Source organism: Ambystoma mexicanum, chromosome 4p (assembly GCF_040938575.1).
Source record: "Ambystoma mexicanum isolate Mex_15411 chromosome 4p, UKY_AmexF1_1, whole genome shotgun sequence".
In the NCBI taxonomy this organism is placed as follows: Eukaryota; Metazoa; Chordata; class Amphibia; order Caudata; family Ambystomatidae; genus Ambystoma; species Ambystoma mexicanum.
Window position 1 is genome coordinate 399,411,797 of NC_090927.1, and position 72,089 is coordinate 399,483,885.

The window sequence follows — 72,089 nt, forward strand, 5'->3', positions numbered from 1 at the left end:
CTAAGAACTTGCATTGACTATAGAGCCATCAATCAGATCACAGTAAAAAATCGATATCTTTTACCACTTATAGCAGAGCTCCTGGACCAAGTGAAACATCCTGAAATCTACACAAAACTGGATTTAAGAGGAGCATACCATCTTGTAAGAGTAAAAGAGGGAGACGAGTGGAAAACAGCCTTCCGCACAAATTACGGCCTCTTTGAATACCAGGTCATGCCCTTCGGGCTATGCAATGCTCCAGCGGTGTTCCAATTCTTTATGAATGATGTACTCTGTGAACTACTGGATGTTTGTGCTCTTGTTTACATTGACGACATTCTTATCTACTCAAATTCCATGGAAGAACATGTAGGCCATGTCCGGGCAGTCTTAGAGAAGCTTCGACAACACCAATTGTATGCCAAGTTGGAAAAATGTTTTTTTCATGTAACCGAGGTTGATTTTCTCAGTTTCATGCTCACACCACAAGGCGTACATATGGATACACGGAAGGTGGATGCAATCATCCAATGGCCCTCACCAACATCATGAAAGGAGTGCAAAGCGTTCTCAGATTCGCCAACTTTTACCGTCGGTTTATACCTGGGTTTTCACAAATTGTACATCCAATTACCTCCTTGTTAAAAAAAATCAAAAGTTCCATTGGTCGACAGAAGCTGAAGAAGCCTTCCAGAAGTTGAAACTAGCATTCACTACAGCACCAGTCCTTCGACACCCACAACCAGACCTACCTTACATAGTTGAGACAGATGCTTCAAAAATAGCCATGGGAGCAGTATTGTCACAACGAGACCCTGAAACAGGACAACTACACCCCGTCGCATTCTGGTCCCGCAAATTTTCAGCCCCCAAATTGAACTACACAATCACAGATAAGATTACTGGCAATTAAAGCAGCATTCAAGGCCTGGGGACATTACCTTCTTGGGGCGAGACATACGGTCACTGTCATCACGGACCCTCGTAATGTGCAATACTTGAAAACCCCCAAAGCACAATCCTCACGTCAAATTCATTGGGCTCTCTTTTTTGTGGAATATGATTTTATTATCACTTATAGGCCTGGAATACACAATGGTAAAGCAGACCATCTATCACGCATGAGTGAAGAAAAAGAGGCTTTTACAGCACCTGACCCCGTGGCCATAATTCCTAAGGAAAGGATTTAAACCAGAATAGCTGCCACCACATGTGTGGATGACCAAAGAACCAGTTTGCAATCCCCAATGGATCAATGAACACAACAGGAATGGCTGTTAAAAGGTAACCAGTACACCATCAAAGATAATCGACTGTATTTCCAAGGACGATTATATGTCCAAGACCAAGAACTGCAAAGGCAAATCATCATACATTTCTACGATTCATTAGTGGAAGGACACCCAGGAATAGCCAAAACTCAGGCTAAGGTAAAACAAAACTACTGGTGGCCAACCTGGCGAAAAGACATTGCCTAATTTATTGAAACCTGCGGTGTCTGTGCACAACACAAGTCTCAGAAACAGAACCCCGCTGGCTTACAACATCCCCTAACCGTACCGCCAGCACCTTGGCATACCCTGTTGATGGACATCATCACGGATCTTCCACCCCGCAATGGATGCAACACCATATTAGTCATTGTGGATTTATTCACCAAAATGGCCCATTTCATCCCTCTGAAGGGACCCCAACTGTGTCAACTCTCGCTTCTGTGTTCCTAGAGCAAATAGTTTGATTGCATGGATTTCTATCAATATTAGTATGTGCTCGCGGAACACAATTTGTTTCTGCCGTTTGGAGAAACTGTTGTACGATTGCCAAAATTGATCTCCGGTTGTCTACAAGCCATCACCCTCAAACTGATGGGCAAACTGCATGAACCAAATAAACTTTAGAGCAATATCTCAGATGTATGTTGCAACAGTCCGAGGATTCTTGGAAAAATATACTCTGGATAGCTGAGTATGCATACAACAACTCAGTTCATACAAGCACGGGGCAAACTACATTCTACACTGTGCATGGAAGACATCCGAGGACATCAGTATTTGATCCACCCGATACACTGGAAATGCCAGCCATAAAAAACTTGCATAAAATCATCACTCAGGTTGTTAAGGGGGCGACAGTGCATCTGACCAAGGCTAAGGAAAGACAACAACTGTTTGCTGATCGACATCGGAAGGAAGCTCCCGCCTACCAGATTGGAGAAAAGGTGTGGTTAGGATCCAGATATATTCCCCTGAAGAGGCCAAGAGCTTTCCACCCAAGATACCTGGGCCCCTATACTATAAAGTTCATAATCAATCCTGTCGCCATGAAATTGGAGTTACCATCTCACATGAAAATTCACCCCGTATTTCATGTCTCTCTCCTCAAACCAATGAAGTGAAATACACATCTTAGTTCTCCAGAGCCCGAAGTAATAGATGGAGAACCAGAATATGAAGTCAAATCCACTCCGAGGTGGTTCGATCAAAATTGTATTACCTAATTGACTGGAAAGGTTACGGACCTCAAGACCGAACTTGGGAACCCAGTGAACACGTCCATGCTCTGCGTTTAATCAGACAGTTCCATCGCAATAATCCCACCAAACCAGGACCGGGAGGAGAACCACCCTTGAGAGGGGCCTTGAGGGGGAGTGCTGTTATGGTCATGAAGTCAGGGGCACAGGCATGGAGGGGTCGCATGCACAGGAGACCTGAGTGGACACTGTCCTGTGAATAAAAGTAAACAAGAAAATCCATTTAACACCAAAAAGCTTTTATTATGAACATAGCACTTCAGAACATTCCATCCATTAAGCAGCCCCAAGTGTATTCTTGGGTGTGGCTGCTAATGGATTGCCTTCGCACCTGCTCACTCTCTAGGAGTGGCAGAGTGTGGCTGGTAAGCCGGTCCTAATGGGCGTGCCCACGATTTCAGCTATATATGCTGCCCCGATCCTCAAGACAGACACTTCGCGTTATTCTGCACTTGCAAGCAGCATAACGCTCACCGTCGCCTGAGTACAGACTTACCTTTGAAGATCCTGCTTCCTGGATATCCTGCTTCCTGCCAGCATACTTACCAACTGATGGAAGCTGTTCTTACCTGTACCTCTCTTCGGCGAACCAAGTATTCATCTTTACACTTTCTGGAACGCCATAATCTTCATCTTTGCACTGCAGCACGATGCGCTCCATCGTCGACAGCAGCGCCTGCAAGGAAAAACAGAAGACAAGGTTAGACATCGAAAAAACAGTCAGTTTAAGGTTGTGCTTCACCATACTTTGTGCTTTCCTTAAACCATCACTTACCTGCTGTTGAACATTGCGCTAGCATCCATCTTCCATCCGGCTGCGTCTCGCGTCTCACAGCTGCATTGAGGCCGCATTTCCATCTAAGGGAAGAAAACAGAAGAGAGACATTACTGCGAGCATAAATATGGGCAACATATAAAGACATTAAATAGAATGAACAGCATCACAAGAGCTCAAGAAAGACTTGTCAATTATAAGGAGAAGCATATTAGCAGCTGGACTGGACTAATCCTTATCAGGGATCAGTGAAGGAACTAGATCCCATTCGACGTGCCCCTGCCAGAAGTAGCAGGACGTAGAGCTTATCTTCCATAATTCACAGGTGAGCTTTATGGGCCGGTGTATGCTCACAGAAACCGTACTTTGGGGTGAAGGGTTCGAGAGGTACAACAATCACAGATTGGTGCACTCACACACTCTTATCTCCATGCAGGAGCAATATCACCACGTACCACTGCTCACAGCTTTTCTACTGAGGGAGAGGCCTGTAGGGGGTGATTCAAGTTCAGGGGGGGGGCTGCAACTGTGTCCCAACACCTCCGCAGAGACCAGGTGAGCGTAACAGGGACTTGGCTTTGATGTGAGTTTTTAGGAGATTTCAGTTTTGTAATGTGCCAACAGTAAAACCATACTCTCTCCATACTTGATTACAGTGCATGTTGTAGGTGCCTCTCTGGTAGGACTATGTGTTGTAAGAGTGTGTGTCATAGGATCATGTGTTGTTGGAACACATGTCATAGGTTTGTGTCATAAGAGAGTGTATCATAAAAGCGTTTGTGATAGTAGTGTGTCTAGTAGGAGAGTGTGTGGTAGGAGTGTGTGTGGTTTGAGCGTTTATGTCGTAGGTTCATGTGTCGTAGGGGCATGTGAGAGCACACGCCATACAGCCACATGCTATTTGAGGAAGGAGCATGTGTAGTAGGTGCACATAACCCAGGAACATGTATGTTTGGACTGTGAGTAGTAGAAGCACTTGGTATAGCAGCCCAATTTGTCATATGGTGTGTGGAAATCACACTTACAATCACACTTACAAATACTTATTTTGAATTTATGGGAAGTCTTAATCAACAGACCGAGGGCACAGCCATGGGGGCAACCATGGCTCTGAGCCTGGTTAATTTGTATGTAGAGACCTTTGAAAAGGGGACGATATACTCTGATTCAAACCCTTTTAGATAAAACACTAAATTGTGGACTTGTTACATCAAGAATATTTTGGTCATCTGGGAAGGATTGTTGGAGACGGCTCAACATTTTTTGTGTGGTTAAATACCCAGAATCACCATTTGAAATTTATGAAGATGATAAGTAAGGAATTTACAAATTTACTTGACATTACCCTTTTCCAAAAAGATGGTCACCTATTAGTGAAACCTTACGATAAACCAACAGACCATAATTTACTCTTGGAGTACACACGCCATCATATAGCACTTGCGGGATGATTTGCCTTTTGGGCAATTCCTTCGACTCAAAAGAAACAGCAGCACTAAAGAGGCTTTTGAATATGAGGGCACCATTTTGCCTAACAAACTATGTAATTGTGGATATCCTAAGAAACCAGTCAAAAAAGCTGCAGAGGGCTTACAACAATCCCAGAAAAGCCCTCTTAGAGACGAAACCACCTAAAACCATAGAGAATCAACTCATGTGTGTTTCCACATTCTCAAACCATAGTCTGACCACAAGAAACATCATCAACAAACACTGGAAGGTGTTTGAACCATCAGAACACTACCTTGAGCGACCTATTTTTGCATATAGGAAGAGTACCTCCATAGGCAATTGTGCTAGTAAAAGTAAACTTCCGAGTAAGACTCTTGATTCAGCTACGGTCATGTCTACCTGGTGTTTGGACCCCATAGTGGGACACTACCCATGTGGAACCTGTGGAGTCTGTAAACTTACCAAAAAGTCTAAATGTGTGGACATAGGCACTAATAGACCATGTAAACAAAATTGTTTTTCGAACCTAAACACAGATCATGTAATTTACTTAAATACCTGCCCCTGTGGCCTAAAGTAAACGAAAAGGAAAATAAAGACCAGGTTCATTGAACATAGGAGCTGTCTAAAAAATAAGATCAAACAAGCCCCTATGGTCAAAGTTTTTTGGCAAAAAAAAAGCATGGCTGGGAAGAATTTCAGTGAACTGTGCTTCAAATGAGCAAGGGTCTGAATCAACAAGAAGAGCAGATAAATTATTCAAACATGAACAAGAGCTTATTTTTTAGACAAATAAGTGACACAGTGAGACTCAATGAAGCCGTGGAGTGGCATTGGCAAAACAAAAAGGTGATGGCTGGAAGGTTTTGAATGCATCCTAACCATGGGCACAGCTCAGGGCAACCCTCCAGACCATCGTTTTACAGCCTCCCAAGCCACATGTCTGGTGTTGCTGTTGGTACTCTTGTTCAGAAGAGAATTGCCTGGCATTTCGGTGCTGGACTGCCCTTGTACAGACCAAAGACTGATATGTTGGGGACATTTCTCTTCTGTGAAAGGATGGTGAGCTAAAGACTCCTGTTGAGACTCTAACCCGGGATATAGGCCGGTAAAGAGATACTCCCAGGACCCCCCTTGTTTGTACCGTCGAGTGGCATAACATTAAATATGGAATCTAGATTTACCCACTGCCTTCTCTGCAGCTGGTGGTACTTCTTTGCACCACAGTTCTAACACTACATGGCAGTGGATGTCCTATATCCTGCTGGGCTCTTTCCTGAGGCTAAGTGGGTAATGTTCTTACACTGCATACCCTGTGTGTGATAACACAGGTTACCTTTTAGGCCACATTATTCCACATTAGCGTTTCGCCAACTTGCCATTCTTTGGCTTGCAGGCATATGTTGATTATGCCATTCGTGAGGGTACTAGAGTAATGCACGGGTAGGAAGGCACAGTGTATTTTTCCAAGTTGTATCTTTCAATTTTTTACAATTATTGTTTTTCACAGGGCCACCTGACATTTCAAGCCATTGTCCAATGTAATGAAGACTTATCAAGTTTTTTACCCTGATGAGTATAGGTTTTCCTCTTTGTAGATACCTGATCTTATATAGCCCCTTTTAAACCCTTTTATTTGAGAGCTCTCATAGGCTACTCTAAGATGGCCAACCGAGAAAGCAGACACGTAAAGTAACTGATTAAGGTGAAGGGTTTCCATAGCGACTGCATCAACACACCAACCAGACACGAGACGTGAAACACCTCTAACCGTGCACCTCTGAGACAAGTGGAGAGGTGGTGAGTGTTTTATCTGCCAGTATTGTACTACAGTGACTTCACAGTATGTGAGATTTAGAAGGAGATATTCTCTCCCTCGAGACGATCTCCATTAAGACGCGCGCCTGCACACAAGGTGGTTGCTTAGCAACCACAAGCAGCGGCAGAGCTTAATGTAGTGTACCCATTATTATCATGGGTTTTTCAATCTATTTTATTAGTGACAATGTACTTTGGCGACTTTTTAGCTATAATGGGTAATACTACACAACATGCAAGACTAATATGGAGCCTTCTTTTCTCCTCCTCGCTAGGATTCCACTAATAGGCGACGTTGCGAATATTCCGGTCTGCCAAGTGCTGCCCGAGTACAGCACCACTGAGGAGCTGCTGCACCAGCCAAAGAGTTCAGGGCAGACTGCTTTTTGCTACCCGATGTATCTATCGTGAGGTAAGCATAGTAGATGTGGTCCGTTGCAAGTGCTGGTTTTGCACTGCCCAGTATTTCTCCATTTATTGCTTCTCTGTTTACACATGGGTATTCTCACATCTTGTTTCAGCTCTCTAGAGACTACTATTTAGTAGTTGTCCGATTTTATACTTGGGATTTCTTCTTGGGATTACACCTGGGGAGACCCTGTACAACGGCACCATGTGAGTCCTTAACACAAAAACTAAATTACCCCTTTTTTACTAGTTTAACTGTTGGTAGTATCAGAGGGCACACAGACCAGGGAGGATGGTGGTTTTAAAACACCTTTGTGTTTTTCACAAATGTTCATGGCTTATTTTTAAACTACATATGCCTATCCCTGTGATCCATCTTTGAAACCCGCCCCACTACCCTCCGGATTTAATTTCTGGGCTAATTTAATTTGAGTACCCTCCGGGAAGTATGAGGGATTTATATAATATTTCCTACATTACTTACAAGCATCAATGGCTATTTTCTTATTTTTCTTTGGCATACTATAGTGTGGAAGACGTCAGGTGTCTGTAAGAGACACAAGCTCTAAGTAACATCCAGAGTACATAAAGGGTTCCACATTTGCGATCCCCTTCATTATATGTGACCTAATTATGCAGCTCCTTAGGAATGTTCGCCATTTTTGGACTATGAACAGTAACAAGTCGAGGCTTGGCCTCTGCTTTTATCAAAGGCACATGTAAAACTGACTGATATAACACAGAGTCCAGACTGTACCACACTATTCAGGTTTTGCATATTACAGTGTCGAGGTGATTATCCCAGCGCCGGCAGAGTCGTCCGCGTACCTCCGGGTTGGGAGGCACCAACTCCTCCCATGTCCCCCAAAAGGAGTATGAGACACACACAAGGAGCAAGGTGGTTCTGCTGGTTATTATAACAATGGCAGGGATGGGTCTCAGACCGAACGTGTCCGTCGAGACTCTCACTCTTAGTGGGGCTCGCAGGCCCTTTTTACAGCAATATGATGCGCTATCTGCGTCACCTGGGAAAGTTAGCAAAAAAACCTATCGCCACTCTGGATTGGTTCCCCGAGTGGTAGGGTTAGTATAGGGTACGTATGGAGAAGGATATTAGTGGTTGAGGATGAGTCATGTGGTACACTTGCGCTGTCCCTAATATTTGTTGCTTCAGAATTGTAGAACCCTAGTGATTGGCTAATACTAATGGCGTCAGTGATGAGCCCCCCCGGTGTTCTGATTGGTTCTTCCGCGAGCCCCCAAGCCTGGGACCATCGTCGTTCCCAGCTTGCGGTGTACCTGTCATTAGCAACAATGTGCAACTATGTGTTTGTGCAGGCAACGGACAGGTCTGCTCATAGGCTTGTGAGCGGGTCGTTCCCATCGCCGTAGGTGTCCATCTTGCCGCTTTGTTGTTGCAACCTGTGTCCCAGACGTGGCACCCAGACGACTTTCTATCTCGTGGGCTTGGCACTTTGTCAGATCGGTTTGGTCACGTACGGAGGGACCGTAGCTGGAGCAGAATTCTGAGCATTAGATTTATATTTCGCTTCTGTGGGCTTGGCTTTTTTTCAGGTATAACCTTGGCGCTGGGTGGTAGCATGCTAATTGCAAAATCGTGGCCTTGGCTGTGAGCTCACGCTGGGGCTCGTTCTGCGTGATCAGCACTTGTACTCTTGCTCTGTAAGGATTTTCATGGCAAGGCTCTTGCTTGCGGCCTACTCGGGCCTAGTTCATGAGTGGCGGTGCATAATCCATTGTATGGGGGTTGTGGGTTGACAGGGCGCCACAAGCAATGTTAGGTATACATGATGGTGTCGTCATAGGGCGAGTGGCGGGAGAAGCGTCAGCAAGCGTGTACACGAGCTCTTCAGGCATCTTGCGTTTCTGCATTACTATTAAAAAGGCCTATGTGAAAAATAACAACGATGCACGTCAGTGGGTGTGTCAGTCACCTACGTCATAGCACTGTGTATGTTCTTCGTGTAGGTTGGTGTGTGAGTGACCAGTGCTCATGATAGCATGTGTGTTCTTTGGCAGTTTGGCTGTGTCGTTATGGCATCTCTAACGATGTGGATACTTGGGGCTGTTGTTTTAGTCGAGCTCGTCCATGCCGCAGGTGTCGGCTTGAGTCGGACAAGCTGGTGGGCATATCCTTATGTTCCTGAACCAGGGTATTTTGTCATCTGGTAGATAGACAAACTCGTTCCGTGGGGGGTGTCTGGGTTGTGATCCTCTAGGCCATTGTCTTGATGAGATTGGGGGGAGCTTGTTTTCCCATTCTCCCACTTGAACAGCCTGCTCCTACCTTGTGAGAACACAAGTCACTTTTTTGCATATCTTTGGATTAATTGCACTGTATTTATTATTGTGTATGTGGAGTCTCTGTGATTTTTATGCTTGTATTTTGTATGTGCCACAGCCATTTTAGTTTTTTTTATTATTTATGGAATAAAGATTTTTGTGTTTTTTCAAAATATAGATTTTATCCAGTTTTGTTGTACAATTATAGTTCTTGCCACACTATAGTTGCCTGGAATTCCTAACCCCATTACTGTTTGAATACGTTATAGATATTGTGGAGGGGTTAGGACCACACATTTATCTTCAAACTGGTGCATCCCACGGTGTTCCATATCTGTTTTTTGCATAGGATTGTGTCATAAGAGTAGGTATCATAAAAGCTTATGTGATCTATGCCGAAGGCCATGCACCCAAGACCGAAGTTATAAGCACCTAAGTTATACACCACCATAGGTGTGATATGCAGCAGTGGTTGTGGCCAGGGCCTAGAGTCTTGGGTGCATGGCCAAAGGGGCAGTTAGATACCTGTTGGCCTATTCTAATTGTTCATTTCTTGTTATAATTTAGTGGTATTCATTTATCTGTTTGGTTGTTAGAATCTTGGGGCAGTTAGATACCTGTTGGCGTATTCTAACAGTTTATAGTTTTTTAATTGAAGTTTTGTTAATGTTTAAGTACAGATTAGTTATTAAATTTTGGTTTTAAGAAGATTAAATAAGCATTTGTAAGATTTGCTGGTAATCTCTGGTTTAGAGTAATGGTACTATCATTACATACGAACCATCCACATTCCTTTTTTTTATATGCAGTGTAGTGACCTGCATTGGTTGCGGCTCCTGCGTGGTAGATTATACCTATTGTTTTGAAGGTTTTCTTACCAAGTGATACTTGACCATGTGTGAATCCAGTCAGCTTGCAGTTATTTTTGGTACCATCTGCATTGTAACATAAAAGCATTAGTATTACGTATTTACTATGTGTTTGTATTAGTAAGGTAGAGCAATTATCTGAATTGCAGGTAGTACATAATCTACTATGGTTTGCATTTTGTACAAGTTGCTGAAATGGAATGGATTCACAATTAGGTATGGATACATACACAAAGCGCTCATTAGGGATTTGTTCCTGTGCCACATTGTTGCAGTTAGTGCATGTATGTTTCCACATGTATGAAATCTGGAAGATTTCATTTATAGGTATGTTTTCGTTTTCCAGTACTTGTAGTAAGTACATTAGAAATTCTTGTGGATCTTCTTGTGAGTTTCTAGTGAATTTCACCATTCCAGTACCTGAGTTACTTTGAGTAATAGGTTCTTCTTTGGTTGTGGTAAATGATGAAGTATTAGCTTCTTTTACTCTCTTTGGAGGATTTGCAGTGAGATCCTGTTGCTTTTCTGTTTGAATTAGTTTTCTTTTACAACGTTTTCCTTTTTGTAGAACAGGATATGTTTTTAGATGGGGGTGTATAGTGAACGTAGTCTATGGTATTCTAAAATGCAAGTAATATCAGCGTTTACTTTACTTGCATCAAAGTTGATTAGAAATAGACTGTCAAGTGTACGTAAGCGTGATAGTGCTATGTAGCTCATACCTTCTTTAAAGACAGTGTTCCCAATATCTATAAATGCTTTGTCTAGGGTAAGACCTTGTGATTTGTGAATGGTGACTGCGTATGCTAGAGTTAGAGAAAATTGTTCTCTGCGTACATACATGTCTTTGAAGAGAAGGAATCAAGCTGTTGAGCACCCAATCCTTTTTACTTCTGAAAGTTTGTCAAAGAGACAAACAAATGTTGTTGTCAAGTGGGTGTGTTACCCAGTGCTCCATTAACTGGTCCTTGCTCCACATCAAGGTTACATTTAAGCATTACTCTACAGTTTAAGGATAATTTTTATATTTTCTACAAACCAGCTGTGTTGGAGATAGAATTTTCTAAGGTATTTAGTCTTGTTGTGGCTTGGTGACACATGGGTAGTCTCATACCGTGTACGTCCAGTTAGTCTGTGGAGCACATTTCAATTATTGGTTACATTACTTTTTTCAACATTGTTTCATTGTTTCATCGAGTTTGGAACAGCTTGCAAGAGTTGGCATTAAGGACATACAATTGACATTTTTGTGTGCTAATTGTTCCATAACATCAGTAGCACATGAGTTATGGCCATAAAGTGCCTGGATGTGCTGGGTTTTTAACATTGTTTGTGCTTCTTGAGATAGTACACCAACTCCAATACTTTTTAAAATGTTGACGTAAGTGAGGTCTGTAGATTGGCACATGTTTTCTGTTAATTCTCTCTATTGGAAATGTTGCCAAAGGTTGACATTTCCTATGCTGCCAACAGTTTTACGGCAGGGTTTGTGTCCTAAGGTTTTAATAATAGGTTCACCTTTCACTGGTGTCAATTGAAGAAGATCTCCGAAAACAGTAATGTGTTTTACTCCAAAGAGCTCTTCGTAGTTTGTTTTAAGTACTTCTTGGAATCTGAGGTGAATCAAAGCCAACATTAGGTTGGAGACCATGCTCACTTCATCTATTAGTAGCATTTTATTTGTTTTAACACTCTGCGTAGTTCCATTGCAGCTTCTGTAGAAAGTTTGTAATATTATAATTTGTTTTGGTGTTCTCCTGGAAGGAGTAGTAATCGGTATAAAAGTGACACCGCCTATGTTGTAGGCAGCTAAACCTGTGGGGGCAGTTACAGCAGCTGACAGTTTGTTGTTTGTCAATTGTTGAAGGAACTTGCTGATGATTTTTATTAAGAATGTTTTACCTGAACCAGCTTCACCACTGACGTATAGTAGTATAGGTTTGTAATTTTGGCAGTTACATTCTTTATTTTCATGTTGTACACCATGTGCAATTTCTTTTGTTACTTCTTGAAAAATGGTACGCTGCTCTTTGTTCAGTTTTGATTGTAGTACAGTCAAGTCTTCTGCATCCTCGTCATAGTGACACATGGTGTTATCTACTTCTGTCATAGCTAATTCTGCCTCATTTGCTATTAGTGGCTGTCCCAGTAGTTCTTGGCTTCCTGTTACAGAAGGTTGACTACTGTTGGGAGTGTCCTTATCTAGTTGGGCCTGGAGTGCTTCTTCGTGTTGCTGTTCATTGTGCAGCATTGTTTTGTACTGTGTAAAGTTTACATCGGTGATAGTGCTTTCATTTGCTTTGAAAGCGTCTTCATAGGAGTCATAGTTTTTTAGTATATCTTCTTTTCTCCATGGTTTAAAAAGTTGTAGCAGGGACATGTAATATAGTTCTTTATGTTGAGGAGTTTTTAATGACAATTTGATATGATTTATTAAGCTTCGTTTGGTAAGTTTCACTATGCTGCCTTCACAATCTCTCACTCTATATCTAGCTTTTTATTCATCAGGTTTTATATTATTTTTGTATGTGAAGTTTTGGGCTATGTGGTATAGACACATGGTTTCCTAAGTGATACTCCTGTTTGGGTAGTATGTGTCTAGTAAATTGTTTTTTCAAAATGTCTTGGCTGTTGTTATCATTTTTGGTTATTGTTTCTATGTTGTCGTATGATTTGAGAACTCTTTTTCTAGATTTAGCAGGACCAAGACTTAGCCATACTATATTTTCAGATTTTCCATACAAAGCAGTACCGGTTAAACTATCTGCAGCTTCATAGGAGCCACATTCTCTATGAGAAAGCATTTTTATGACTATGCTGTACAATTTCTGAGATAGTGTTTTGTCCGATGATAGTTCATTCCCGAGGTCTTGAAGCTCTGTGTTTCTGCTTTTGTTAAGTAGGCTGTAACATATTGTGCAACTGCAGTGGAATTGTCTGCAATGTACTGTACATCTATGTTTGCTTTCCATAAGAGGGCAATGATTGCATTGTAATCATTGATATATTTTGCTTCTTCTGTTCTTTTTATTTAATATGTGTTCTTAGGTGATTTACCTTTAACACTATGTCTAACTGAAGACATGAAGTTGTTCACTTCACTTGTTTCTGTAACTGGTCTAGGGAAACTAAATCAGCATTTGGTGTAGTATTTCCCTTTGTTTTTGTATTTGCGAAAACAATATTTGCCACATTTGTGTCTTTGAAATTGTACAATTTGTGCATGAAGATCACTATTTGTTGCTTCCGATGGAATTTCACAAGTGACATATTTTTCGATAAACTGTAAAACAGTGGCATCACTGTCTTGACTAAATTTAGGAGCATCCTTAATCCATAAAAGCATGTGGATATGTGGTGCTCCTCTGGCTTTGTATTCTTTTCTCCAAAAGAAGTGTTGCACTACTCCGAGGGGAGGCACATTTTTATTACAAATAAAGTGTAGCATAGCAATGAAACTATGATGGAAATATCTTGAAACATGAATAGGATCTAGAGAGCAAAGTTCTCCAGGTGTTAGTATATCTATGTTTGTTTTGTTTTTGTTTGATATGCGTAGGAAATCATGTAAATCTTCCCATGCATGTTCTGCACAACTTAATCTAACAAACCAAGTGGGTGGGCCAAGGTTTCTTATCATACAACGTACATCTCTGTGATGTCGGAACCAGTACTCTTTCGTACCACACATGTTTGCTAACAGATTTGTAATGCTTGATTGTAAAACCTCATCTTTTCTTTCATTTTTGTATTAATTGCGTAGTTGATATATTTTGAAAGTGGGTTCCTGATTTTAATGTGTGTGCAACTCCGTAACATAGAGTTGCTAGTTCACTTTCAAAGAGTAGGTGGAATATGTATTCCACATTTTGACTAAATCTGGGATCTTCAGAATACATTCATAATGAGTAGTATTCTGATGCTGTTATCTGAGTGGGTCTATCATCGTACCTTCCTCCTTTGCCAGTAGGAAAGAGTAGAGGAAAAGCACGTGCTTCTATACTTTTTTTCACATATGCTGATTTGTGATCCTTTGGTTTGTTGCATTTGGTACGTTTCTAGTGCATCGTCTATGGTGTCATTAGAGTGTAATTGATGAATTGTATAATGGTCTAAAATATTGGATACTGTAGCAGGATCTAGAAGTTCAAATTGACCAGTTTCTGGTGACTCTTGAATTGTTTCAGTTGTTTCCCTTGTTTCTTCAATATTTATTTCTTTGTAGTATTCATGACTGTCTTTTAGATATTGCAAGGCTTGTCTAACTTTATGTAAGTCTATGAGTTGTTGCCACATTTTTTTGTCTTTGGTATGTACACCATTTACTAAGACAATTAAAGATTTCTCTATTGGACGTTGCACTCCCAGAGTGTGCACATTTTCTTTCAGATCTAATGGTAAATAAACTACTTTGCCACGAATGCCTTTCACCAATTCAGAGGGAGGTAATTTTGCTGTTTTTGGTTGAAGACGTATTATCGCTTGAAATGCGTGCACTGTTTGAATTATGATGCTCTCATATAAATTGAGTTGTTGCAGGGGTTTTGGTAGTGGGAATAAAAACGTTATTTGTGATAGCACGTGAAGGAGTTTGGTTGTTGTCAAGTTTGTAGTGCAGTAACTGCAAAGAATTAAGGCGTCAGTTATTTCGTATTTGTTTTCTGCTATAAGGTAGAGAGCTAATTCAAACCATTTGGAATCTTCATTGTCTTCTATTTTATATGTTACGTCTACAGTTTTTGTGTTACTTTTATAAAAAGGTCTGCAGCAACACACACACACATGGTTTGGTACTTCAGCGGATGTACTTTTAAATTTTAGCATTTCTTTTTTGTATGTGTGTAGTAGAAGGTTGCCATGCGTAGAATTGTTGCTAGTCTGTTGTAAAGCTATTGCATTTTGTAAGTGGCTTTCACTTCCAAAATATTTTCTCTGGATATGGTCGATTTCTTCGAGTAGGTCTTTGGCTGTACCATGTACAAGATTGTTATTTAAATTGGCTAGTGCTAAAGCAGGACTTTTAGAATAGTACCATTTATAGACTAGATTTCTTATAGTTGAATGATGTGTTGATATCATTTTGATATGATGGAAGGTGCTTTTGCAAATAGGTCCTGAAATGCAGGCTAATAAATGTCCTTCTAGTCCTGCGTATTTGCGCACTGGACAGGTATCCATATTTTGCAGCAGTTTTATTTTGATTTTGTCTTTGCCTTTCACATACTGATTGAGGAACTGGAGTACAGATTTGAACGATTTTTTGGGAATGTTATACATTGACGTGCCATTTGCATACTGGACGTTCTGGTTCAGTCGAATGGAGAGGTTATTCTGAGTTTTCTGGGGATATTTTTGTAAGCAGTATTTCTTGTACCATTATGGTATTATTAAGTTTTTCATAACCTCGTCCACTGCTATGTATGGCAATTGTGTTTGTTTGGTTTTGTGCTCGTGGTGTGACTCCATTCACCTCCACAGATATTTAGGAAGTTATTTTTGTTGACATTCCGTTTATTGAGAAGTCTTTTTTGTAATTTAGTAGTTCGTTTTGTTAGTGCTTTCTTTCTGTTTAACACTAAAATGAGTAACTTTCTTTTGAGAAGGATTGTACTGTCTATCAAAGCTTCTAAGATACATTTTCTACATTAGCTTTGAAGGGTTGTCCATGATTTGTCTCATGTTTTTATAAGATTCTGAAGGACTCTGTGGCAGAACATTTTTGCTAAAATACTTTTTTTGGTATGGGTACTTGCTAGTTTATCAAGATTTATAGGAGCAGTTTTAGCAGTAGTGGTAGCCGAATTCTTGTTAATCATTTTCTGTTTTGTTTTACATTTTGATAGAGGAGGCAAAGTTTCTGTACTGGAAGCTTGTTTTGTTTTGCTAAATGACTGTATTAGCTGTTTTGTTTGAATTGTTTGTACAAAATCTGGTAGAAATGGATGCTTATTTTGGACACTTTTATTTTCATTTGCTCTATTTCTGCATTGCTTTCTACAGACTTGCTTTTTGGTAGGCATTCTTTGGGGTCTGTTGAAAAAAACAATGAAGGTATGGGTTGGGCCGTTCTGCAATGTATGTGTGCTGTGTGCATGAGTGTCTGAGTATGATGGGAAAGATGTATCTGGTGGTGTGTGATTGTGCATTGGGCAGCTACAATTAGTTGGGAAGAGTGTTCTTCTATTTGTGCGTTACTACACTGCTGTTCAGATGAGAGTAGAAAGTGAGCTAGTGGTGACGAGAAGCATTAATAGTAAACCTAATGGTATAAAATTAAAACAGTTCTTTGTTTTGTAATACTAACATTCTAGGGGTTGAGCTTTTATTTGTGATCCAAAAAAAAATGGATTTGTGTGCCATTCTGCCTGCTAATTCCTGTTTTATAAATGGGGATTTGTGGGCAGAATGGTTAAAAAATCTCTGTTTTTTTGGTGCGCAAATGGGGATTTGTGGGCAGAATGGTTAAAAAATCTCTGTTTTTTTAGTTCGCAAATTACATGATGAACCACACAGTGTGTTTGAGGAACAGTAAGAATATTAAGGTAGTATTGTACTTACTCTTTTTTTGTGGAATGGCAGGTTTCTTCGGATATGTTGTTTGTAGTTCAGATGCTGCTGATTTTCAGGAGAGTGGTCTTCACTGCAATTGTAAAAGAAAGAAGTTAGTAATTTTGTGTGTTTATAGCATTGATATTCATTTAGACGTTGATTTTTATGTTTTTGTGGTAGTATTCTTGTTTGATATCTGAACATAGTGTATGCATGCATTTCATTTGACTATGTGCAGCCTTTATATTTTATTTACAATATGTTAGTTCAACATGCTTTGCAAATGAGTAGAATTTTAAGTGTATGAAATTCACTTGGTTTTTAAAGCTGTGTTGTAGATAGCAGACAGGTTTGGAAGTGACTGTTGATTATAGTAGATGGGAAAGATTTCAATAAGTTAATTTTATAGGCAGACATGCCAACAATCGGGAGCCACTGAGAGGGAGATTTCACCACAGCAATCGGGAACATTTATTTTTCCCATAGGATTGCATTGGGATTAGCATTAATTTAGGAGGGAGACAGTAAAAAATAGTGTGAATTTTCAATGAAAAATCGTGAGTCTCCCGCTTAAATCGGAAGGGTTGGCATGTATGTATAGGTTATGCAGGTTTAGTGGCATTACTCTGTTTATATGGATTCACAAGAGTTGTACATGTACTGTGAATAAAATATGCATGCCTGCATTTTGTATTCATGCATGTGGATATGCATGCAGCTGTAAGTAGAAATCTTGGAGACTTGTAGAGTAGTTTTTGTAGTAGGTGCTTTCCAATGATATGAGACTTGTACTCAGAGTGATCAATAGTACATTTGAAGTGCGGAACTCTGATGATGGAGTTAGATTTAGAGGTCTTGGATGTGATTGGTGGATGGTTTGTGACTGCTTAGCTGTATCCATTGAGGGAATGGCACCGAGAGTGATGTGGAAAGGGTAAAAGGGCTGGCTAAGAGTTACGCGCCTCGCGGACACCGCGGCTGTCTGCGGATAGGGCGTGGCACATCCAGGGTTTTCCAGCAAATCGAGCATGGAAAGGGGACTAAAGGGATCAGCCAATCAGATGTTGAGGTTGTGGATTTGTGTTGAAAGAGACTGTGTGTAGTGAAGATGGCAGAGGTGGAGAAAGTCAGGGTGTCGGTGCTCAGAGATATGTTTGTGCATGCTTTACAGCAGTATGCTCAATGCAGGCTTGTGGCAAACAATTTTGATGTTAAAGGAGTGGAGGTGGTGTGGAGCGCTGTGCCTGATTACAATGTACAGCGTATTGTAGAAGTTTGTGAAGATATGGGCAGGATGAACAGTCCCCAACTGGTTGTTTTGCACTATGGTGCTTTCCATTTGGGCTAAGTCAGTGCCCCTACTTTGTTGGCAGATTTGGAACAGTTACTTCAAGTGGTAATGAACATCCTTCAATAGTTCTATTTTTTGTCATCAGCAAAACAATGGTAGGTGTGCAATCAACCGAGGCATGCGTGCTTTCATGCTTAGAGCTGGTATGTTTTTCTGTAATAATTAGAATAGTGATTCCAGTAATGCTGTTTATTTTAAAGAAGATGCATTTCGTTATCTTTTTTGGGAAATGCCATGCAGTTTTGGAATGTAAGGGTTGCTTTGGAGAAGGATATGTGAAGATTTTAGTAGTAAAGTAAGAAGAAACCCCCCCCAAAATACAAAATAACAGGTGTCTGTCAAGCATCTGCAAAAAAACAAAAAAAACAGCTCTTTTCAGAGCCAACCACAAAGGGGAGATGGGGCACACTATTTAATTTACATTCACCATGCTCAGGTTTTCGATATGTCCGCGGACAGCGCGTATCACATACTGGGGTTTTGGGGTGGAGAGGCATGCAAAAGAGAATGAGCAGAGCTATGGATTGGTCAGTAAAGTTTACTGGGTGTGTTGTGTAAGGAGAGAGTTTGTCAGAACGTCTTTTTCCTGAGAGAAGAACAGATAGCTGTGGCTGTGTGTTTCCGAAAACAGATTATCTGGATTTTGGGAGACTCATGGATACATTGGTTGGAGTTGTATGCAGAACGCTGTGGTGTAGCTGCAGATCTTGGATTCCCTCATGTGGAAGTGCACTGGCAGGGAGTGTGTGGAATCAAGTGGCTGGACTTGGTACCTCTATGTGCTACTTTAGAGACAAAGCATCATCCCGCCACAATTATAATTCATTGTGAAGGGAACAGTTTAGGACATGTGTTTGGAATTTATTTGCAATTTGCAATGAAAGAAGGTCTTGGGAAGGTCATCATAGAAAGATTTTTTTTTCTTGTATTGCGCAAAGACAAATGTGGCTGCGTTCTTCTTCATTTGGTCCACAAATGGTAAAGCGAGCCGCAATGACAATAAGGCTGTTTGTGCCTTTCTGAGAGATGTTGGCATGTCCTCTTTTCATAATGAAAATATTATGTTTCGTAGCACATACATTTTTCGCAGAGATGGAGTCCATCTTACTCATGCTGGCAATCAGATTTTTCTGAGAAAAGTACAAAATGCATTGCAACCTTTTTTGGAATTAGAGTCATCTATTTTGCAGTAGATGTTGATGATTTCAAGTTTTTCAAACACACAAAACCACCACCAAAAGGCTCTTTTCAGAGCCACCACTTCCTCCCAGAGAAAAGTGCATTGGTTTTGCTAGGGCAGCACCCTAAAACTTTATATGTCCTAGGACTGTCCGCGGACTTCCAAAAATGCATAGGACTCTGCACTGTTTATTTGCCACTTCTATTTTTAAACTGTGAAAGGCGGCTCTGAAAAGAGCCTTTTTTTGTTTATTTTTGTTCTTTTATATTTTTTTTGGTTTTTTACACACGACACACTAGGAGAGGAGGGGAAAGGAGGGTAATGAAGGGACACCAACCACGGGGATAAGAAAGGGCAGGTGGAGAGAGGACGATGTAGGGTGGGCCTTACTTAGGTAGGTAGCAGGTCTTCTGGTGCTCTTTGACCGTAGTCTCGAAAGCACTTTGAAGACTCTCCCCCTGCAGAGTATTGCGTCGCAGTACATACACAATATTGTGACCCTTGAAAGGTAAGGGTCAACAGCATTGTGAATGGCGTGTGAGGCAGCTGGAGGGATGCACTCTCCCACAGGAGTGTCTCTTGTGGTGAGAGGAGTCGAAATGGAGGATGTGGTAGAGGAACTCAACCTACTACGTTGATCACAAGGTACAACCTTGCGAATGGCCCCACTTTGGAACGACGTTAGGTGTTGCTTCATGGATGTCGTACCAAAGCTGTACGAACCACGTTTCCCATGACTCAGCACCATTTTGCACTGTTTGCAGGTGACCTTGTTCGCACGTGCTTTTGGTACGTTGCCAAGAATGGTAAACAACCGCCACACCCAAGACTCCCGGCGAGTGCTGGTAGTAGGGAGTTCCTCTACCTCATCCTCTTCATCTTCGTTCTATACATCCTCACGCCTGTTCCCCTCTGCAGGCCCTTGGGGAGGTGGTGGTGGTGGTGGAGGGTTTGGGGGTGGTGCTGAGGCAGATGTAGCAACAGCAGCCATGGATGCCATCAGGGTTGATGAGATCATCTCAGCAAGAGAAGCAAAGGCAGCAAAAGTCAATCTGCAATAGCGAGAAGTACAATGAAGATCAGCTCTGGGGTGTGACCTTTTACAGGGGTGAAGGGGTACATTTGGCGGACAGATCGAACACCCAAAAAGGTTAAAAAAATTCCAAAAAGTATGTGGAAAGCCAGGGTCATTGTCTACAAACATGTGCAATGGTGAATTTCTACTGTAAAATAATTTGGATTGTCGGAAAAAGTTCTTTTAAAATGTTGGGGAACCGGACAGTGTCCGCAAATTAGTACACACGCTCAGCGTAGGTGCGGTCACATGATGACGCCGGGAACACATCCGCGAAGGGAACGGGTGTCCACAGGAAACCAAATGCACGGGAACGGTCGTGCGCATGCGTGAAGGGTGTTCTACGGACAGTGTTCAGGTCCTCAAACAAATAAAAAGTGCGACACAATTGAGCCGCACAGTTACAGACAGGCACGATGTTCGCAGGACTTACAGATATGTTGCGCATGTGCGTAGATGCTCTGCAGACTGTACGGACAGGTATAGTGTCCTTAGGACACCTCCATTTTGTTTGACTACGGACATCCCGGACACCGCGCGTGTTCTTAGGACAGTTTAAACTTGGCTGCGGACGGTACGGACAGGTATAGTGTCCATAGGATACCTCCATTTTGTTCACTTACGGACATCCCAGACACCGGGTGTGTTCTAAGAACAGTTCCATCTTGGTTGCGAACGGTACGGATAGATATACAGATTCATTACGACCCTGGCGCTAATGGGTTAACGGCGCCGTAAAAGGCTGCGGCGCTGTTACCCCATTAGCGCTTGATTACGAGATCCCTTTGCAGGACCCGACCTTAACGGCTGGTCTACACCAGTAGGGACCCGCAGAGGGACCTTGGTGCTAAGTACGGTACCGCAATTTGCGGTACCGTACTTAGCGCCTTCCCCATTCCCATTGAGCCCTATGGGGCAAAAATGGGAATGGGTAAGGGCCATGGAGGAAGGGGGAATTACCGCCTGCCAACCTTGTAATGGGTTGGTAATTCCCCCTTTCTCCATGGCGGAGTCAGTAAGTTACCGGCATGGACCATGGTGCTATTAGCACCATGGTTTTCCGCCTGGGTCGTAATGAGGCCCATAGTGTCCTTAGGACATCCCCATTTTGTTAATATAAAGTAAGGGATTCCTACTTTAACATCTATCAAATTCACACTATGAATATGTATATTCAGTAAAACAAAATGTTGTTAAAGGGACGTTATGGTTAAGTTGCGCTACTAAAAACCTATGAAATTCAGTACAAAAACGTTGTTAAAGGAATGTTATGGTTAAGTTGCGCTACTAAAATCCTATGAAATTCAGTAAAAAAACTTTGTTAGAGGGACGTTATGGTTCCAAGTAAAACTGAAAAACCCCTGAAATTCGCCAGTTATGGTAAGCTAAGCAACCACAACTCACGCCACCACTGTGCACTGCTAAGACTAACACACAGGACATCAAAGAGGACATCACAAAGTAGCGCAACTTAACCATAATGTCCCTTTAACAAAGTTTTTGTTACTGAATATTACACTCTGAATTTTTTTGCAAAGTTTGGTGAGGATTCGTCCAGGGGGGGCAAAGTTATAGGGGGGGACCCAAAACTTTTTTTTCCCATAGACTGAATGGGAAACATTTTTTGCTCGCGTCTACAGCCCAAACCGCTGAACGGATTTTCACCAAATTTGGACCAGGAGCAGCGGCTTGGTCCCTAAAGCGTGCTTTTGCAATTATGGTGAAAATCCGTCCAGTAGTTTTTTTTAAAATGACCAAAAAGTAGGTAAAAAAAAATTAGTGATATCTGTGTTCGGTCCGCAGACACACTACCCTGTTCGCTCCACGGACAGTGTCCTGATTGGCCAATCAGCTTGCGTGATGTTCGCGGACATGCAACGTGTTCGCTGATTGGACGGCGTGGAGCGTGAAGCGTGTCAGATTTTCGGTAGCACCCGCCATCTTGGATTTGCGGTCGTCCGCGGACAGCGCAGTGAAACTTTGTTCAAAATTTGTATTTAGTAGAGTGTGCTGGTGTGTAGGAGTGTTTGGGGAGGGTGGGAGTATATTAGATAGGATGAAAGTTGTGTTTTTTATGTGTTAGACGTTCTTTTTGTGTTTGATTTGTCTGCGGACATCACGGGTGTTCTGAAATGTTCTACATAAACTGAATGGGGGGTGTTCTGAGGACTCAATATGTGTCCGTTTTGTTCGCAAGCAAACTGAAACTGTTCTAAGAACACTCGCAGTTTCCTGAAATGTTCGCAAATAAACAAAATGGGGGTGTCCTGAGGACGCTGTCCGTATTGTTCGTTGTCAAGTTGAATATGTTCTAAGAACACTCGCGGTGTCCTGAATTGTTCGCAAATACACTAAATGGGGGTGTTCTGAAGACGTTGTCGAACACTCGCTGTGTCCTGAAATGTTCGCAAATATGAATGGGGGTTGTGGCTGACATGTTGAATGTGTTCTAAGAACACTCGCGGTGTCCTGAAATGTTCGCAAATAAACAAAATGGGGGTGTCTTGAGGACGCTGCCCGTATTGTTCTCTGTCAAGTTGAATGTGTTCTAAGAACACTTGCGGTGTCCTGAAATGTTCGCAAATAAACAAGATGGTGGTGTTCTAAAGACGGTTCTAAGAACACTCGCGGTGTCCGGGGAATGTTCGTAGGGGGTGTCCTGAAGACGCTGTCCGTATTGTTCTCTGTCAAGTTGAATGTGTTCTAAGAACACTCGCGGTGTCCTGAAATGTTTGCAAATAAACAAAATGGGGGTGTTCAGAAGACGTTTCTAAGAACACTCCCGGTGTCCTGGAATGTTCGTAGCGGGTGTCCTGAAGGCGTAGTCCGTATTGTTCGCTGGTAAGTTGAATGTGTTCTAAGAACACTCGAAGTGTCCTGAAATGTTCGCAAATAAACAAAATGGGGGTGTCCTGAGGACGCTGTCCGTATTGTTCTCTGTCAAGTTGAATGTGTTCTTAGAACACTCATGGTGTCCTGAAATGTTCGCAAATAAACGAAATGGGGGTGTTCTGAGGACACTGTCCGTATTGTTCGTTGTCAAGTTGAATGTGTTCTAAGAACACTCGCGGTGTCCTGAAATGTTTGCAAATAAACAAGATGGTGGTGTTCTGAAGACGCTTCTAAGAACACTCGCGGTGTCCGGGGAATGTTCGTAGGGGCTGTCCTGAAGGCGTAGTCCGTATTGTTCGCTGGCAAGTTGAATGTGTTCTAAGAACACTCGCAGTGTCCTGAAATGTTCGCAAATAAACAAAATGGGGGTGTCCTGAGGACACTGTCCGTATTGTTCGTTGTCAAGTTGAAAGTGTTCTAAGAACTATCGCGTTGTTCTGAAATGTTCGTAGGGGGTGTCGTGAAAACGCTGTCCGTATTGTTTGCTGGCAAGTTGAAAGTGTTCTAAGAACACTCATAATGTCCGCGGACATTAAAAGTTTCCATAGACCATAGTTGAAATGTTTCACTCTATGGATGTGATATGCTGCGGTGGTTGTTGCCAGGGCATACAGTCTTGGTTGCATGGCCGCCATTTGGCCATGCACCCAAGACTGTATGCCCTGGCAACAACCACCGCAGCATATGACATTCATATTTGCTTATAACTTTGGGTGAAAAACAAATGTATAAGGAACAAAGGTATTAGATACTATGGATGTGATATGCTGCTATGGTTCTCCTTATTATTGTATACTTACTGTTTGGTCTAGTAACGGGAGTCCATGTTTTTCTTGTTCATTTCTGTGATAAAACAAAATAGCATGTTAGTATTAGTATTTTGTAATGACTTATTACATTGTATAATCAATATACTTTTTTTTTTTGGACCCTCATATTTAGTAGATTACAAATCAGAGTACTGTGCAATTTGCTCAGTTTCTGTATTTGTTGCTAAAATCATTGGGTCTGTGGGAGAAAAAAAAATCCATGTTGGATTAAAAAAAAACCTTTTTCTGTTATGCTACAGTTTGTTTGTTTGTTTTCAGTGTTCACTTGTTGTTTCTGGCTAATGCTTTATACTTTGGCTTGTTGTATTTTTTTGGAGCAGTAACATATTATTTATTTGTTTTGATATTATATAATTTTGGAGCAGTTAGATACCAATTGGCGTATTCTAACTGTCTATTTTTTTTATATATTTTAGTGGTATTGATTTATCTATTTGGATATTGTTACATTTTGGGACAGTTAGATACTAATTGGCGTATTCTAACTGTGTATTTTTTGGTCTAATTTAGTGGTATTCGTTTATCTGATTAGTTGTTGTAGAATCTTTGAGCAGTTAGATAGCTTTTGGAGTATTCTAACAGTTTATATTTTTTTAACACAAGTTTACTTAGGGTTTAAATACAGTTTAGTTATCAAATTTTGGTTTTAAGAACATCAAATAAGCGTTTGTAAGATTTCCTGGTAATCTCTGCTTTAGAGTAATGGTACTATCATTACATTCAAACCATTCACATTTCTTTTTTATATATGCAGTGTATTGCCCTGAATTGGTTGTGGCTCCTGCGTGGTAGATTATACCTATTGTTGTGAAGGTTTTCTTACCAAGTGATATTTGACCATGCGTGAATCCAGTCAGCTTGCAGTTGTTTTTGGTACCATCTGCATTGTAACGTAGAAGCATTAGTATTATGTATTTACTATGTGTTTGTATTACTAACGTGGAGCGATTATCTGAATTGCAGGTAGAGCATAATCTACCGTGGTTTGCATTTTGTACAAGTCGCTGAAATGGAATGGATTCACAATTTGGTATTGATATATATATGAAGCATTCATTGGGGATTTCTTCTTGTGTCACATTGTTGCAGAGAGTGCATGTATGTTTCCACATGTATGAAATCTGAAAGATTTCATTTATAGGTATGTTTTTGTTTTCCAGTACTTGTAGTAAGTACATTAGAAATTCTTGTGGATCTTCCTGTGAATTTATAGTGAATTTCACCATTCCAGCACAGTAGTCCAATTGTTGTCTTATTCCAAAAACACTATACGTGTTGTCAGGATTGTTTGCTGCATTTCTGTGAAGTACTAACATTTGCAAACACAATGGGTCTGTACTGTGTAAGTAAATGTTGTCAACAATTGGTGGTAATTGAAAAAGAATATTCATTGCTACATTTGCGTAGCAACTTACACCAACTATATTTGAGAATTTAAATGGTCCAGGTAGTGCTGTATCTAACTGCCTTTTTTGGATTTTGTCTTCCTTCTTTAAAGAAGTACTTGGTTTACTTTCCCTAATTGATTCTTTTTTGCTTGTGGCACTTGATGAAGTATTAGTTTCTTTTACTCTCTTTGGAGGATTTGCAATGACATCCTGTTGCATTTCTGTTTGATTTATTTTTCTTTTATAACGTTTTACTTTTTGTGGATCAGAATATGTGTTTAGGATGGGGGGTGTATAGTGAGCGAAGTCTATTGTATTCTAAAATGCAAGGAATATCAGCGTTTATTTTACTTGCATCAAAGTTGATTAGAAATAGACCGTCAAGTGTACGTAAGCGTGATAGTGCTACATAGCTCATGCCTTCTTTAAGACCTTGTGATTTATGAATCGTGACTGCGTATGCAAGAGTTAGAGAAAATTGTTCTCTGCGTACATACATATCTTTGAAGAGAAGGAATCTAGCTGTTGAGCGTCCTATCCTTTTTACTTCTGAAAGTTTGTCAAAGAGTATATTGACAAACTGAATTTTGTTGTTGCGTGGGTATGTTTGAAAGCCAACAACTGTACCCAGTGCTCCATTAACTAGTCCTTGGTCCACGTCAAGGTTACGTTTAAGCATTACTCTGCAATTTATGGATAATTTTAATATCTTTTCTAAGCCTGCTGTGTTTGAGATTGATTTTTCTAAACTATTTAGTCTTGTTGTGGCTTGGTCACACATGGGTAGTGTCATACCATGTACATCTAGTTTGTCTGTGGCGCTAATGTCCATGATTGGTTGCATTTCTTTACTTAGCATGATTTCATTGAATTTGAAACAGCTTGCAAGAGTTGGCATTAAGGCCATACAATTGACATTTTTGTGGGCTAATTGTTCCATAACATCTGTAGCACATGCATTATCGCCATAAAGTGCATTAATGTGCCGGGTTTTCAATATTGCTTCTGCTTCTTTAGAAAGTATACCAACTCTGATACTTTTTAAAATGTTGGCATAAGTGAGATCTGCAGATTGCCGCATGTTTTCTGTTAATTCTCTGTATTAGAAATGTTGCCAAAGGTTGACATTTCCAATGCTGCCAACAGTTTACGGCAGAGTTTGTGTCCGAATGTTTTAAAAATAGGCTCACCTTTTACTGGTGTTAATTGAAGCAGATCTCCAAAAACAATAATGTGTTTTCCTGCAAAGAGCTCTTCATAGTCTGTTTTGAGTACTTCTTGTAATCTGAGGTGAATCAAAGCTAACATCAGGTTGGAGACCATGCTCACTTCATCTATTAGTAGCATTTTCATTTGTTTCAATACTCTGCGTAATTCCATTGCAGCTTCTGCAGAAAGTTTGTAATAGTCTAATTTGTTCTGGTGTTCTACTGGTAATAGTAGTAATCGGTGTAATGTAACGCCACCTATGTTGTAGGCAGCTAAACCTGTGGGGGCAGTGACAACAGCTGACAGTTTATTGTTTGTCAATTGTTGAAGGAACTTACTAATGATTTTGATTAGGAATGTTTTGCCAGAACCAGCTTCACCACTGACGTACAGTAGTATAGGTTTATAATTATGGCAGGAACATTCTTTATTTTCATGTTTTACACCATGTGCAATTTGTTTTGTTACTTCTTGAAAAATGCTACTTTGCTCATTGTTTAGTTTTGATTGTAGTATAGGTAAGTCTTCCTTATCTTCATACTGACACATGGTGTTTTCTACTTCTATCATAGCTAATTCTGCCTCATTTATTATTAGTGGTTCTCCCAGTGGTTCTGTTAAAGGGACGTTATGGTTAAGTTGCGCTACTAAAAACCTATGAAATTCAGTGAAAAAACTTTGTTAAAGGGACGTTATGGTTAAATTGCGCTACTAAAAACCTATGAAATTCAGTGAAAAAACTTTGTTAAAGGGACATTATGGTTAAGTTGCACTACTAAAAACCTATGAAATTCAGTGAAAAAACTTTGTTAAAGGGACGTTATGGTTCCAAGTAAAACCGAAAAACCCTTGAAATTCGCCAGTTATGGTAAGCTAAGCAACCATAACTCGCACCACCGTGCACTGCTAAGACTAACACCGAGGACATCAAAGATGACATCACAAATGTCATTGATGACATCACTGATGACATCACATGTGTATGTACTTTTCATGAAATATGTGTACAAGGGATTCTTATTATAATGTTGCGAAAAAAGTGTCAAGGATCATTGCAATAAATATCATAGCCTAATTAGTGCATTGAACGATGCATTGATATAAATAGCATTCTATTATGGGATTCTATCTAGTATACTAAGCTAATCATGCAGAAACATAGCATTGTGTGCAGCGTAGAAGATGAAGTTATAATATTCGTAATGTTAATATGTTGAATAATGAAATGATAATTGTTTTCTTAATAGATTTTTGTGTACTGTGAAATATGTAATTAGTAGCGAATAAAACCCATGTATTACATAATTGCTTTACTATAGACAAAACACAAAGAGACAATAACACATACCAATATGGGTATATACAGGGAAAGTGAAGTTAGCAAAAAAGCACAAGTAGTAGCAGAAACAATTCATAACCTAACTGATTATTTTTATGCAAATAAATGATTGCTGTTTCAAAGCTGCTATTTACCCTATGTATATGTATCACTTGATGTGATTGGACCCTAAGGAAAGTAGTGTGAGTACAATGTAAAAAAATATGACCGTATATAGGGAAAGTACAGCCATAAAAAAACAACAGAACTATCAGAAAGTGCTGATAAGTCTATTGATTATCTTTATGCACAAAAAGGATTGCTGTCTTTCACGTTTGTGTCTTCCCCTATGTGTATGTTTCATATGATGTGACTGGACTCTAAGGGAATTACTGTAAGAACCTACTTGAAGGATACGTCTACAAATAAAATAAAATGTTTAGTTTCTGACTGTTACTGAAGAAACCATGTGGCCTAGATATGTCAGCAAAAGAAAAAAGAGTGAGCCAAACATGTAATGTCATCTTTGATGTCCTGGATGTTAGTCTGAGCAGTGCACGGTGGTGGCGCGAGTTATGGTTGCTTAGCTTACCATAACTGGCGAATTTCAAGGGTTTTTCGGTTTTACTTGGAACCATAACGTCCCTTTAACAAAGTTTTTTCACTGAATTGTCCCTTTAACAAAGTTTTTTCACTGATATATATATATATATATATATATATATATATATATATATATATATATATATATATATACATTTCAGATGTTAATATCTCAAAATTGGACATGTCAATTGTCAAAATATTTCTTCAGTGCACCAATTTCCCCAAAAAACCTAGGTGCCTGAAAAATATTAAGAAATTCGAAATGGCTAATATAGAGAAATTTGGGACTAAAAATACGTTTTTTCCTTTGAAAACCCTATGTTAAAAGCTGTTGAAAACGCAATGAAAGTAAACATTGTTTAACCTATGAAGCCATTAAGATCCAAAAACCAAAGACATTTGCCAGTTATGGTAAGATATGCAACCATAACCCACGCCACCGCCATGCACTGCTAAGACTAACACCCAGGATATCAAAGATGACATCACAAATGTTTTTGCACTGAATTTCATAGGTTTTATTAATAAAATTAATCATAGCACCCTTTTGACAATGTTTTAACAACGTTTTTTCCACTGAATTTTACCAGTGCAACCTAATTTAACAGCAACTTCATAAGCTCTCTTAACAAACCATGCACTTAAAAATCATTTTCCCCTGCCACATATTAGCTATTATGTCTATGATTGGTATGCCAGTCCACGGATGTACCTGGGGACAGGTGGCATGAATATTACCCAAAATCATAGTGGGACACACTTTTCCTTGTTTATTTTTGTAGAGAAAGTATATGTAGAGCAACAATGCATACAATTAACCCAAACATGTTTTACATCCCTTATAACTAGTTAAAATACCACAGATTATTTTTGTGAAATGTTGACCAGAATTCCATCAGACCAGGCCCACACACAGTTTTGGTTTGGTGCAAATTCATCTGCCATTTATTTCTGTAGATGAGGACAAAAATTCCCTATAGGAGTTGAAATGGGAATTGCAACTTCCCCCTACGACTTTGTCCCTTTGTACATAATTTCACAAAATAAATTTAGAAAAATGCAGATAGGCATGTAATTATTGCATGGCAAGTTTTGAGCAGATCCATCAAACAACATCAAAGTTATGAGCATCACAAAAATGCCCCTTCCAAAGGAGACACCAACAGAGTAGCAATGTATTTATTTATGTATTTATTTATGTTTACATTTATAAAGCACTCAAAAACCCAGCAGGAAGTAAGGCGTTGGTATCAGGAAAGGGTGGTGGGGGGAGGGTGGAAAGGGGTTTGGGGGGAGAGGGAGAAAGTAGGGCAGAGGCGGTTTTAGTATGTTCTTATAGCAGTCCACAGGCAGTTGAAAAGACTTGTTTCAAGTTGTTTCCTGGACAGCAAGTAAGCGGGTTCGGTACCTAGGTGTAGAGGCAGACTGTTCCACAGACAGGTGACTGTGACTTTGGTGCGCCTAAAACATGGAGTGGTCAGTTTGTGGCTGTAGGTTGATCTTGTGGGTCTTGAAGAGGTGCATTTGGTGATCTTTTACGAAAAGTAGGATGGAGCAGAATTGGAGAGACATCGGTGAGTGATGGAGAGTGACTTGAAGTTGATTCATTCAATAACTGGAAGCCAGTGTGCTGCCTTTCTATGGGTCGAGATATGGTCTAGTTTCGTTAAGCTCAAGTTGACCCGGATACCATAATTCTTGATAGTCTGTAGTTTGTTGAGGGTGTGTACTGATGTGCTGGCAAGGAGAGAGTTGCAATAGTTGTTCCGGCAGCTGATTGTTGCTCTTCATATTGTCAGGCGGTCTTGTGTGGAGAGGAGGGGTTTGGTTGCATTCAAGAGTTTAGTGGTGTGATGAGGTGATCGCATTGACGTGGTGGGTCTTGCTAAGGCTGGAGTCTAGATAGACTTGAGGGTTTTGATGGAGGAGGAGACCAGGATGGAAATGGCATCAATGGTGCAGGATCGATAGGATGGGTTCAGTTTGCTAAGCCTGAAGGGGGGCCCACCAAAGGGATTTCTGTTCTGTCAACATTGAGGAAAGATGGTGTGCAGCCGCCAAGACTTGTATACTGTCATAGATTTTGTAGATATCTTTATCACAGTTGCCTGTGAGGGGGATAAGGATTTGTGTGTCATCGGCATAGTTGGCCAAGGATGTCAAGATGGTGAAAGAGCAGTTGGGTATCAATAGTGTATTGGGTTCGGGAGACACATGATCCTTGAGGGACCCCAGAGGGAATCTGAGTTGGGTGGGCAGCTGCTCTGCCCAAGAAGATGCAAGCAGTTCTGTCAGCAAGCAATGAGACAATTCCGCTGGTGGCCTCCGGGGAGAAATTTGCAGCCATGGTGAGATGTTGGCAGAGTGTTTGATGGCTGAGCAGGTAAAATGCTGCCAACAGGCAATGAGAGGAGAGCTAGGTTACTGGAGTCATGGATGTCATCCATTTGTTTTTTTAGGTCAAGGAGGGCTGACTCAGTGCCATGACCCTGGTGAAATCCTGATTGGCGTGGATTAAGGATGTAATTGTTCTCTTGGTAGGTCTGCATTTGTGTGTAGGCGACATGTCCAGAATGTTTTGTAGAAACTGGATGGTGGTGATGGGTGGTAGGTAGTGGGGATGGGGGTCAAGGGAGGTTTTTTTGATGAGGGGGGAGATGCAGGCATCCTTTAGGATGGGTGGGATGGATCTTGTGCTGAAGGAGGAGCTGACAAATTTGGTGATGATTGGTATAAGAATGTCTGCACAATCTTTGATGATTGGGGTGGGGAAGATGTCTCCTTGTCAGCGTGATGGTTTGAGACCTGCAATGAGCTTGGGGATATCAGTTTCAGTGACAGAAAGGAAGCTAAAAGTGATGGCGGTGGAGAGGGGTCAAAGGGAAGGGTTTGGACGGCATAGGACCAGGGTTGGGTGATTTGGCACAGATGGATGCCTGCTTCTCATTGATTTTGATCTGAAGGGTGGCGATTTTAGAGGTGAGGGCATCTTGGATGTTTTGGCACCAATAGTCGTCTTTGTTGAATTTAGCCATGGGGATAATGGGGTCTCCCAATTCTCGAAGGATGGAAAATAATTAATGTTACTGGGATTGGGCTTTAGAGATTCTGTTGGAGAGGAGAGTGGCTTTGGCTTTGAGGATGGCTTTTTTTATAATCTTTGGAAAAGTCAAGGAAGCTTGTTTCATTGGCTATTGAAAGTGATTTGTGCCAAGTGGTTTCAATGGATCACTTCTTGGCACGCATGGCTTGGAGACTAGATGTGAACTAAGAGTTTAGATGAGTGCTTGGTTTGGCGATGGGTTTGAGTGGGGCGATGGTATCAATTGCTGATAGAATGATGGTGTTCAGTAGGTCACTGGGAGTGGACGGTAGAGCTGTGTGGGCGAGGGTGTGATCCTTTTTTATGAGGTTGTGGGAGCATCGTGTGATTGCAGGGGGTAGCAGGTGAGCTGTAGTAGTCTGAGCATGTGTTTAGAGCACATTGAAGATAATAGTGTAGTGGGCAGATCAGAGATTGGGGTAATATTGGCGTTGGTTACATTGCCATTCAGGTCGGTGAGTCAGTCTAAAGACCTGCCTAGACGGTTTATTGGGCTAGAAACATGTTGTGTAAAGCTTAGGGAGACCAGCAAATTTGCAAGTGATAGGGCATCTTTGTCTGAGGGGACGCTAAATCCCAGGTTTAAGTCTTCCATTAGGAGACAATTGGCAACAATATATATATATGGCAACAGTTGTCACCCTATACTTATGTTGAAACTTTACACAATTTACTTTATAAAAATTGACAGTAAACAATTAATTTCTATGGCCCAAGAAACAAAACAAATTGGTTCAAAGGTTTAGAACGGGTAAAAAACAAACTTTTTTCATATTTTGCATTGATTTTCCCCTACCCAAATTGCACAATTGTTGTTGACACCCACAGCTCAAACTGCTGGATGGATGTAGCATTCAATGTCATTTTAGATTTCATACATTTTAGAATGCAAAAAGTGCTGACGACTGTGTATGAAGAACTGATTTGATGAAAATGTGATTGCATTTGTTGCTCTCTTGCAGTTAACTCCTGCAAAAGACATCCATTGCTTCAAACTCTGTATTGTAAGTGATTTCAACCTGGTCAATGCCTAGCATGTGATGCACAGCTGAAACCCTTAATTAATTATTTGTGTCTATGAGTTCTTTTATTTCTGAATGATGTACCACTTATATCATCCCCCTCTCTTTCGGTTTGTAAAGTTAAAATATTTATTTTATGTATTACACAACATATATCACAGTACTTTTAATTGTTATACAATAATCACCAATGGGGTGATGTCCCACTAAACAATCTATTTAATCACAAGGAGTAATGATGGCAAAACAATGCAGCACAGAAATAATACTTTTAGGTGTGTTCAATCAAATGGCAATGTGATTACTATTTCCCCCTGCACACTCATCAATCCCCCCAATATGCAATATAAAGAGGTAGAAGGAGAGAGAACAGGTTCCAGAAATGCAGAACTCAAGCAAATATATCAATCCCAATTTCCCCCCCAGCAAACACAGAGAGAGAAACAAGAATGATTGCAAACTTGTCAAACATGGTTTTACTGTTGGCTTGAATGAATGAGGTAAAACACTGAAAAATGATTTAATTCACTGAAATGGCTGAAATACTAATGGGAGCTGCTTTGTATGGGTTCAGACAAACACTAGCAATGATTTGAGAGTACTAAGCAAGTAGAAAACTTAATTTTGAGGTCGGGTGCAATGAAAGCTATTTCACGTTATAGATTTGAGCCAAATGAAAAATTCGAGGCAAACCTTTCCATGTGCGGTACTTTCCACTACGCTTTCTCAGAACATCGCACAGAGTTCTGGGCCCTTTTAAAATGTGCACAAAAAAATTCACATTAACCATACTGTAATTTTACAATTTTTACAAATTCGCACAGTCCTTTGTCCGTCTCTTTAGAAATATGCTTTCTGTCCATTGAAAATCAACAAAAATGTCTATCCCCGCCTCCAAAGGTTTCTTGTAGCTCAAGAGCAATCCCCGCCTTCTTCCTCTGGCAGAGGCCACTGTTGACACTTACAATCTGCATACCCTTTCAGCCAAGGAAGGTTCATTGTTTCCTCCAGGAGCAGCAGCCCAAATCTCCTCCCCTCATAATCAACACCTGAATGTGAGTTCCTGGCCTTTGGTGAGAGGCAGGAGAGATGCCTTTTGTTGGGGAAAGCTGGGGGGAACTGGTTTGATGACTCTGAGTTTCAGCTAAATTCACTGTCAAACTATAACCTTTTCTTAATTTAAAATAAAACTTGCAATTTTTAATCAAGCAGCTAGAACTCTGATTCCAGTCTCTAAACCATGGAGATTAAAGAGTTACAATCTATGTTCCTCTTAATGACAGGTCACTTAGATTGAAGACATCAGATCCTTAATGGTGCAACTTTGCAGTTTAAATGCAGGCTTTTCAAACAGTCACAGGCGGCCGCTGGTACTGTGCCCATATTTTGACAGATTTTCACAGGCAAGCACACTTTTTACTGTGGATATTTTCATGATAGGGTCCGCTTTCCATGACATTGTGTGTTCATAATGATTCCTTAAATGAAGTGGCGGGTAACACCCAGCAAAGATATTGGATGTTGTTATTGGATTTTGTACTTTCAGCAACCAAGACAAACGGGATATAAGAGCACTTTCTGGGTTTCTTGTAATAAAGCACGGCCTTTCATGCAGTTTCCATTTTTACTCGGTAGGCAGCCCAGTGACAGGTTTCAGCAGTGAGGTCTCCTTCCCTCTACTGCCAAAAGGCAAAGTAGATTTGGCAGCCATCTTTTCCGGTTTCAAAGCACAATTTTCTTAGGTTTGGTGTGCCTAGGACTTTTCTGGCCATTTTGCTGATTCTGGTGCCATTAGCACACAGGGATGTTGCAGGGCAGAGCCTAGTGGGTTAAAACATCCTACAGTATAATAAAGATGCTCAGAACTCCATTGGCAGTACACGCAATGTCACTCGCTGGAGTTATTTGGAGTATTGCCAACTATCAGCATGAGGAAATCTGACGATCTTGAATATGCAAAGATGCTGGCAAGTATTCAGGTCTGATCATGATGTGGAAAAAAGCCTTGAAAATTAGAGTAATTTTGAAAAAATACTATAGGGATATGCAGGTCACTATGTTGGCTACGTTGGATTTACAGCAGAACAATGTACCCATTGCTTCCTTGATGATCCGATATTGCATTTATAACACAACTATACACAAGTATTTCGAGGCGCAAACTGTTGCAGAATATGCCATTTTAAATTCTGCAATGATGATCACTTAGAATGAAAAGATCATTGAACTGTAGACTAGCAATCTTTTGGCAGGCCCGACAAAGGCAATCGAATTTTTTTAAAAGGTGTATGGTTGCTTGGTTGATTTTTAGAAGTCAATTTCTCGAACAGCGGTGAACCTGACTGTAGAGTTGGCACCTTTGAATGGCGCTATGGCAAGAGCCATTACATTTGCAACTTATGGTGAGAGTACTGCAATGCAGTTTGTTCTCCTGAACTTTGACCATGTGAGTTAGCGTCAACTCATAGGCAGAATTTCTCATTCATGACTTTAAAAAAAGTTGTTTATGAAATGAAAACTTTCCATTATTGTATTCCTCTGCAAGCAAAGTCCAAAAGACTTATTGAGCTTACAAGTGGCAGTCGTTGAAGAGGGTCTCACTGTTATGTTATGCTAATATGCTTTCATGCTGCAGTACATTACTAGTTTTAGAGCACTTTGGCTGTGGCATACTGTGCCCATCTGAGGGGTAGCCAGACTGCTGGAGGACTCAAGGGAAGACAAGAGGATAGAAAAGAAAGAAATACATGGTACACACGCAGGGAGGGAAAGAGGGATACAGAAAGGAAAACGTGTGTTGTGACAGCATGTGTGCATGGCAGTCCTGCTAGGAAAGCCGTAGATATGCAAACGGGAAGAGGTGGCTATTTCCTCAAGTGTTGTGATGCATGGGTTGTGGTTGCAAGGCATATTTGGATAATTCGAAGTTAGCACAAAGTGTAATGGGTATGTGAGGGGCTCAAAAGTATCACTGTCTTTAAGGAAGGCATGTCTTATGTGCTCTTTACACATGTACAAGGTTTGCCAGGGCTATGCCTAAATACATTTCACCTAGGTTGCCGTATGCTCTTCAATAAGGTCTATTGCCTCTGCCTGTGAGAGCTATTTGACCAAGAAAGAGGCACTTCTGAAGAAGCAAGTGTGCAAGAAATTGCTAATTTCTGGCAAGCGGAAATTCCCTTATGCATTATACACACTCCAGGTGGTTTTCCTCTAGGTGGAGATGCTCAGGTAAAATGTTCCAGCGATTGCGAGCCCTAGGTGGAGGATGAGGATCCTCCTTACCATTTCCTGTTAAATATAGGAGCTATGATTAGTGCAGTGTTATTGACACTGATTGCCCTGGACGGCATGTAATGCTGTAACTTTCTTGTGAAGGGTAATGAATCCTTTCCATGGGAGGTGCGATGGGCAATGCAGAGATATTTTAAATGTCTACTTTCCATTGACGGTGAGCAAATGAGCAAATGGTGTGTAGTTAATGCTGGGGTGATAATGGCTCTCACCTGCAGTTCAAGCATGACAATACTGTTCATTGTGGTTCATAGATTCCGTACTGTGAAAGGTGGCACTAGGAATGGGCCCCTTGTCGAGCAAAGGGATTGGGCCTGTGTTTGAAGAAGCTAGGCTGTAGAGGATCAGTTCTGTTTTGGTAAGGTTACGTTTTAGTATGTTTGCATCCATGTGTATTAAAGGTGCTGATTCAGTGCCAGATAGGGGGGCGTACCTACCAACTTCGAAAGTAAACAAGGGGGGAACAGGGTACCCTTTAGGGGGGAGAAACACAGGAACACAAAAAAAATTACAGTCACACCCTGCTGAAAGGCTATGTGGGGAAACACAAGGGTAGGAATGCCTTATGTGTATTATTGTCCCACGGCACTTTTCTATCATTAGTACTAGGCTGGGGAAAAAATAACCCTGGTGAACACATTCAGCAGGAATGTCCCCTGGAGGCGGTCCTGCCCATGGAGCCCTGCTCTGAAACAAATGATCGCCACGACGTGGGCCTGGGAGGAGGGAGACAGAGCTCAAGCTGCATGTCATGGGCAGACTGAAGCAGATAAGACAACCTGGGTGATGTGATAGAAAGGCAGCAAGCCAATCCTGTGGGCAATTGGGTGTAGAGGGGAAGTGGACCTAAGCCAGTAAACTGTTCACATGGCCACGAGTGCTTATCGGTAGGTGGTAATGGGGATGGGAAGCTGAGCAAAGTGGCATTTCTGGAAGGACCAATCAAACGGTACTTGTTCCTGGGAGGTGGCCGTCCTTCAGAGTATCCACTACAGGATCTGCAAACGGCAATATCTAGCAGATACCGTGTGAATGTATCCCTTCCCACCAGAACCAGGGTGTCTCGTGTTCTTTCCTCACTGGTATGGACCAATGGCAGTGTGTTCAATTTCCAGCGGTCAGCACAACATTTTATTTGACTAATTTCAAAGGTTCCACGTGTTAATATCCCCGCAAAAATAGCGCAATACAAAAATATTGCCATATTTCTGTGGCAATATTAAGCCATGGACCCTGTGGGGGACCCCCTTGAAACCCCACATTATTTTTAAATGTGCGGGGGACACCCCCAAAACCCCTGCTCACACAAATTATTCCCCCCAAAAATATCGCCTATGGCGAGACAAACGACCACATGTACGGCGATATTTTTGGTGGGGATAATATGTAGGGATACCATTTCAAACTGTTCCTGGGAGGGATGAGTATCAAAGTGGTGCCACATGGGCAGGCAATGAGTTGGAATACTGTTGATCTCTTACCTCCAATCATGATCTGCTAACATTGCGTTAGAACTAAGGATATGATGTAGCATAGCCTCTGAATCGCTTGGGAATGGTAGAAAATACAAATCTTCAATCTGTGACTATGTCTAATGCCTTGACCATTGTTTTCTCAGTATAAAGCTAATGTTCACTGTATGAATAGATGTCAGCTATGATCAATCAGTGCCAGTCCACTGTTTTGTTTGATTTGTGCTCACCCAGCTGTAATAAACAGTGTTGCTTCTTGCCTGTTGGGATCTCTTTTGAGTAAAGTTTTTTTATGGTGGTACCAGAGGACCCCAGAGTACACATGTGTCCAGATGTGCAAGGCATGTTTTTATGTCTGGAGACATTGTTGATGGATTGCTCTCAAGTTTGATTACTTTTTATGTGCCAGGTGATGTAGCAGATGATGCCAGAGTGAATGATGCGATCCAGTAGAGGTGTCATATGTACTCCACAAGTCAGTAAGCATGGCTGGAATATGTAGGGGGTGATGATGGTAGTTTCAGTTCTACCCGCAAGGAAGGAGATGGTCCAATATAGAGATGTTCCTTGAATATGTCCTGGTTACCAAGGCTGATGGATCAAAAAACAAACAATTGAATTCCAGGAAGGATTTGGCACCCACAGTGATTATACAACTTGGCTGGGAGAACAAATAAATGGTCTTGGGTCTAATATTCTGCACTTTCATACTGTTCTTGATTGCCTTCCAATAATACATGTTTATCCTATTTTGGTGATAGAAAATGTTGAACTTCATTCCTCTCAATTGTTGTAAATAGTTCAATTTACCATGCTGGAAAAGGAGATTAAATAACTTAACTTGACGCTGCGCATATGCGTAATAAGAAAGGATGTGGAAACAGCAGCAGAAGGAAAACGGCATGCTAGTGTTTAGAACAAGTCTACACAAGTTCTCCCCCTTACCAAAAAGTCAAAATCATAGGTATAATGAGTTTATAATGAGTAGATCCACAGACGTGTGCACAAGCGACAAAGTGTTACGTCCTATAAGAATAATTTCTAAGAATAACATTGCATTGGAGACGGGGCATGTGCACAGCCCATCTTCCCCAACCATCTCCTGTTTTAAAAATGATAGCTCAATTTGGTCTTCCGTCCTCCAATTAAGTGACAGAGGCTGCATCCATTTTGTACTCACCTTCAAATAATGAGTCTTTCCGAATATGTAAATATGCAAATATGCTTATGGTTGCATAAACTTTATTTTTAGGATGAGTTTTGTGAAATAATAAATGAGCAGCAAGCCGAGTGGACATTATGTACTTGTAGTGATTCAATCATACAACCTTTTCATCATAGACACCTTTTTCATTATGAAGATCTGTGGACATTTGTATGTTTCCTGAGTGCTCTTTGATTTTATTCAAAGAAGGCGGAAACCCTCCATGGTCTTAATTGTTCAAAGGACTAGAACATGAGCATACCAGAGTACCCATCTTAAAAATTATAAAAGTATATCAGACAATAAATAATATGGTTATTCTAGACATTGATAATGTTCATAGCTCAGAAAGAGAAGTGTAACATTCGTATAACAACTAGCATGTATACTTGAAGCAATAATTAGAAATCAACATTAAACACTTCTAAAAAGGGTCAGTTAACAATGTTAATAAAATTAAAGAATGTGCTTTGCTACAAATACTTTTGGCGACAATACACATCATATTGCCTTGTCTCAATACCCTTTCTTCTTCAGATTGAAAACAATGATCTGTTTCTTCTGTGAGTAACACGGAATAGCTTAATGCTGCATGCTGGCCACTTCTTGCACAAACAATACATAACAGAAAATAGAAAATAAATGGAGCCCTGATACTTTAAAAGGTCTGTCAGAATTGAAGCACCCACCTCATTGCCTGTCTGTGCCTCCCTCACCCCATACAGACAATGCATCCTCAGTGTAATCCCAACATTCATGTAGGACACAGAAGGTGACAATTTATGCTTCCAAATACCAGGCTTTTCCACCTTTGGGGAGGCCTCTCCCACTGCTGCTCTCATTACACTTCTAACCATAATATACAAAGCACCCCCTTCAATATATCTGTGTTTTGTTCTCTGGTGCTGCTGATGTCTGCAATGGCGTGTGTTAATCCAGAAAACGCACATCTGACAATGCAACTCTCATCCACAACAAGAGAGTCAGAGTGAAACAGAGAGACAGTGGGATAGAGAGAGAGAGAGAGAGAGAGAGAGAAACAGAAATAGAGAGTGCTAGATCTGCATATGATGCACCTCAGGCAGCTAGTGTTCTCTACTTGTTGCATTCTTCAATTGTTTGTTTCTGTTTTCGAAATGTATTTCTTAATATATATATTTAGTAATGTTCCTTGGTCAGGTATGGGTCAGGTTGTATTTTCAGGTCAGAATCACGAAGCTGACAAATGTTAGTGAATTGTGTGTTGGTGGCCCATTTGTGGACATGCACACATATAGGATAGAGTTTCATGAATGCTGTTATGTAGTATTGTTTCTTTAATAGTGTTGACTTTATTTAAAATACTGCTACTGTTGATAGTTTAGTATGTGCATGTGTGTTTAAAAGTACATTATTTTTCATTCTGGGCCCAGATGTTAGTAAGAATGTATTGTACAATATTGTACAATATTATTTCTTTTTTTTAAATCAGTGTATATGCGCGTATGAGTATACTACATACTTATACTGCTACTTCATTTTGCGGTAAATGGAAGCAGATTGTAAAAGCAGAAATTAATTTAGACTTTTGTGATGGATTTAATCTGTAAAGCTCATTCCGCATATTACAGTAGGTGTCATGGTTTCCCTTTACAGATTTGGTTCTGCAAACTTGGTTAGTTATAATTGGCCTCCTGGAAATGTGACAGCATTCTTACTCATTGTTTCCTTTTGTAAATTGTTGAAACTTTTCTTTTAATAGATATTTTTCAAGCCTAGTAGCCTACTTTTTTTAGTAAAACAAAGTAAGCTCACATGTAATTCATTAACCAATCTTTTCTTTTTTCTTATTTTTACTAAAGTTTTTTGTTTCCACTAAAATTCTAAGCCTTACTCGGTTGACCTTGCTGGTAGTAGAAGTGCCATTTCTGACAGAAACAGAACAATGACCAGGTATTAAATACACGCTCACTTGTAGGTGGTAGCTAATTGATGAACAGATTACAAGCTATGGGGGAAGTGGGGCTATTGGTAACTGTAGTGGTGGCAAAAAGGCACCCTTGCAGAAGTCAAGTGGAGGTGTTTTCACTCCTTTCAGCTGTCGTTCACTCTACAGCTATGTCCCTATACTAAAAAACATTAGGTGGTTGCGTACACCCAACAAATATTTATGTTGAAATACTAGTATGAGTAGCATTAGTCCTGCGTTTGGTTCAATGTTTGAAACATTATTTATAATTGTGTGATGTCTACTTAAAAGGGGCATTGAAAAGAGATGTATTGGTAAGTATGCTTTGTTTACATAAATAATGTGGTTTACTAACTTATATGAGCAAGGCAATACACTCTTTTTGTGGATTCACACAATGTAACCTGGTTATGTTCCTTTTTCAAATTTGAGTGAAGAGTCTGAAACATCGTACATATGTACCCCCACTTTTAGTGTTTCTCGATTGAATTGTCTGAGTCCTCAAGTACATAGTCCAATGAACAATACCCTAAAATATCAACTAAAGATACACGAGGAAGCAGATGAACAATAGGTACAGTGCAGCACAATTAAAGTGATTAATAATGTAACAAGTAGGTGTCTAAATATTTTAGGGCAGTTTCTGCACCAAAAGGTTGAATGTCTTGAAATAAAACGTTGCGGCAATTCCGGATACGTGGCTATGATTCAGTCAAAAGGATCACAATTGCTTATTGGTTTGTGTAGTTGTTGTGAGATTGTTTTTGGTTTCTAAAATATGAGCTACGAATAATGCAACTTTCACCTTGGAGTCAGTCTTGACCATCTGTCTTTGTGTCCCTACTCGCCTTCTATCTTTCTCAATATCCTGTGCTTGCCCATCTTTTCCACATTGTGCTATGCCGTCATGCCTCAGTATTTGTGCATTCCCTGCCAACTCCCACATTTTTTGATCCCTTCTTTCCCACATTGCTATATCTATGTGTATGATATGATAGGTTACTTATAAAATGCTTAATACCCAGAGGTTTCTAAGCGTGGACCCGGGGATTGAACTTGTGTTGCTTGTGTCGTCTTGCTTCCAAGACGAGCATGTTGCCCCTGAGCTTTCCTCCCGAGACGAATGTGTTGTTCAACGCTAGTATGTTCTTGTATTCCCATTACTTTTGCCTTTGTTATTTATTTGACACGCACCCATTATCACACATTACAGAATGGGCGGTGTGAATACTGCCAGCAATAAATGTCACTTTCTAATGGCTACAGTGGAAATCTCATTATCATAGATGAAAATATTGTCCACCAGTGGCAACTAGCACTGGCTGCAATTACTGCCGGGAATGAAAATCTAAACATCAAAATTCTATTACCACCATTAATCTACATTAAAAAAGAAAATACGTAAGATATTGGCTATTTTTGCCACCCAAAATAAGACCAGCTTTTGGCTAAGCTTAAACAAGAAATCATCCATAAATAGCTGCAGCAATGTGTTCTTGAATGACCAAATCACACACATGTTGTGTAGGAGGAGTGGTTATGAATTATGGACCACATGCTAAACCCAGGAATTAAAACATTTACAGGATGTATTTTTACCCCTTGTGGTAATTACTACTGCCAATATTTGCCGTTAGTGGTAATGTAATACCACTGGCAGTAATGTGTAATTGCAGCCTATGGTATTGGCTGGTGGAGTCATCTGAGCAGATGAGCAATTTACCACTGCAGTACTTTTTTGTAAGAAGGCCTGAGTCTTCCTTAAAAGGAAAGAAAATAGTGATGATCTATTTCAAACAGACTGTAATTTTGTTTCAACAATCAACCACTCCCAGTATTGCCATGGCTTTCATTAACTCATTATATCCTGCTGTTTTCAGACAGAAGAGTCCACTTATAATGCCACTGGAGGAGTAGCATCTTAAGGAAGCAGCTCCTGTTCTCCACCCTGTCAACCATCAGATTGTCATTTTCAGGCTAAAATGTCATGCAAAAAGAGGATTGAGACCCCGGAAAACCCCTCTTCTAAAAAACCGAAACAAATCAGTGATGATGCAGATGAAGAAACACCAAGTAGTGCACACATTTTTAAGCTCCTGAAACAAGTAGTCAGCGATGTGGTGGATGTCAAGACACCCCTAACTGAATTGTCTGGGAAGGTCAGTAACTTGGAGACTCGCATGGTGGATGTGGAGGGAAGAACATCTGGTTTAGAGAGGGAAGCCTCAGGCAATTACAGAGCCTCCCAAGAGCTACAAGAGGGAATGAACAAACTCCAAATGAGAAATATAAGTTTAGAAATACAGGTTAGAGGCAACAACATTCGCCTGATTGGTGTTTCTGAGAGGCCTGAGTCTGATCTAGTTACTTTGGTGATAGACATCTTAAAAAAATGCTTACCTGCTTGTGGATTACAAAGAAGTGACTTGGATGTGGTATTTGGCGAAGGTAAACTGGATGCTGGAACATCAAGGCAAATAATCATCTCCTTTGTGAAGATTACCATTTAGGAAAACATACTACGCATCGCAAGGCAGCAGGAATCACTGACTTGGCAAGGAGTGTTGGTACATATCTACCCCGATTTTCAAAAAGAAGTGGTGATTAAAAGGAAGGCATTTGGGGAAGCAAAGTGCTTAGTCAAGGATCGAGGAATCAGAGCTTTGCTTCGTAAGCCTGCAACATTAAAACTTTTTTTCCCTGAACGGCCTAAACTCACTGATGCCACTGAACAGTCTTGTGCATGGCTTAGGATGTATCCTATTGCAAATCCCCTATTTTAGGAGGTCTGGTTATGTTTAACCTTTTAATTGTTGTGTATTTAATGTACAGTGATTTAATGTAACTTCCTGCATTTATTTTTGGTTAATTTTAGTTTAGCTTAGTTTTGTTGTTGTTTAAACTGTGTGCGCAGTTAACGGTTGCCACTTGCGCATTATAAACAAGAACTAACGTGGGTTATCATTACAGTTCAATTGTTACGCACACATATTTGGCGCCATTGCGATTGGTGGAGGTAAGGACCTAACATTCATTCTGAGGCTGCAACGTGGCCGTGATGACGTGTTTTACTTGGGCGGAGTGTGTATGCACTCAGGGCCGGTCTGCAGGGAAACGATCAGGTGCTTCTCAATGGTGATCGCGGTGACATTCGGGGATCATTGCAGGCCCTTGTCACATTCAGTGTGGACAGAAGCGCCGTTATGGAATTCACACAAGGCTGCGTGTAATCCTTCCGAAAATTTGTGGCCTCAGATTGTGCGTGTGTTTTGTTGGTATGGCATCTCTCGAGATGTATATTCATCATGATATGCCTCCACCTTGGCGTTGCCTTCGGGAGTTGCCTTCGGGCTTTGTTCCGGTGCTTCGGGGGTCCTCTTGTTGTGGATGGCTGCCGTGGCGTATGGACTGGTGGGGTTCTCTCTCGCGGGTGTCCCTTGGCCTGCGGTTTTCAGTTGGGCGAGCCCTGGGGTTGTCGTTTGTCAGAGAGGTGTTCTCCACCTTTTAACCATCACCACAATTGACACTGATGGGAAAGTACACGCCGTGGCTCTGAGATTTGTATTAAAGGTTTAATTCAATTCCTTAATACGATTCTCTACCTTTACAGTTCCTGCCTGCGGTTTAAATGGCAATAACTATATAGCCATTGCAATAGTTGAATGAATTTCGGGGCCATGTATTGAAAGCACGCTCTGTAGGATTAATAAAATATGGCGAAATATGACACCTCAGATATTGTAAATAGTTAACATAGGTTTATAGGTGATAGCAATAATAGTTCTACTAGCGGCCACTCATGGTTTCCTCTGAATACAAAGTTTTGAGGCTGCCTTTCTGATGGCTGTTTTCCTGGGGTTTGCTTGGGGGTGGTGTGATGGGGGGGCATCTGTGGGGGCAGGTGGTTTGCTGCTTTGTGCTTCGTGGCAGCTTTCTGTGGGGTGGGGGGTTCTTGGGGTGTTGTGGAGTGTCCCGAGCGTAATAGTAAAAACCTCTATAATATATTACATAATATGTTGACCCTAATATCTGTTGGCTCTCTACAGATGTACACAGAAGGAACACTATGTGAAAGCTTCCTTTATGTGGAAACATTTCCAAGACACAATAATCTATCCTTCCTGTTTTTGAACATGCTGCCAACATATTCTGGGTGAATTGCTAAAACTGTTCTCAATATTTAAATATTTCTACTCTCGAGGGCACAACTTAATTCTACCACCATCTAGTCTTGTTGCAACTTTTTGTAACTAGTTAAATTAATGGTATGATAGCAACAGCCTGTAGTTTTGTGCCCCCTCCCCTTTAGGCCAGCACACCATAAGCTCACTCGGTTGGTTCAATAGTTTAATACACCTGTTGCCCTAATGTGTTTAATATGCTGGGATGATTGTGTGCGCTTACCATGGTGGCAAAGAGTGAAACTGATGATCTCGTTTTGTCCTCCTCTTGGTTGGGTTTTCTTACCGGATCGAGAGGTGCGGGCCGTGGGCAGCGATATTTTAAAGGCGACGTATTTGTAATTTTTCGGCTTTGCTTATTGGGGATAATTTTGTGGTCCAAGACATGCATCTGTCGTAGACAATGTAAAATTGATTTGTGTGTTGAACAATGGATTGACAGGGAAGTTTTGTATTTTTTTGTTGTTGTAAGTTTGTTATAGTTGGATCTCAGGCTGGCTGGTAGGTGATTGGTGTGACTTGAGTGGCCTATGAGATCCTATTGCTTGGATATGCAGTGAGTCGGGATTTGGAACACTAGTTTACTTCTGGATATTATATTATGGTGTGGTCATAGATGTGCTTTGTATAAAATCACAACTGAACCTTCAATTTTTATTTCACAACCCTCTTGAGTTCGGGTGGAATTTGTGTGGGGGCTGATCCTTTATCTAAAATGTCAGTTCATGATGTGTAGGGGAACATACTTAAGGGTCGGGTGCTTTTAGGATCGTGGATTATTTTTTGATCTTTAGTGTCAGCTTCAAATATTTACGTTGGGTGGCGGGCAGGGGACTGGGGTTCGGAGCTTTGTTTATACTATTTTGCTTCTGACTTTTCCGCTCTACATAGCGTTATTTCTGACCAGTGGGCCATCTGTCGTCGGAATTGTCTGGTCACTCATGCCCGGTTTGGGTGTGGGTCTTTACTTTTATCTTTTTCTATCTCTTTCCTCTCTTTTCGTTCCTTTTTTCTTTATTAAACACAATACTTATTTGTCTTATATTGGGATGTACAACATGAATTCTAGATCTTTAAATCACCTCAACATGGTCTCTTGGAACGTGAATGGTCTTAACAATGTTGTGAAACGATCCAAGGTATTATCCTATTTGAAATCCACGTCTTGTGACATTGCCTTCAATCAAGAGACACAACTGGATGACGAGGAAGCTGGGAAACTTCAACTGGGGTGGGTAGGCCAGTCCTTTTTTCAACATACTCGACCAGCAAAAGAGTTGTCTCAATACTTTTTAGGAAAAACTTGCCTTTGGCACTCCAGTCCAGCAAAACAGATAAGGACAGAAGAATTGTTTGCATCACAGTCAAGATACAAGATACAACACTGCTGTTATGTAATGTATGTGCACCAAATATATATGATCCTTTTTTTTCCACACGCTTGCACAGCTTATTAAAAACTGTAATGTTGGCTCAATTCTGTTGTCCGTTGACTTTAACTAAGTATTAGACCCATTACTTGACCACTCAAATGGATATTGTTTGTGGATCCCAAAGAAAAGTAGAAGGTCCCCACAAGGCTTGATAACTGAATTCCATCTGGCTGACATATGGTGTCTGGAACACCCATCGGAAAGAGACTATAGCTTTTACTCCTCGTGTCATGACATTTATTCATGCATTGACTTCTTTCTGACTTCTAGTCAAGTGACACTGAGTTGCTTCGGTTCGAAAATAGGACTCATTGCTATCTCGGACCATGCACCCGTATCTCTGTCTCTCTCTCTCTGCAATATACTTTGGTCAAATCTGTAAGGTGGAGGATGAACTCAAACATTTTGGAAAAAGAACAAATTAAAGATGAAATTGTGAAAGAAATTGAAGATTACTTTCAAATAAATAGAATGGAGGACATAAAAGTCTCTACAGTATGGGAGGCGCTAAAATGTTTTATTCAAGGAGTGTTGATATCTAAAACTGGCAAATATAAGAGGATGAGAGAAAATGAACTTTCTGCAGAAGCCAAGCATTTGGATAAACAATTTGCTTCAAGCCGAGGTGAAGGAATTAAATCTCAGCTAAGGAAGGCAAAATACTAGTTAAATAAATTGATATCAGATCAAATTGATTATGCATTGTTCAGACAAAGAATAAACTATTTTGAGAATGGAAAGAGGGCTGGTAGGCTCCTTCAGCACAGCCTGAAGGTGGCTGAGAGTGATTGTGTTATCGGTGCAATTCAAAATCGTAGTGCTTGTCTGGAGATACAACAAAAAGGAATAAATGCAATGTTCCACGATTTTTATGAAAAGCTTTACATATCAGATTTGAATTGTGAACTAGGCACTATGAAAACTTTCTTAGATTCTTTAGAAATGTCTTACCTGTCCGAGGATCAAACAGCCAGTGTTGATGGTAGCATAGAAATAGAAGATGTTTGTTTGGCCGTCTCCAAGCTTAATATGGGCATATTGCCTGGCACTGATGGACTGCCGTTGGAATTCAACAGGATTTTGCCTGACAGCACTCCGCAACTGCTATGTGATGTTTATGACACCTCTTTTGAGACTGGATCCCTACCAGATACTATGCGGCATGCGCTGATAATGGTGATAAAGAAGGAAGCTAGATCCCCTACAAGATTTGCAAATTATAGGCCGATCAGTTTGATTCATACAGGCTGCAAGATCTTGGCCAAGACATTAGCTAGAACATTGGAAACAATGACACCTTCATTAATTCATGGAAATCAAGTCGGCTTTGACACGGGAAGAGCTGTGGCAGACAATATGAGAGGCTTACTATTAACAATTGAGCATGGATATAAACAAATGAACGCTGCTGCTGTGGTCGCATTGGATGCCGAGATGGCATTTGATCGTATTGAGTGCCTTCCTGTTTACATGTTTAGATAAGATGAGATTTGGTCAAGACTTCAAGCGTTGGGTACGACTGATGTATATGAAGCCATCTGCAAGCGCACTTACCAACGGTTTTATTTCGGGTTCATTTCAGCTCCATAGGGGTACCAGACAATGGTGTCCACTCTCCCCATTGCTATTCATCTCGTCAATGGAACCGCTGGCAGTGCTGATATGAGCTGATGATAATCTCTGCACAATAATAGGGGAGGATCATTAGAATAAGATCTTCCCTTATACGGATGATCGGCTAGTGGTGAGTTGGGATAAGTCAGAGATCCTTCCAGTGAATACATGTGCTTGCAATATACCTCCGATCAATTCCAATTTACTTGGTGTCCGGAAAGAATGAAGTATTTGGGTATCTGGCTGGGTCCGGAGGTGGTGAAATTACCGAAGATGAACTTTGGAATGATACTACCGAAGCTTCAATCAGATTTGGATAGGTGGGGACTTTTGAGGCTATCCACATGGGGAAAAATCAATTGTATTAAAATGAACTTAGCACCACGTGTACATTATTTTCTATCCATGCTTCCCATCAGAGTACCAAGGCATTTCTTTAAGGAGATTGACAGGATCATGCATGTGATATGGGATGGGATCCACCATGCCTTGCATTGTGGAAAATGCATCTTCCTCAAAAGCAAGGCGGTATGAATCTACCTAACTTCACTGATTATCATCTGGCATTCATGACTAGACATCTGTGCAAAGTCATCGATGTGGATGGAGACGGAATAGTTGAAATAATAAGGAAGAGTAATGCACTGTCACAATTAAATCCAAAGGACCACTGACGACGAAAAAAAATCTTCCAAAGGGAAAAATCTGCTGACTGCTTTCATGAAGGAATGCTGATGCGATGTATCCAATCGCATAGGAACCAATCTTTATTTATTCCCAGATGCTTCAATCTGGCTCAACCCTGCATTGAAATCACAAAGGAAAGTGCTATTCTGGCCATCATGGTTTCTAGCGGTAATGAAGTACATTAAGGATCTGGTTGAAGGTGATGAATGGATCCCATTTGCATGATTGCGCCTCATTTTGAATATGACTGATTGCACTTATGCAGAGTACAGAAAGTAGAAGAGCATTATCACAGCGAGTACAGATCCGTCACAGTTGGCGACTCAGAGTATAGCTTGGTCAGCTTTGGAAACCTGCAAACGTGCATCACATCCTGCGGCTACTATATGCGGATTTCTGAAAGCTTGTCTTAAGGGAGATCCAGAGTTGGTGACTGTTTGGGGTGAAGAGCTGGGTGAAGTGATAGATCAGGGTTGCTGGCTATGGTGCTGTGGTCATGTGCGGCTGATGAGCATGGACTGAGGTCTAAGGGTATCGCAAACCAAGCTCCTTTTTAGGATTTACTGGGCACCGGTACACATGTTTAAGAGACATCTTCTGGAAAGTGACTTATGTTGGAAGTGCAAACAAACAAAGGCCACTCTCAGTCATTTGATCTGGTTCTGTCAAAAAACTAAAACATTATGGGAGGTCCTATGTCTGCCATTTTCCTTGGCTTGCTGGAATGCAACACAGGGCATTCAAATGATTCAATGTCACACAAGAGGTGTGGCAAGTGGCTATTCTGGGGTAGGGGGATGAGCACACTGCCCTCTTGCCTTGTACCCCTGGATCGGCTCTAGATGTGCATATGCTGCTTTATACTGGAAGAAAGAGGTAATTCTCTGAACCTCAGCAAATGAAGGACACATGCTGAGAAGGACTACCTTATAAGGACCGAACCTCTGTCAGGTGACCGGACCTGACTCCGATTAACCATCCTGCATCCAGTCATTGGCCATAAGGCATGCAGAATTATGCTGCCGGGAGGACCCTGGCCGCACATTTAAATTAGCCTGCTCCTTGCAAGTGATTGTGATTGCCATAACAATCAGGTTGAGCAGTGGGGTATAACTGCCAACATTATACAGGCGTTGCAGAGCTGCCTAGTTGTGACACTGTGACTGTTTGACAGTTCAATTTCTGTAATGGTTTCATAATAGCATCTCAATTTTTTATGAGACTTTGAGTGACTTATGAAGGGGCTTAGGCAAAAAAGCAGGATGCCAAAACCTGAACCAAATGTGGTGGGTAACAGAGAGGAGCTTGTCTTCTGAGTGTTGGGTTAGAGGAAGAGAGCAGGGAGACTGCCAACTACAATAACTAATGTTAGCATCCGGTGAGGAGGGGCGGCGGCCGCGCAGCCAATCAGGAGGCTCAGAAAGGGGTCTTTACCACACAGTAAAGCCCCCGTTCTGAGCCTCCTCACAGCAGGAGACTACCATCCTCCCCTTTGTGGATCAAGGTAGGTGTTCTCAGACTGATTTTACTGTTGGATAAGTGACATCAGTCACCTCACACGGTCCCTACACTCATAAAACCAAGGAGCAAATTGCCTTTCCAGCTTTATTATCAGACACACCAAGCCAGAGAGGGTCTGTAAGGTGGGGTTGGGGGCCCTATAAAAAAAGGGCATGTGGCAGAAAGCAATGCAAGTGAGGAGATGGTGCTCATTTGGAGACAGCTAGCGAAGAGTGCAGAAGATGTTGGAGCAAGAGACAGGGCGCCAGAGGAGATACTGAGGAGGCAGGGAATAGGAGGAAATGGGAGGAAGATGGAGAGAGCAAAAATTGGTAGAGGATGGGAACCATTCAGCTTTGGAAATACTCTACCTTCTAAGATAGTAGAGAATTCTGTAATGTATAGTGTTTATGGAGCACCTTGGTAAATAAAACCCCTGGCACAAGGATATCAATAATATAAAAGAAGGTTCAAAGTTGCCCCTGAAGCTACCAAGTGCTCCGTCTGTCCCCTGATAACAGGTTGAGTCAAAATGTATGTGAACATTCTAAACATTTCCATACACTGTTGTTTATAGTTAAATTAGATCTCACCGAAACATGGTTTTTTACGACTCAGTTATTTTATTGCATCATTAAAGGCTGTGCACATTCGGACTAAGTGTCCTATAGCCAATGCATTTCAGTTGTGAATCCGTCTTAAGGGCTAAACACTTCATAGATCAAGAGGTATGTGCACGACTGAGTCTCCTCAATAACCTTATCGAGGTTAATGAGCAGGTTCTAAGGTACTGCCCAGATGGAGCTCCAAATGAGACCTTAACAGTGTTTGAAATTGAGGGGAGCTATTTAGCTCCTGCTTTTAGCCTAGGAAAGCCTGGTTAGCTTGAAAGCAACGGCTACTAGGAGCTACATTTGGCTCCCCAAGCAATTCCTTCCTCACAAACATGCATGCTTGACAATAACTTTTAATATTTGAGAATGCTACTATAGAAGAATTAGGACACATCTAGTACACATTTAAACACAATAAATCAAATATTATGTGCAAAAGGAAAACATGGGTATCTCATGTGGAAGTTAGATTTATGGTGAGCTGGTTACTCGCTCCTGGTTCCCCAGCGGCAGCTCCTGCCTCTTTAGCGATTCCCAACACCTAAGAGCTGGTTTTAGCTCCTGCTCATAGAATATACATTTCAAACTAGGCCTTAACCTCAGAGCTGTACGAGCTCCAAGGTGTATATGAGTGCTGCATGAAAGGAGATTGCATATCAATATTTGTCCTCTTGCAGGGTACAGAATTCTATGATATAACTTGCATAATGTTCATTGACTGGAGTGTACATGTACGTGTAGTTCCATGACTTTTGACAACTGATCAACTATTTGTTCAAGCACACACTAATTTCTAATTGGCTGAAATAAATGAGTTGTGGGAAAATATCAAATAGTTCAATGCTTTAGTGAACATAGTCTACCCCACATCACACCTAGACACACTCTGTCTCAGGCACAAACTATGGGGATGTCACAGAAATCCTCAGCCTCTCTGGAAACTACTCACAGGACATCTTTACTCCATCTATGAGATCACCGAAGACTCAATGGCTTCCCATATTCTCTGTCTAAATGATGAGAAGACAGAAATACTCCTGGTCGGCACCTTGAGCTACACTCAACAAACTGGACACACTACGGCTCCTTCATCATAGGTTTTCCCTTTCCATGGCGGCCATCGGGAGTGGACGCACTGCGAACAATTCTGCTCCCAGCGCGTCCGCTCCAGAAAAAAAAGACAAGAAGGTAAGTGGGGTTGGGGTTGGGAGGGTGGAAGGGAGGAAGGGGAAAAATAAAACGTACCTAGGTCCCTGACGGGGGACTATGGCAGCCTCCAGCCGTGTGGAGGCTCGGAGCGGGGATGGCCCTAATCCGGAGTCTCCACATGGCTGGAGGATGCCATCGTCACCCACCAGTGACAAAGCAGGCTAAAGGTAAGTGGGGTGCGGAGGAGGGAGGAGGAGAAAAAAAAAGAAAAAATAAATAGATACCTGAGTTCCCGGCAGGGAGCGAAGGCAGCTTCTCAGCCATGGAGGCTTGGAGCAGGGATGGCCCCGCTTTTTAGCCTCCTCATTAGCTGAGAGGTGGCCACACCCCCTGCTGGGAACAATGGTCATGGAATCCCGGCTGAGGGATTCCCAGTCGGGTAATGCCTCAGTGAGGGCCAATCAGAATGGTTCTCTCATTCTGATTGTGCCCTCGCCGGGTACTAAGCAGTCACTAATCAGAATCAATGATCTAACTACTTGCAACGGCTGAATTCCAAGCGTTCCTTTGTGATGTGTACACAATGTCCACTTGGCAAGGAGACATGGACTAGATCTATCATAGGAAACCCAAGGCAAGGCTTCTATTGTTTCACCCCTGCAAAAGCTCTAATAATCTCAGAACACTTACTATTGGGCTCTATTAAATGTCAGGTGAACTTCCCCCTCCATTTAGATCCTGGCGTTTAGCTCACGACACCTAGCTTGGGCGGCAGTCACCTACTTTACAATAGAGCCCACTGGTGTGGCATCTAAAGTTTCATTAAGTTAGAATGTCTAGGTATCAAGTAGGCACTAAAAAATAAATGCTACATTTCAAGGAGACAATGATCGGCTTGCATAAATCATGTCCCTGTAGTCTGGGTAGCTTTTAACAAAGATAGCAATGAACAAGTCATGCAATGGTTCCTTACCCTGCAACCATATGCCTTTTCCTGTGAAACATCAATTGGTTAAAATGCGGTTAAATGTAAATTACTTGAGCAGACATATAATTTCCCAAGTTGGGAAATCTAGGAGAGCTGGTCAGAAAGAGAGGACGTGATTAAGTCACCTTGGTTCTCCCAGCTATCAGAGGATGAGGAGGGACTCTGTACCATGCCCACAAGCTATGGTACAGAAAGATGGTATAGGGGCCCGACAGTCCCTTCTCATGCCTTTATAATTTTTGTTGTCTCAAAAGGTACTATATAGTTTGCACTTCCCAAGCAGGAAGAGGCAATACCTGCAATTCAAGCTTCTCACACAGGGTTTAAAGAAGTCTGTACATCTTACAAAGGTAGAGGGTCTGAGGGTCTGATAGCAAACACAACCTGAGCATGGGATGCTGTGTTTTAGATATCATGACCATACTTGGCATAAGATGGCATTACATGGGGATTTGATGTTTAACTACCTGGGTAGTAATCTGGAACATGAACACATGATTTAGTCGCCAAGATGGTCGAGACACCTGACGATGTACACCCGTTACATCGATGACATCTTTGGGATCTGGAGTGGACCGGAAGATGAATTACGAGATTTTTTCAATATGATGAACCAGATGCACCCGAGAATTCAATTCACAACTCTCACGAGCAAGTGCAATATTCATTTTTTGGATGTTGAGATCTATGCGCAAGCACAGAAATTGGAGACCCGCATTTTCACAAAAGCCACTGACAGGAACAGCCTGTTACTCGCTACTAGTTTCCACCCACAGAGACCACTGGACAGTGTCCCCCTGAGCCAATTCCTAGGGTATAGGCGTAACATCTCAGAACCCGCGGAGTACATATGGCAATCTGCCATGTTGGAGAGGAAATTTGAAGGAAGGGGCTATGGACATACACTCATTGAAAATGTGAAAGACCGAGTTAGTAAAGTTCAAAGAGACACCTTGCTCTATGTAAGGATATTTGGCGTGTTACAGCACAGAGTACAGCACTACTGCACAGGTAGCAATTTTTTTTTATGCAGCACCACCACATGGGTGGGGTGCATTGCTATATGTGTTACCAGATTAACATGACATATAAGTAAAGCCAGGCTATTCAGTCAAAAACGATTTTAACATATAAAATGCAAATCTATTTTTACAGTTAAAAGCACACGTGCACATTCAAAAATGCACACTATTTTTCACCTGAAATGCCTATGGTGCAAGAGACACATTTGAAAATTATTAACTAACATTATTAATAACTAACCTGACTAATAAAACTGCATTTAACATAACCCACTAATAAAAATGTGTCTCCACTGCAGAAATAGGCCTACTCTGAAAGTGAACTTTTAAACGCACATTCATTTTTTTTTCTTTTTCTCTGCTGCTCTGTCCACATAACTCAGGAAGCCAAGGGCTCGAAGATACAGGAAATCAGTTGGTTACAAATGGTTACTGTAAAAAGGAGCCATTGTGTAGAGAGGGAGGAGATGGCATGATTAATTTCTGATTGGAGCAGCGTCATAGCAAGTATCATGCTAGAGGCAGTGATGAGGGTTTTGCTGGGGGGAGTTTGAAGAGAGGGGGGGGGCAGTCGGGATTTGGAGAGCTGGGAGAAGGACCTGTTTTCCTGGTTGGAGCATTTCTGCTGAAAAAGCTGAGAGTTCCAGGCAATAACCCCGGTTTGAGAACGAAAGACGCTTGTTTTCACCGGGGTTAATCTTCAAGGGAGCCACATTCAGAAAGAGAACAGCTGAAGAAAACTCAGGCTGAACAGATAAGGTAATTACAGAAGTGTGGGGACTGAGTGTGTACGAGAATATTCAGTCAGTGTAGGAAAGGAGATTCCTGTGCTTTAATCACATGTTAATGTTGCAAATTGAGTTCTCGTCTCCGCCACTCTCTTTTCAGTGTATCACAGACAATGATGTTACTGTGCTATTTTATTTATTTCTGTAAAGAGTGAGATCGTGTTTAAATGCAACTTTTATAATACACAAAAATATTTGAAAGCAGACGGGTGGTGTGTTTTATATTTACCAAAGCAGTGCTGATGATGTGGGGAGATGTTTAGACAGTGCAATTGTCATTTTCAAGGTAGCTAAACATCAAATTTGGTTGCAGCCGTGTGCACAATGTAATTTAGTATGAGCAGTTATAACTAACTGTGTGTGTTGTAGTTTGTCGGAGGTCTATGAGTCGACAAAAAGGGAGGCCCGGGACATAGTTCACTACCGTATATAAGATAGTGAAAATACCACATGATAGCTCGCTGCCGTAGATAAGACAGAGAGAAATTGCCCATGGTGACACACTAAAAATGAAAATGTGGTGTTCCAGAAATGCAAGCCTGAGGTCTCTCTAGTGATTACATGAAAAATCTAAGCAAAAATAAGGGATTCTGGATATTGGGGCCACAAATAAAACAAGGGAATTATGCTCACCAAAATACCACCAACCACGCCTACCAACTACGCATACCAAATATGCATGTCTGGGTGCTGAAATAATGCATGTCCACTGTATTATTGTTGTACATGGCCCAATCTGAATACAAGGAGTGATTGTTGCTAAGTTATTTTTCGGCGGTAAGAAAATACCGTCAGGCCCCAAATCTCCACAAAATACCCTACATATTTATGGTTCGTTGCAGGCTGGGAAAGTGATCATAGAGTACCTACTGGGCGTGGCAAGCGTGTCTCACACTGACATTTGCACATTAAAGGGAACCCATTTTATAATAGCAGTGTGCCACTAAAAATGAATTTCAGAATGTCACAAAGGGAAACCACATTCTCAGATGTAGTGCAATATTTAGAGGCAAAGTTGTTTGCACATGGAAATTGGTCGTCGAATAGCACGTTAGAATGGCGTGAACGCATTAAGGGTGAGGTGCAGAAAGAAAAACTAGACAATATTTTTGCAGAAGGCAGCATAATTCAGGTCTGCCTTACAAGATTATTGAATGCAGCCGATAAAAGTGCAGAGAAAGACTGTTTAATACGGCTATGCGGCAAAATATGGTTTATTTTAAACAGGTCCCTGCGAATGCAAGAGAATGATACTCAGCCAATTAACAGGTTAAAGACTGAATTAGATGTGGCAAGTAAAAATCAGGAAATGTTGAGAGCAGAATTGGATGTATGCCAAAAAGACATGCAATTAAAATGCAGAGACTTTGATACTCAGTTATCCAAAAGCAAGAAACAATTTGAGGATAGTGAGCAAGAATTGGTACACTTAAAAGCCTTAGTGGACCACATTAGACAGGATAAAGATGAGGTTGTTTCAGAAATGCAGATTTTACAAAAAGAACATTGTGAAAAAGAATGTGATCTCCAGAGTGCAGAACAAGACATGATTAAAATGATTCAAGAAAGAGACAAGAGAAATAAAGAGTTCAATGAATGCCAAATGCAAATGTGCGACATGCAGGAGGTGATTAATAAGATGAGTGATGAAAATAACTATTTGCAAGATGAAGCCAACAGACTCCTTAAAAAGTGTAAGGACTTAGAACAGCAAATGTGCATTCCCAGGTCCCAGGAGAGGCGGCAGGGTACCACATTCAATGGAGTGGAGGTGAATTCTAGCTCTGCCCAAAGAGCTAGTGCTCCAGTGACTGGGCCGGTGACTGAACTTGGTTGCAGCGCCCTTGGGGGATTTGATACTCCCATTGGGGCAGCCACCAATATAATACACCTGAAAACAGGATTGAATCACAAAATAGTGCAATTCCATGCATTGCAACAAATAGCCCCATAAAAATAATGAAATCCATTAAAGCCCTGATCAAACCATTTAAAAAGGGAGGTGAATGCTGCATTGAGGATCATTTAGAAGCGGTGCAGGACATTTTTAAAGCACTCCAGATACCTAAGGAACAGTACAGACAATATTTTCATTTAACTTTAGATGCCCCGACGGCCAGCATCATAAGGGGATTAAATGAACAGCAGAATATGACATGGTTGGAGTTTGAAAAAGAAATTAGGCGTCATTTTACTCCTTTTCAGTCATTGCAGGAGGCAAAGAAAGTCGCTTACACAATTACTGCTGGACCTAATACATCCCCTCGCCAATTTTTACAAGACTTAAAAAGAGCATTTTCTCGCTTTGATGTATCTTTTGACTCAAATTCCAATGAGTTTAAAACTGCATACTTCTATGGGCTACAGAAAGACATGATATCCCAATTGGTCCGTGAATTTGACCGTGACAAGTCCCTTGAATGGATTGTACATCAAAGCACAAAACTATATGAGGTACTCTATTGTCAGGGTAGAGAAAGTGATAAAATGAAAGATACTAGACCTAAATCTAAAAAACCCTCAGCCACAGTAATGGAAATCAGGTCAGCCAAAATGTCCCTTTAGTCTGCTCAAAGCCAAGGTAAAAATAATGTGACACCTGAACAAAGGGGTAATCAACAAAGATCGCCATTTCCTGTACCAATGTTCCAATCACATGATCCTAGTAATAGAGAGAGCTACATCAGCCCTAGGTATTTAGGGGACAGACCCCGGGTAGGATATCGGCCTGATATGGCAGGTATGAACAATAACCAGAGACAAAATCAAGATCAAAGAAATGATGGTCCCTACCAGTCATTGGGGACACAGAGCAGATTTGATCCCAACACCATGATATATGGTAATCAGGATAGGCCCCGATATGTGGATCGATTTACTGATAATGGAAATCAACCTAGGGGCCAGTACCCACAATCTGAGAGACAGGACATGAGGCAAAACGTGAACTACAATCCACGCCAGTACAATGATTCCCCACCAGGGGATTATAATCAAAGGATGGGTGCAACCCGCTCCCCTCCACAAATGAATCAAGAGTTCAGAAACCATCCCAACCTGAGAGGTATCAGAATAGATCCAATCAGGGGGAAAACAACCAATATCGACCTAGACCACAGAAAGAGGATCCTAGAGGGATGGAAAAGTTCCAGTGCCTTGAGGCCCAAGTGAAAATGTTAGCTGAGCAAATAGGAAAGCTCTGTACAGCGCAAAGACAACCTTCCAAAGAGGGGGCTGATGGCCATAGCAATGACCGGGGGGCTTCCGAAAAGTGACTAAGTACTCATGATGACTGCAGTGCCAAAATGACAGATTGCTCTGATATAATTTTGCATAACGACTCTGAGATGCCTAATGGATTAAATGTGAAAGTGCCAGTAAATGAACTTGTGACAGAAAGTGCAAATAATTCTAAAAAAGAGGTACGGTTTAACCTAGAGCTAAATAAAACAGTAAAGATTTGTACAAATGAAAAAGAAACATTAGGAATTCCAAAAGAAAAAAGGGACAGACTTAAGAAAAATGACTCATGCATGGGGAATACCAGTGGACAGGGAGTAAGTGGGGATGCTATAGCTCCTTCCCTGGGCAAGCAAAACAATGACCAAACACAGACAGAAAAAGGAAATACTCACAAGGAGGGTACACGTCAATCACCTGAAGAATTCTTTGAGCCACATATTTTTGAAGAGGCTGAAAGGGCTGGTATCACACTAAATGATAACAAATGCACAGAGTTAAAAAATGACAAATTGATGAATGATGTTGTTACACATGTTCAGTTGGAAGGTTGTAATGTGGTCTCTGATGTTACCGAGATGGATGGGCGAACAGTGGCCACACTCCAAAAAACCTCTGATCATGGAGAAATGAATAAAGTCTCTCGCACAGAAATGGGTAAAAAGGAGGGAAAAATGTCTTTCCATTTACCAATGTGTTTAGCCAAAAGTGAAAAAGACCTGAGAAAGGTGAGCCCTGAAATCAGTAAGAATTCACATTTCTTATGTGTATTAAAGGAAGTTGAGGACAGATATTATGCACCCATCACTGTAGAAGAAAAATGCCACACCTTTGCTATGATTGACACTGGCGCACAGGCCACAATTATGTCCAAGGAGCTGGTAAAAAGTATCAATGAAGGGAGACCCCCACGGAGTCAGATCACAGTGAAGGAAAATCAAGGCCCAGTGCATAACTTTAATGGGGAGGAGGTGCCCATCATAGGTGTAACTGAGGTTGACATAAAAATAGGAAAGCACAGAATGAAACAAGAGGTATTGATCACATCTATTTGTGAAATTCCATTTCTGATGGGGACAGATTGTCTGAAAAGATTTTGTCCTCTAATAGATGGGGTGAATGGAGTGCTGTGGTCCTTAACCAAAAAACCATTGAGGCCTAAGAAACTAAAATCACAAAACAGCAATATAAATGAATGTCACACCGTTGCCAAAACAAATGATGCTGTGGAGGTATATCTCCAGAATAGCTGCATACCTAGTGTCACTGTTATATTAATGTGTCAAGACAAAATGCAGAGCGACAATGAAAAACTACCTGTACAAATATACTTGGACCCAAGGAAAAATTGGCAGACTGCCATAGATGAGCACACATTACGTTTTTATTTAAAAGAGAAAACATGCAAACAGAATATTACTCCTAAAACAGATTCAGAAAAACACATTACCACTCTGGCAGAAATACACATGGAAGATGAGCAACCATGGGTTCATGTTGGTATAAATGACTATTTTAAAACAATAAAAGCCACTTTAGCGCTTGAACATGAAAGGAGTTTCATTAATGAGAAATTGTTGCAAAAAAATAATGGAGAGGGAAGAAATCCCGAGATTTAGGATTAAAAACCAATATGTTTCTGGCTTGGACAGTCCAGACTTTTAAAACCGAATTTCAGGCAGATGCATGCTTAAAATTAGCATTGGGCAGAAAACAATATACCATAATGTATGGATAGTGAGTGGAGCACAAAATGAATTTTACATGGGAAATGACATCATGCACAGAATGTGTATGGTGTTAGATTTCCTTAATCAAAAAATATGGTCATGCCTAGGTGGTCCGGCACCTGAATTTGAAGACAAAAGAAGGGCTTATCATTGTGCACAACTGGTTCCTTATGCAATCGAATTACAAATGAGGAAAGATACTATTATTCCTGCATTTACAAAACAGTTTGCAATAACACTGAAATGCAAAAATGGACAGCAGATGAAAGGCTCTGATGCATTTGTATGCCTGAATGAATCCATAAAACAGCAAGGCCTGGATTATGAATACATTCCATTGGTAGATATTGGTGAAGGATCTGTAAAAATTATGGTAAATAATAAAGGTTGTCAGGATATTCATTTAGAGGAAAACTCCCCATTAGGAATGGCCATACAAAAATCACATTATACGGCAGATTTAAATAACATGGTGATTGGAAATATTCCTGAAAAGTATGTAGATGCTAAGGGTGAGTTGCCAGAACACCTGGACTCTCAGCCCAAAGGAATATTTAAAATTCATTCTGTGTATCCTTATGATTCAAATGAGACAGTATGCTGCCATCAAGAGGATTGCATAATATTTAATTTAAATGAAAATGAAACAGAAAATCAGCCCATTGAAGTGGAAGCTGATATGCCAAAATATTTAAAAGTGGCAGCTTTACAAAAGGACACAGCCACACAGTTAGAGGAAAGCGCCGAGATTCCCTTACCAGAAGATTTTCCAGAATTTTCCAAAATGGTAGAAGAACAGATCTCCTTAGCGAATGCGTGTGGAAGCAATGAAGAGAGGGACAATCTGAGGGAGATATTTATGGAGTTTAAGGATGTATTTGCAAAAGATGCTTATGATTGTGGTTTAACTGATTTACATGTGGCCACACTACCAGAAGGGTGTAGCAGAAATCCAGTGTTTGTACGCCAGTATAGACTACCGCTGGCATGTTTAGAATCATTGGCAGAGATTATTAAAAATTTGGAATCGCGGGGAATCATCGGGCCCATTCATAGCACATCCAATACACCTATTTTAGGTGTGTTAAAGCCAAATGGTCAATGGCGGCTGTGTGCAGACTTGAGGGAGTTAAATAAAAGAGTACCAGTATCTAGATGGCCACTGCCATTCATTGATCAGGGCCTAGCTCAGATACATGGTTCAAATGTATTTACCACATTAGATCTCACCTCTGGATATTGGTGCATGCCATTGGCAGAGGAGATACAACATTTATTTTCCTTTACATTTGACAGGACTCAATATGCCTGGCTTAGAGCTCTGTTCGGGTACATCAATAGTGGGAGTGAATTTGGCATATTTTTGAGAAAGGCCATGCCGGATGCAGCGGAAAGAGGAACAATAGTTTATGTGGACGATGTCCTGATAAAAAATAAAAGCCTGAAAAGCCATTTTGATGAAATAAGACATGTACTTGGCCAATTGCAGAAAGCAGGCGCCAAAGTATGTTTGCAAAAAGCACAATGGTGCAAGAAAAAAGTGAACTTTCTAGGGCATGAAGTGACTGAACATGAGCTAAATCCACAAAAGAAGAAAATAGAGGCCATACAAAGATTAAAAGATCCTAAAAATGTGAAAGGAGTAAAAAGTTTATTAGGGATGACAGGCTATAACAGAAAGTTCATTGAAAATTATGCACAAATCACTCAACCATTGACTAAACTGCTTAAACTGAATACTCCCTGGAAATGGGAAAAAGGGCAGTCTGATGCAGTGGCTAAATTAAAGGAATGTCTTGTAAAGGCACCATGTTTAGCATACCCCATAAAGGACAGGGATTTCTTTATAGAAATAGGTTTTTCTGAACATTGTATGTCAGCAGTGTTATCACAAAAACACGATTTGAATCACAAAACCATTGCATATGCAAGTAAGGCATTTTCCCAAGTTGAAATGAAATTTAATGAATGTGAAAAGGCCCTATTAACCACTGTGTGGGCGCTACAACATTTTCGCCCCATTGTTCAGGGAGAAAAGGTGATTATTGAAACAAATCACCAACCTTTGCAATTTTTAGAGAGTAAAAGAATTAGATCAGGTGATCTAGCGCAATCCAGAATCACTTCATGGACGCTGGCATTACAAGGTTTTCCCGTAGAAGTGAGATATGGACAAAATAAAAAGAACCCAATTGCTCAAGGGTTAGCTGACTTACATGACTGTGCAGCTGAACAAATACCAAATGAAATGGAAGTAGAAACTAGTTTGCAGGAATTTGAACAATCACCACACAAAGCTTTTGCTGAAAAAACATGCAAGGATTTGCCAACTGTATATGTGGATGGTTGTGCTTTTCACATTGAAAATGACAGTAATAAACAGTTAGTGGCAGGAATAGGAAATGTCTGGTTGAAATGTGAAGGTGTCCCCAGTATAGGGATGAGGATTGGAGATAGGAGCAGTCAGGCGGCGGAATTGGCAGCCATTTATAAAGCAATTGCTACTGCAGTTGATAAAAAGTTCAATGAAATTGTCCTGGTGACTGATTCTGACTATGCACGGAATAGCTTTGTGGAGTATTTGCCTGGTTGGAAAGCAAGAGGCATGGTTACATACAACAAAAAGCCACTTAAGCATGGAAAAATGATACAAGCCATAGACAAATTGGTGTCAGAGAATAAGTTAACAATATACTGGAGAAAAATTCGTGGGCATTTAAAAACACCAGGAGAGGATAAGGACGGAAATGATAAGGCAGACCACCTGGCTAAGATTGGGGCTGTGATGGGAGAATTGCTACCTATTGATTATTTAATGGGTGAAATACAAATTGATGCAGTCACACGTTCTAAAGCACCAAAGGAGGTAGATCAACCGGTGGTGCAGTGGAGTCATGACACGCCAGACCAAGATTTGATTGAGGCACAAAAGAATGATCAAATTTTGGGAATCTATTATAATCATTTGATAGATCCCGAACAAAATTCTTTGACAGAAAATGATTGTATGGGAAAAGAAGAGTTGAGGGTGCTATTAAAGAACAAAACACGAATTAGATTACAGGATGGACTCATGATTAGAGAGTCCATGACAGGACAAATACAGTGTGTAGTACCCCTTTCATTCAGAGGACTAATGCTACATCATGCACATGATGCCATAACTGCAGGCCATAGAGGTTCACAAAAAACATTAGAAATACTAAAAGATTATGCTTACTGGCCACATATGTCCCAAGATGTGGAATTATATACTAGAGGATGTCTAGTATGCGCCCAATTTAAACCTGCTTCACCAATGCATAGAGCACCATTGATGAAAAGAGGCCTAACTCTCCCATGGTCAGATTTGCAAATAGACTATGTAGGTCCTTTAAAAAGGTCGAGCAGGGGACACCGTTATATTTTGAGTGTGGTATGTTTGATGTCGAAGTGGATTGAATGCATTCCTGCACCAGATTGTAGTGCGCTAACAGCAGCCACATTGCTGGTGAACCATGTGTTCTAAAGGTTTGGGTTGCCACAAAGAATTGAGTCAGACAGAGGAAGTCATTTCACAGGTACTCTAATGATTAAGGTATGGAAAATACTAGGTGTGAAGAGGAAACTACATATCGCATATCGGGCGGCGTCTTCAGGTACAGTTGAAAGAAGCAATAGGTCTGTTGTGGATATTTTAAAGAAATTTGTGGCAGAAGCAGGTTCCAGCTGGGATTTACGTTTACCGTTGGTTTTGATGGCAAACAGATCAACTCCTGCCAAGGCAACAGGTGTTAGCCCCCATGAGGTCTTGACAGGTAGGAAAATGGTGTTACCACAACACCTACTATACAGAACACATGAGCAGACACTTGTGAGTGCATCCACAGTTCATGAATATATTGATGAACTGAGGAGGCATTTGCAACATGCATTTGTTTTTGTGCAGAGAAATCTGGAAAGAGCTGCTGACAGTGCAAGGTCTTATTATGACAAAAAGACATCAGTAAAGGAATACAGTGTAGGGGATCAGGTGTACAAGTTTCATTTTGGAAAAAGTAAACAGAAAAATTCTAAATTTCTAGCAGCCTGGCAGGGGCCATTTCGAATTATAGATAAGGTCTCTCCTGTAGTTTATAAAATTTTGAAAAATGAAGGTGAAACGGCAATAGAGCAGTTTGTCCATGTAAATCAAATCAAACCATGCCATCCCAGACATGGGATCAGGCAGCTTGAGCATGTAGAAACAGATAAAGTCCCTTGAACACAAAAAGAGAAAATAAATGGGTACAATCAGGAGGCAGTGACAAAGAAGTTAAAAAGTTGATTGTTATAATGGCACATAAACACTGTAATATGTGTAAAAATATATAATATAAAATAAATAAATAAATACATAAAAATATATAATGGAAGCTCATGGTTGGTGTGCAGAGAGAAAATGTATTAAATATTGAATGCTGTTTTATATGTGCTTGTTTTCTTTTAACTTGTGTTTAATTTCAGAAAAAAAAACGAAAAAAAAACGAAATATTTTTACCAAGCATGTTTTATTTTTGACAAAAGGGTGAAGTTAGTATTGTGCTATGTATTTAATTTTTTTATTTTCTATTTGATTTAGAAAATTAACATTATTTGGTTGGAGGTTCCGGGATCAGAGCCCACGGGAGACGATGGAGTCCTGGAGCCCACGTGGACGGATTCCGGGAAAGCCCCAAAGAGGGGTGAAGACCAAGGCTGCAAAGCGATCAGCATTGAAGATGATACCGATGATATGGTTAATGATGATGATATTTGGAGGGATCTTCAAGAATTCAGAAGCACAGGTTGTCATTGAACCTGGACCAGCATCTGGTATCGCGGTGGACGAGGCACCAGGATTCATCATGAGTGATAGAAGGATGATTTTCCAAAATATATACATACCATTGAATCCTGAGATTTTGATTGAAAAACACTTGAACGATACCGGAATTAAGATTGAACAGACTAAAGAGTGGCTGGAAATAAGAAAAGAGGACACTAAGCAGTCAATAAGAGATATATTAATGCAATTGGAAAAAACATTCGTGAATTCAGCAGACATTAAGAAGAAGAGAGGAAAGAGAGGTGCGGTGATGCTCGCGATATCATTGGTAATGTCTATAGTTGGAGCCATAATAGGTACCACAATATCAACAGCCAATTCTATTTCGGTAGGAACACTGAGTACTAAAGAGCAACAACTGAGTATTGACCTAGAAATAATACAAAAAACATTAGATGGAATTAGAGGGGGACTGGATGAACAAGTAAGATTCATAAATGAAACTGCAATCATTCTAAATGAACAAGCGGATGTAATGCAACGGGCGACTAAAATAATACTTAAGCATGACAGAACTTTAAATGAAATATTGAACATAATGAGTCCTGTTGATAGACTATTAACGAATTATATGAGAGAAGTTCAAACTGCAGTTTCACAATTCATATCCCCTTGTATTTTGTTTCGCAGGATATTATTCGTCAAATGATAGAAAGATTGACCAAGAGGGAAATTGATATAATACAGGTAAAAATTGCATTCGAAATGGGTAATGCAATGCCGTTGTATGTGGACTTGGAAAGACTAGAGATCAGATTTTTGCTATGCATCCCATATGTAGCCCCTGAACTTATTTATCAAACGAAGTGGGTACACAACGTGGGATTTTGGCAAGAGGACAAATTTATTAAGATTAAGACTCCAGAAGTGGTGGCATTTCAGTCATGGGAACCTGAAGTTTATTTAATACCAAACCTGGAAACATGTGTAAAATTTAAAGAACAAAATTATATGTGTCCAGGTAAACCGTTTGTTCCTGATGCCACAGATGCTATTTGTGGTTTGAAATCTGACTCACGTATATCAGAGGGATGTGAAGTGATTATTAGCAATATGGGGAGTGAAGAAATGGCACAGGCTAAGATGGTCAGAGGTAAATGGTTGATCAGCACCTGTTTAAAGAACATGACGGTAGTACATTTCAACCATGGAACATACGTGGTTAAACAGGTGAAATATAATGTTTTTTATTTACAGGTTCCAAAGGATACAATTGTGTCAATTGGGGGGTTAACATTGTTTCATGTAACAAATGATGTTTGGGAAAGCCAAGTGGAAAATATCGATTTTTTTCAAAGGGATACTTTTCCAATAGATCTGGATGTGGAATATTTATTGAATCACAAAGAAAGACATGTTATAAAAATGAATTTGAGAAAAAACAATTTTACAATTAGTAATCTGGGGATAATAGAAGTGGAAAGATTTAATTGGGGAACCTGGGGGGAACGCTCAATAGTGGGTTTGGATGTCCTGGTGTTAATCATGGGTGGATGGTTGATTGTGCTATCAGTAAAAATGAAAATGTTACTGATTTTACTAGCTACGTCAGGAAGAGAAAGATATCCCAATACACATGCATTTAAAAAACAAAAAAAAAAGAACAAGTTGTTTTTAGGAATTGGCTTGGATTGTAACCAAGTTCTAAAAACAAAAGGAGGGTATGTAAGGATATTTGGCGTGTTACAGCACAGAGTACAGCACTACTGCACAGGTAGCAATTTTTTTATGCAGCACCACCACATGGGTGCGGTGCATTGCTATATGTGTTACCAGATTAACATGACATATAAGTAAAGCCAGGCTATTCAGTCAAAAACGATTTTAACATATAAGATGCAAATCTATTTTTACAGTTAAAAGCACACGTGCACATTCAAAAATGCACACTATTTTTCACCTGAAATGCCTATGGTGCAAGAGACACATTTGAAAATTAATAACTAACATTATTAATAACTAACCTGACTAATAAAACTGCATTTAACATAACCCACTAATAAAAATGTGTCTCCACTGCAGAAGTAGGCCTACTCTGAAAGTGAACTTTTAAACGCACATTCATTTTTTTTTCTTTTTCTCTGCTGCTCTGTCCACATAACTCAGGAAGCCAAGGGCTCGAAGATACAGGAAATCAGTTGGTTACAAATGGTTACTGTAAAAAGGAGCCATTGTGTAGAGAGGGAGGAGATGGCATGATTAATTTCTGATTGGAGCAGCGTCATAGCAAGTATCATGCTAGAGGCAGTGATGAGGGTTTTGCTGGGGGGAGTTTGAAGAGAGGGGGAGGACAGTCGGGATTTGGAGAGCTGGGAGAAGGACCTGTTTTCCTGGTTGGAGCATTTCTGCTGAAAAAGCTGAGAGTTCCAGGCAATAACCCCGGTTTGAGAACGAAAGACGCTTGTTTTCACCGGGGTTAATCTTCAAGGGAGCCACATTCAGAAAGAGAACAGCTGAAGAAAACTCAGGCTGAACAGATAAGGTAATTACAGAAGTGTGGGGGTTGAGTGTGTACGAGAATATTCAGTCAGTGTAGGAAAGGAGATTCCTGTGCTTTAATCACATGTTAATGTTGCAAATTGAGTTCTCGTCTCCGCCACTCTCTTTTCAGTGTATCACAGACAATGATGTTACTGTGCTATTTTATTTATTTCTGTAAAGAGTGAGATCGTGTTTAAATGCAACTTTTATAATACACAAAAATATTTGAAAGCAGACGGGTGGTGTGTTTTATATTTACCAAAGCAGTGCTGATGATGTGGGGAGATGTTTAGACAGTGCAATTGTCATTTTCAAGGTAGCTAAACATCAAATTTGGTTGCAGCCGTGTGCACAATGTAATTTAGTATGAGCAGTTATAACTAACTGTGTGTGTTGTAGTTTGTCGGAGGTCTATGAGTCGACAAAAAGGGAGGCCCGGGACATAGTTCACTACCGTATATAAGATAGTGAAAATACCACATGATAGCTCGCTGCCGTTGATAAGACAGAGAGAAATTGCCCATGGTGGCACACTAAAAATGAAAATGTGGTGTTCCAGAAATGCAAGCCTGAGGTCTCTCTAGTGATTACACGAAAAATCTAAGCAAAAATAAGGGATTCTGGATATTGGGGCCACAAATAAAACAAGGGAATTATGCTCACCAAAATACCACCAACCACGCATACCAACTACGCATACCAAATATGCATGTCTGGGTGCTGAAAAAATGCATGTCCACTGTATTATTGTTGTACATGGCCCAATCTGAATACAGGGAGTGATTGTTGCTAAGTTATTTTTCGGCGGTAAGAAAATACCGTCAGGCCCCAAATCTCCACAAAATACCCTACAGTACATATGGCAATCTGCCATGTTGGAGAGGAAATTTGAAGGAAGGGGCTATGGACATACACTCATTGAAAATGTGAAAGACCGAGTTAGTAAAGTTCAAAGAGACACCTTGCTCACACCTAAAGCTCAGAAGACCAGCGAGACTCTTGTATATGTTACAACACACTCTACGCAAAGTAGGAGAATCAAGAGGATTATACAGAAACATTGGGCAATGCTTACAAACTCCCAGATCAGACACAAGTACATTTATGGGCACGATACCCTGTCTGAATTGCCAACACTGTGCTAATGTTATCAAGGGTAATAGTGTTAGACATCCACATTCAGGGAAACCAATCTGGCTGAAACATTCGTGCACATGTGATGCAGTGAATGTGATCTATGGCCTAAAATGTCCTTGCGGCTTTTACTATGTGGGGATGACCACTAGCAAGGCCAAGATACATTGGACGGAGCATAAATCAAATATCCGTACCGAGAGTCAAAAATCACCAGTGGCGGCACACTTTCCAGAAGCCAGGCACATAGTAGCCCAATTGAAATGCGTCATACTGGAACAGGTGAAATTGGGGTCAAGGGGAGGTGATATCATAAGGAAGCTTCAACAGAGAGAAATCTTTTGGATTGAGTTGCTGAATTGCCTCAGTCCAAGAGGCATGAACCTTGAATTTGATTGGATGTGTTTTGTCTAATTACCCTTGGCTTTATGTTGAGAGTCCCTTCAATTTATTGACCTCCGACTGTCATGCTGACTGTATAGGATATGAGTATTGACTAGATGTGGAATTGTACTCAACTATTGTCTCCTGTACCGTCAAGATCCATATCTTGTTGAGTAACATGCTGCAGGGTGGCAGTTAAATTGTGAACGGCTTGTATACTCGCCCTGGGGGTTCCAAGTGGGGCAGATCGCTGAGACAGATTTCTGTTTCTCATCCATTATCTGCCATACCCTATTTGATTGCATTGCCGATGCAAATGACAGACCACTAACTAATTTGGTAAATGTTGCCTATTCTGTGTAGGAATATGCTGTTAATTGACTTGTAGATTGTGAACGGCTTGGATGCCCAGAATTGGGTGCTCCCAGTGCGGCAGTATGTTGAGACATGTATCTGCCTCTTGATGTGGATCACTTTGTTCAAGGGTCGACAGTGAATGTAAATGCCTGAATTTGCGATTTGCATGGATCTATTTATGTTGCATCCCTTGGTTGTCCTAATAGACCACAGAAAACATCAACTTTAGCATGGCTTTTTGATACGTTTGTATTGATGAACTTGGCAGTAATTGGGGCACCAGCAGACTTTGATCTGCAATCCCCCCAGGACTCTATCAAGGAAATTGTAGAACATTGTTACTTGAGATCTAGGTGGCTATGTGGCCCTATCAGACTTTGTTCTGCATTCCCCCTACGCCCACCTTTAGGTTTTGTCACCTATGTGCACTAGTGAACTGGGCGGCCACAGCGACCCCAGCAGACTTTGATCTGCATCTCCCCTTTTGCCCGCCTTTAGGTTTGTGTAACCTATGTGTACCTCATATATCCTTGGGGTCAATTATGAGCAAGTTACCGTTCCTAAAACACTTAATGTAATAATGCCACCCCGGAATACATATGAGTCTCTCCTTCACCTTGTCAGCAATGTAGCGTCTTGAGGCCTTTGCGATCCAGGTGCCTTTGGACATCTGCCGCATCGCCTTGAACGTATACTTCCTGGATTGGGACTCGTTAGTGCTGACTCCAAGATGGCGGCCGGTGACACTTGCACGCATGCGCGATATCGCCATGGCAACCTATAAACATAAGATACAGACAGCCCCGCGCTTATGCATCGGACGGCTGGTTTCTCGGATACACAGCGGATATACAGCGAGGTGAGTGCTCGCACGAACGCTTCCCTTTGTTGCGAAGTAGGTATATGAGTTTGGAACTCATATTGAGGTTCGAGTGTCATGGGACGCTCATATTGTTTAGAAGCATAGGTGCTTAACGATGTTATGTCGAGTCATGCTTCCTTACGTTAAACATTTGTGTTGAGTTATGTTTCTTCATGCTAACGTTAATGTTTGTATTATGCCACAATGCCTTAGTCTGTAATGCGGCCTTGACGGCTCACTTGGGGGGCCTGACCCTCTGAATTAGGAGCCCCTTTTTGGGTTTGATTGAGTCGCACAGTATGCCCTCAGGGTTGTTTTATGTTGAGCTCCGAGTAGCTCTGAGTCCTAAATGGTGTGCTAATTGCATATGAGATTGACTGTGAGGCCCTAGGGGCCTCATGTTACTTGACAGTGAGGTTTCCCCTTTTTTAATGTATACACACCTTCTTTCCCTCCCCATAGGGTATCTGATTTCCTAGAGGCCTACACCTACCTGCTACCGGACCCAGGGGTGCACTGTGGTCCCGCAAAGTCTGGTTCTACTATCTGACAACAACTACTGCTGATGGACTACGAGGTTTGTGGTCCTCCCTATATTATTAGTGATTTAGTTGTGGTAAAACATCCAAACCCTTAGTGATTATGTTCTCTGTTATTTTCTAGAGATTTGAATTGTGAAATATTTTGAAGAATTGGAACGAATAGTCACCATAGCCCTGAGGATGGATTCAGTAGTAATCTGAAATGCGTTGGCATTTGATTGAACTCAATAGTGCTGTTTGAAATGGGTCTTATGGACTTTGATGAATTCTCAAAAATGTTCTAGTGTGAATGTTGTAGTGTGAATGTTGTAAACACTAGTCATCTGCAATTTATTTGAAAATGCTTTTTGAACTTTTTTTGAAATATTGTTATACTTCTTTGTGTTTTTCGTGTTATTAATAAAAACCTGTGTGTATATTCCTTTTGGAAAGTAGTTTGAGTTACAATACTGGCCAAACTGCCAGTTATTTAGTTCTGTTACTGAATCAGACTCACTCTCCCCTTGAGAGTTATATGTACCAACTGTTTGTGAAATACTTGATCGCTAAAATAAATTGATTAGGTCTATATCCATACTCCCCTGTATATCCCACCCTTGGGGTCGCAGGGAAAATAGATATTTGAGTGTTATCAGGGATATCATCCCATTTGGAGTGCATGTGGGGCTACCGTGTGGTAACACACGGTTTCATTTTTCTAGTTTGGAATCTGGAATGCCATGGAACCTGGAGTGCCCTGAGATTCCAAGAGTGACTGATGGTCATCCAGGTCAATAGAGCTAAGCTGGAGGGATATCTATCACCTGTTATCCCTCTTACCTACTAGCCTGATACCTGAAACAGAATAAAGTATGTCTTCCTTGTTTACTTACATGGTCCTGGTGTTACTTGAGTCCTTCCTGCCTCCTTCTGATGACCGAAACACTACAAATTGGTGACAAATTGAAGAAAAGCGCAATCCCTGAAATGTTTTTCATCAAGACAGGTGGCATATGAACACTTGCTGGGTGGATTAACATGTTGTCTATGATGAAGAGCGTTAGTGGTAGTGAGAGGTACTGGGAATTACAGAAACAATTAATTACTTTTTATTATGTGAGAAGGACTGTGATGTAAGCATGCAACTAGAGAAACATGCACCTTCAATTTGATTCTTGCTCCACACTTCTCTTCTTTTTGTTGTTGTTGTTGAGGAAAGCACGGAAATGATAGTTGGATGTAGAATACGTCCATTGTGGATATATTGTAGAATGTTTTACAATTTTCCAGGTCTCACATTGTGTGAGGGTGTACGTTAGGTAGGTGTAAAATGCAGGGACAATTTGGTGTTATCAGGTATTCTCAGGATGAAATTCTGGTGCCGCAGATGATGAGAGGCATGGAGTACTTAAGTTATTGTTATGATCTTCTGTTCCAGGGCGAGAGGCGCCTCTGTGCCACACGCCATGGGACACAAGAATGGAACCTTGGGTGCAGGGACATGCTGTATGACGGTTGCGGATTGGCAGTTGGGATGAGGGAGAGCTGGTGGATGTGGCCCATGATGGCTGCGGGCGGGCCCTAATGAAGTACTAATAATTTATAAGGTATACTTTTATACAAGTGGCGATGCGGATGGGATGTGTACTGGGCATGTACGGATGAAGTGAAGGCTGGTGTGCTGTGTGGTGGCTATGCCTGACGTCGGAAGAAGGCCCTCCTACAGAAAAGAAGTAAGCTGGAGGGGTGGTGAGTGTTTCCGGAGGCGGCACCCAAAAATCAAGTGCCAATTGGAGAGGAGGGGAGTGGCCAGTGGGCATGAGAGTGTATGTCATATGCCGGCAGTTCCAGGGATATTTTGACACAAACTGTGTGGAGGTCTGCAGCCACACGAGGCTGCCAGAAGACTGTTGAGGAGAGCTTACATTTTTTTTTCCTGAAAAAAAGAAAATAAATATAGTCGTAGAACTCCCTGAAGT